The sequence below is a fragment of the Pleurodeles waltl genome, chromosome 7 (assembly GCF_031143425.1).
Source record: "Pleurodeles waltl isolate 20211129_DDA chromosome 7, aPleWal1.hap1.20221129, whole genome shotgun sequence".
Taxonomy (NCBI): domain Eukaryota; kingdom Metazoa; phylum Chordata; class Amphibia; order Caudata; family Salamandridae; genus Pleurodeles; species Pleurodeles waltl.
The window spans coordinates 196308597-196380685 of NC_090446.1; the positions used below are offsets into that span (position 1 = coordinate 196308597).

Below are 72089 nucleotides of genomic sequence, written 5' to 3' on the forward strand. Positions count from 1 at the left end.
TGGGGGGGGAAGGGGGGTGCACGGGGGCCGCGCTAGCGCGCCCCCAAGTTCCCCTGTGCCATGGACGAGATGATCTCGTCCAAGGCACAGGGGAACTGTAGCCTTGGACGAGATCATCTCGTCCAAGGCACAGAAGAGGTTAAAGGCATTTAAGGAATACAGTGGTAAAGAAGCAGTCGAACCAAAAGACATGTTGCTTTTCGTATTCAGATTTGTTGAAGGATTGAGACCTGAAGTAGGACAGATGATTAAGAATCATTTGATTTGTTGGCAGGCAAAGCCGATTGATGAGGTGTTGCAGTATGCTAAATATTGTAGTGATGAGATTGAATTAAAGCAAAAGAAATTGAAGGAAAAGGCAATGGTGATGCAGATTAAGGCAGCACAATCAGGAGTGCAAGGAGCTTTAGTGCCGCCAATGCCGCCACAACAGAGAGCTATCGTGTTTCAGCCACAAGTGAGGGTTAGAGGACTTGGTATGGTTGTGATGCGTGGTCCGGATCTGAATACGGTGGTTGTTCAGAATGGCAGGCAGGGCATGAAAAGGATGTTGCCATGTCACCTGTGCGGAAACGTGGGACACTGGAAGCGGGAATGCCCATTGATGGTACAGGAAGGAATAATTCAGCAAGGTGATGTCAGTACAGTCCAGACAGTGAGAGTCCCTAGAATGAGGGGCCAAGTTAAGAATGTTCAAACCTGAGGTCAAAACTTTTTGCCTGTACAACAGATGCAGGTACCTCGAGCACAATTTACTTCCTTAGCACCACTACAGCAGTAGATTCCTATGGTGCCTAGACAGCAAATGCATATACCCCAAGCCCCGATGGAGTAGGAACACGTTATGTTTATTCAACAGGTCAATGGTCAGAGATCAGATAACAGTAACAATACAGTACACCAATTCCAATTCCACAGTGAGGATGAAATAAACGATGAATGGATGAGTGACAGTTTGGATGAAGGAGCCTGCATACTTCCTGCATCTCTAAAGGTAGATCAGAGAGGGCCATTTGTGAAAGGAAAGGTAATGGGACATAAAGTGTCATTCTTAGTCGACACTGGAGCTACACGCTCTACAGTAAGGAGTGTAGAAGTACCAGACTTAACTCTTTCTGGAAGAACAGTGCAGGTTGTGGAAGTGGAGAATAGGCAATTAACGAATCCTATCACAGAGCCAGTACAAATTGAAATTGGAAATTATACAGGACTTCCTAAATTTGTGGTGTGCGACTCAAGTCCCGTATCTTTGTTAGGTAGAGATTTATTGTGCAAGACTAAATGCTCCATAAACTTTACAGATGCGGGAGTAGAAGTTCAGACAAATAGTGACGATGAGGAAGAGCAGGCATCAGCTATGGTTCTTAATGACGCATTTGAAGAATATCCTTTGATCGAGATTTTTCCATTGTTCACTTTGAAGGAGTTACATGCAGATTTACAGGGAACAGTAAAAGAGAAGGTTCGGGATTTGACAGGGAAAGAAGTAGGTTTGCTCAAAGGTGTGGAGCCAAAAAAAATCACCTTGAAGCCAAATGTTGAGTTACCAAAACTTCCACAGTATAACATGCCACAGGATGTGTTGATGAAGGTGGCACAAATAATTGGGGATTTCCTGAAGCAGGGTGTTTTGAAGGAAGTATTGAGCAGTCCATGTAATTCACCGATAATGGGACTGAAAAAGCCTTGTGGAAAAGTGTGAATTGTGCAGGATTTGCGGAAAGTGAATGACATGGTGGTTAAGTGTTGTCCGATTGTGCCCAATCCAGCAGTGATACTGTTTCAGATTCCATGTGAGGTAGAGTGGTTCACAGTAGTCGATCTGTCACAAGCTTTCTTTTCAGTACCTCTTCATGAGTATAGTCAGTTTCTTTTCAGTTTCAAATTCCTAGATAAAGTCTACAGCTGGTGTAGGCTTCCACAAGGGTATATGGAATCACCGTCCTTGTTTAACCAGATCTTGAAAAATAATTTGGAGTCATTGGAATTACCTTGCCAATCGACTCTTGTACAGTACATTGATGACTTATTGATTGCGTCCAGAACGGGGGAAGAGTGCAAACATGATTCGTATGTCTTACTTAATCATTTGGGGGACTTCGGCCACAAAGTCTCACCTGCAAAATTGCAATACTGTCAGAAGTCTGTCAAATATTTGGGTCATCAGATTGAGAAAGGGTTGAGGAGAGTTTCCCGAGAGAGGATTACAATGATACTGCAGAGAAATCCACTGACTTCCCAGAAGGATGTGCGCATGTTCTTGGGAATGGTAGGATACTGTAGACAATGGATTCCAAATTTTGCTGATATTGCCAAGCCGTTGCAACAATTGACTCATAAAGGAGTTACAGATCCCATTATTCTAGATGAAGATCAGATGAGGGCTTTCACTGAATTGAGAGAGTTTGTGCAGAGCTCCAGCATTGGGAATGCCTGATTACACAAAGCCTTTCACACTGTTTTGTCATGATCAAATTGTTTTTGTTGATGGTTCATGCCTTAGAGATGGGACAGGCACATTTAGAGCTGGATATGCTGTGTGTACAATTACAGGAACACTGGAGGCATCTTGGCTTCCTGGTGTATATTCAGCACAAGTGCCAGAGTTAGTGGCTCTCACTAGAGCATGTTATGTTCCTACCAGGCTGCGAGTGACAATATACACAGATAGCCAATATGGATTTGGAATTGATTCATGATTTTGTTCAATTGTGGTCACAAAGAGGGTTCATGACCTCCAGTGGAACCCCAGTACGAAATGGTGACAGAATAAAAGAGTTATTGTATGCAATACAGTTACCTGAAGAAATTGCTGTGGTAAAATGCAGTGCACACCAGAAAACACCAGACTACATTTCTTTGGGAAATGGGTATGCGGATCAGGTAGCAAGATTTTGTGCCCTAAACTGTATATCGTTCAAGGATAAGTGGGAATTAATGCAAGAAGAGACCAGTTGTGCAAATTTTGCTTCAAAAGTAATTGACACTCTAGCAAAATTGAAAACATTGCAAGAAAATGCAGGCAGGGAAGAGAAAAAGATGTGGATCAAGCTGAAATGTGTACAAAGACCAGATGAGATTTGGGTATCTGAGGAGGGCCAGATGGTGTTACCGAATTGTCTGTTGTCTCAGATGGCTCGGTACTACCATGGTCAGGCACACATTGGAAGGGATGCCATGATTAGATTATTCAAAGTCGATTGGTTCAATCCGAAATTCAGGCAGGCAGCCGAAGCAATGTGTCATAGATGTGTAATATGTCCGCAATTGAACGTGGGAAAGGGGACAGTGGTGAATTTGAGCCACATTGGAAGAGCAGGAGGACCATTCAGCAGAATGCAATTGGATTTCATTGATATGCCTGCATGTGGTGGATTGAAGTGCGTGTTGGTGATTGTGTGTGTGTTCAGTCATTGGATCGAAGCATACCCCAAACGCAAAAATGATAGTCTTAGAGTTGCAAAATTGCTCCTCAGAGAACTGATACCAAGGTTCGGATTTCCGATCTCTTTAGAATCAGATAGGGGAACGTACTTCAATAACAAAGTGATCAAACTCTTATGTGCAGCACTAAACATTGAACAGAAGCTACATTGCAGCTATCGACCAGAAGCATCAGGATTGGTAGAACAAATGAATGGTACCCTGAACTCAAGAATTGCCAAAATGTGCGCTGCCACAAATATGAAATGGCCAGATGCACTGCCTTTAGTATTGATGTCAATGAGAAATGTACCTTACAGGAAGACAGGATTATCCCCACACGAGAGTCTTATGGGGAGAGCAATCAGACTGCCAGCAATACCAGCCAATGCTCTTGTCAATATAACAGATGATATGGTGTTGGACTACTGAAAGGGTCTAGCTGATGTGGTTCAATCTTTTTCTCAGCAGGTACAAGCCGTTACCCTGCCACCTATCCATGACCCAAGTCACAACTTGAGAGCCGGAGACTGGGTCATGATCAAAAAGCATGTGCGAAAAACCTGCCTAGAGTCACGCTGGAGAGGTCCATATCAGGTGGTGTTGACAACTACTACAGCTATAAAGTGTGCAGGGTTGCCTAATTCGATACATGCAAACCAATACGAAAAAGGTGGTGAGTCCCCAGGATCATGAAGAAGTGTTGCTGAGAACACCAGCAGCAGCGAAGAGAGTAATTCTGCCTGAACCAGAACCAGAACAAGTTGAGCCGGAGGGAGACACAGAACTGATGGAAGAAGGATCAATCACCCCAGTAAGAGACGAGGGTGTGGAGAATCAAGAGGCACAACGTACAAACAATACAGAAAAATCTCTAAGAGATCCATGCATGGGAGAAGTACTAACGCAAACTAGGGGGACCGAAAGACAAAAAGACTCAGTGCCAGAGCCTCAGGGGGAAAGATTTGAGGCAGGTCAAAGCAAAGGCGACCTGACTCCTCCTGAACCCGTTGCAGGTCCATCAAGAGAAGGCACACCAGACAAGGTGAAGGAGAAAAGTCCTATCTTGAAGAGATTGCTGACAGAAGGTGTAAGAAAAGGGGATAATTGGCCTGACTCTCAGATAGGCAAGAAGAAGGACTTGGTGATAAATGAAACAATAGAGGAAGAACAAGACACCACAAGGAAAGATGAACTGAGTGATAGAAAATTGAAAGGGGAAAGGAGGCTGAAAAGAAAGAGAGTGGCAAGTCGAAAATACGCAGGACAAGAGTGGGCATACACCACAACCAGTGATTGGCAAAATGAGTTTATGTCCTTTTGTTTTGACAGAGAAGTTCCGAAACAGTATTTTGACGCAACCTGAAAGAAAGAAAAGGTAGACTGTGTTGTTGAATAAAGAAAGAAGATTGAAATTACTTACCGGAAAAGACATTGATAGCCTGATATGACACTTAAACTCTGGAGTTGACCAGCTGCTAACCGATTTTGACAAAGGAAGAAGGAGTCTTGTCGTGTGAAGTTAAAAGTGTGAAGAAAGAAGTATATTTTTTTTAATTTTTGATTTTTGTGTTGCATATTAATTAAGAGTTGAAAACTCTGCTTTCTGATTCTTTACAGATCATGGCTAATTTAGATTTAGATAATAACCCAAGACATATTAGGTATTGTAGATATTTGAGTGTAGGTATGGCGATTGTGTGTGGAATATTATTTGTGATAATGATTGTGGGTTTGTCAATTCATGAGATAAAAGAAATGAGAGATACGTCTGTGCATGAAACTACTACACTAACAGCTATAGAAAGGTTTAAATTAGATGAGCAATATTTACATGATTATACTAACGGCAGGGAAGAGTTGTCTTCTAACGTCTTTTATCGTCTATTGAGTGAGTATGTGGAAACGATGGATGCAAGGGATTGTCTTGTGTGTACGCAAATACCTTCAACTGTAGAAGAAGGGGTTACTTATCATAGTTTACCTTTGACCTATGGTATAACTTGTAGTCTGTTACTAACACATTTCTATAATCAGGAATACATTCAATACTTTTATTCTAATTATGATTTAGTATTTTCTTTCGTTCCTATAATTAGATATTTGAGTACGATAGCTAAGGATCATGATATAGTATTAGTTAGGAGATTCTTTGAGCCTACATTAACATTTGGCACGGCTTATGCGCATCGTAATAATCTGACTTGCTTATTAACTCCTCTGGAAAAGAGCTTCATAGGGCATACTGACAATAGGAGAAAAGCATTAAAAGAGAAATTAGAAAAAGGATTAGAGAAAAGGACATATAAAAATGATTATGCTTACACTGCTATTAAAACACAAGGGAAGTTAGATTTAGACGCAATACACATAGGGAAGAACTGTATATAGGACAAAATCACGCACTGACATTTTATTTGTGGGAACGAGTGAATGTAGGCATGTGTTTTTGTTCCAGAGTAAATGGATGTTCATGTTGAATGGTGCTGACCCTGTGATTCCTGGGATTTATTATATTTGTGGACTTAATGCTTATTACCGACTCCCTAAGGGATGGTATGGAACATGTTATTTGGGAATAGTATTCCCTAAGATCTATCAAATAGATGATTTGAAAAAGATACAGAAAATGACTGAGTTACACCGAATGAGACAAAGAAGAGAAACAGCCTCCGCAATAGTAGGGGATATTTTTGGAGCAGTAATACCTTCAGTTGGAGTTATATTAAACGCAAACAAGATACAAAAGTTGTCAACTATAGTAGATGACATGTTAACTAACTTTACAGGAGCTATATTATTACTAAACACTGAATTAGCTGCAGATAGAGCCATGACGCTTCAAAACAGGCTTTCTTGAGACATAATTTTGGCGAAAGACGGAGGAGTCTGCAAAATTATTAATGAGAAACATTGTGGCTCTTATATCCCTGCAAATGAGAAAGAAGTAAAGGAATTGCTTACTAACTTAACTAATGCGAATAAGGATTTAAAAGAGTTGAAGGAACCAGGAGTTTGGGAGAAAGTAGGAAAAGGATTTGCGACACTAGGAAATTGGTTCAGTCAAATTTGGGGTGGGATATTGTGGAAAATCGCTCAAGGAATATTAATTGCGATCTCTATTATATTAGGAATATGGGGGGCATGCAAATTATGGCACAAAATTCAATTAAAAAGAGCTAAGAATAAACAGAGGAGGGAAGAACAGCCCAGAAGAAGAATCTATAGGGAAGATAGATACAGAAGAAATCAAAATGTAACCGAAAGTAATTTGTAATGATGGACGAGAAAGGTGTGATGACATATTTAGTCATCAGAGGAGGGACTGTTGCAGCTGATATGCTAATATGAGAATATGCTAATGATTTAGTATATTTACTAATGAGAAAATCTGACATTTGATTAACAATAAATGGAAGTAACGTGAAATGTGCTAAATGTGCCCACGGGGAGTGGTCACCATCTGTGTTAACAGTACTAAATAAATGTGAAAGTTTAATAATTGTATTAATGTGATATAATGAGAGATATAAATTTATGTTATGGTGCTTCATATTCTTAAATTAGCTATACCAAAGGCATAGTCAGCGCTGGGCCTTGCCTGCTTAAACATGGAGATGCGATGAGCTGCCACAGACTGGAACTGGAGAAAAGAGACCTTGAACTGTACAGAGTTCACCATGAAACACTACTAGAAAAATCTGCAAACTCACCAACGGACAGGAGACGATCAGAACAAATTGATAAATTTTTGTGTAGAGTAGGCTAAATGTACTTTCCCAGGACTTGAACAATGGAGCTACAGACTAAGAGCTGGGGGCAACAATTTTGTTACCTGAAGAACCGGATGATGTACTCATCGACAAGAGGACCAATCATGTTAATGGAACTTGACTCTCAAAATAACGTAGACAAGCGGTAATCAAAAACTATAGGTTAGAGTCATAACCCCTGATAAGGTTGACCAATGGGCAATTTGTGGGACGGACTGAGAGACCCTAATAAAAAGTCATGACATGAAGGGAAGAATCAGAACGGAGAGGTGAAAGTTGATGACGTCAGGAGATGCTATCCGAAGTGCTGAAACTTGAGCTTGCTTTCTGTGAACCTGAGTCTTGCTGGTGACTGACGACCTGGAGACGAAGACTGACTCGTTGCTGATCTATCTTGGATAGGTAGCTATAACCTGACTGACTAATGAATGCTTTTTCTTTTCTAGGTACCAACTGCGCTGTTTTGAAATGTTTTTCTCTTATAGTTAGATTTTTCCAAATTAATGATTTTGACTCAATTGTTTTTGGCATGAAGACCCACATGCTGATGCTAATTTGAATTAGGTAGGCTGACGAGGGTGACTAAGGGTGACTCTGACAAAGAACAGATGACTCATATTGCTTAATTTTAGATTGTTCTTCTGCATTATGTGTTGATTTATAAATTAATTAGTGTGGAATATTTTCTTACTCACAATACTTGATTTGGATACCCTATGCGATCTAAAAGATACATCGACCTATGCGCGACCCCTTGTAAGTTTACTTACTAACAACAAGGCACGCTAGCAACCTCGTGACGTAAGGACGGGGTCAAGGACAAGGGACGTAGAGATTAAGGTCAACAGACGGATAAGGAAGAGTGTGCACCCAAGGAGAAGGCGGTGATGTATATGGATATCTACCAATGAAGTCCAACTGCTGTGTCTGCCTCATCACGAGCCTATCCCATATTTTCTTCTATTGCCTGGTTTTTGCCTTCATGAGGTGGGATCCATCTCACAAGTAATGGCTGGGACAAGGACGTGGGATAATCTTATAGACCTTTCCAGACAGTTGCGCATAGCTGACAAGTTTCCCAGGGTCATGTGTGATGTGCTACTGCACTACAGTTTTTTTCCTTTGAATTCTGTTATTTTAAGTCATGTTAATCCTTCTGTTAAACACTCTATATTTTTTTCTGGAAAATCACCCGCCTCCACGCCGAGTAGGGGCAATAATAACTCGTTTGTAAACAACCCTGAACTACAGCATTTTCTCCTTTCTACGTACTTAATATTTAGTGAGCTGATAACATCTTTGCGGATCGTGCATTGATCGCTGTGTGATATTGCAAAATAAACATCAAAACACAAAGTTGCGAGGTGTGTTTTTTTTATGCTATGGAACAAAGTTGCAGTACACGATGAGACAGCATGCGGCGTCATTACATCAGATGATTTCTAGAAGGTGCCACCACTACGCACTAGAGCTATTTCTGGCCATGACAACAGCATGATTCGAAACGGAAAGAGGACTTTTACCTCCAAGCTTTCTCTTCAACGAGCTGGACGATCTGAAAGAGAGAAAAAAAGAAACAAACGTCGTACGTTTCCTGAAACTTGCTGGCATCCGTGCTTTAGTGCTGCTGCCATATTGGAAGAGAAAATGCCGAAGGAGAACAACCATATTCCGGTTAATTATTTATATCTAAGTCTCTTATTTGTCTAACTGTCCAAAAAAAGTGTTTAATTTCTTGGGTATAATTTCAGTTCGTCCTTTTGAATGTATTATGACTGAAAAAGTGTCAATGACAAATATTTAAAAAAGGATATATGTTAACATTAAAATACATCCTGAAATAAATTGTTATATGTCTTCTTGTTATTGCTCTACACCGTGGCTCTTTTATTTAGCTAAATGAACACTTAATACGATGGACGTTCCGTTTGCAAGTTTTTAACAGGCGTACTGTTTCCTTCGAGAAAAAGGACACACAACTCTATCGTACTTATACTTGAAGAGTAGGAGTGGAAGTGTGCCGCTCTTCGTTTCTCCCGTCTCTATGGTTCTCTGACGTCACTCAGAGTGGCGGTGTTGTTGCAGAGTCACCGTGTTTGAGCACAAACGAGCGGCTGATCCGGGGGTTGGACAAGCAGGGGGAACTCCGCTAATCATCTAGACCTGTTGACAGCCATATATCTACGTTGTCCGGCTCCATGGTAAGTACTGCGCCTCATCCACCACGGTCCAACTGGATTGAGGCATGGATTTTGGAGATATCTGAGGGAGCTCTACGCCCCCATGTCCACATCCTTGGCATTGGGAGCAGAAGGATGCGACTCCCCTCTGTATCCTTACATTTATTCTGTTCATTTGATTTGGTGCTTTAGGTTGCAGTTTGGGCAGCTGTTCGGTGGTTACATAACGAGTATGGGTAACTGATTATTGGTAGCAATACTGTGTATGCGACTGCGTATATAGTCACCTGGTAAAAAAACATAAAAAGGCCCTAAGATCACTCATCAGTCTACAACAAAAAAGCATAGACGTTTAAGTAGTGAAGTTGTACGTGCCGTTTAGAAGAAGCCAGTACAGTTTGTAGCAATTTTGTGTAGAGTAATTTTTGGAGAAGGAGACACTTTGGTTGTCCTATCACAACTAGGCTGAGGCCTTCTGGGGCTTACGACTCTGCGCTCCCACTGTTGTACTCTCCTGAGTGTTTTGAACATTGATTGGTGGTAGTCGGTGGGCTTGCTAAGTCCTTGCTACAAAGTTGTGTGTGACAAGTTTTAACGTGTTCTCTGGGATCGTGTTTTGAACTGCGCGTAAATGGTGCGGGATGCTCTCTATGATTTTAATTTACAGCGGCAGCCAGTGAAGTAATTCGAAATTGGTCGTGGGTGGTCTGGTTTCTTTCGACCACAATTTTCTGCTTTATCAGTTGACTTTCGGGGTAAGCCTTGGTAGACCACTTTGTAGTGAAACAGTCTGTCCACAGCCATGTTATTTAGCCAGTGCTGCGGTCTAAAAGAGTCGCAGAGCTTGCAGTGATGTGGTGGAAGCGGTCTTCTAATGTTAGAGTGACACTCGTACAATTAATAAGGAAAAGATACCTTTCCTCTTATTTGTGGATGCCTCGTTATTAATATCTAAAACGTCGATGGGTCTGCAACTCCTCGTTGACACATTTACAAGTTTCTGCTCTTCGAGAGGTTTAGTTCTGAATGCTGGAGAAACAAAATGTATGATTTTTGGTAAGAGTATTTCAATGCATGTTACATTTCGAGTGGGCTGCGAACCCCTGGAGAGGGTTAATAGTTTTGATTATTTAGGGGTTAAACTAACCGAAGACTTTAAATGGCTGCCACAGCTTACCAGATCTACCTTAACTGTTGAACATATATTGAATTTTATAATTAAGTTTTATACGAAAACTATTAGCCGTATGGTGTCTCCGGCTATTGGAGTACATCGAGCCAAAGCATAGAATGCTGTATTATATAGTGCTGATATCTGGGGGTACAATAAGCTTGGGATGAATTGTCTATAATTTTTTTAACACAAACTTTACTTCACCATGAAAGTGAATAGAAAAAAAACACAGCTGTCTGTAAAAGAGTAGAAGCCTTTCTTTGTGAATGCAATGCAAGCCCTGTCTGTGCATGGTGAGGTTTGTCTGAGTATAGTGTAAACGTGTCTTACTGTAGGGTGAGTGGGCATTGTATGTAGGGTGAGGTGTGCAAGTGCATTCTGTGTTAGTGTGAGGCAAGAAGTCATTGTTGGTGTTTGAGTGCAGGGTGAGAGTATTGTAGGTGATGTGTGAATGTGGGCTGATGGTAGGGTTAGCAGAATGTGAGTGTGCAGGGAGAGGTGACTGGGGTGTTAGTGGCATTTCACAGAAGGTATAGGCAGGGACATACCAGTAGTACAATTAGAGCACATCCCGCTCGGCTATGCACACGCTTAGAAGGCACAATTCAATCCCACATGTTGTACCCGAGGCCTGTTCAGTCGCACACAAGACATGCCTCCATGCCCCTCATGTTAAAAACTGCAATCAAGAGGGAAAGATTGTCTGATCCAAACACAATGAAAAACTAAGGTTAACCTTTTCCTTCCCTAAGCCAAAAGAGGCAAGGTATTCTGAACATGTGCACCCCAGTTAGAATGCCTCTGGCTAGTAAACACCTAAATATGATCCAGGGCAGCGTGCAGTGGCTGAAGCTGTCATATCTCGTCAGATGGAAGTCGTGATGTTTACACCTTCAGCAAATGTACTTAGGAAGTTCCCTTTCACCCCAAAAAAGTACCTGCCAAACAGAAAGTAGCTAGTGTAAGGACATTGGTCAGTAGCCAGTGGCACTAACCAGAAAATGTACTTCGCCCAGACTCCATACAATGGCATGGGCGGCAGAGCACGAAGTCAACACAGATGACCTGCTGTCCAATCAGAAGCCGGTATATTAGAGCAAAGTTGGAATAGGCCAATGGTAAGTTCAGGTAAGTAGGCGGCAGGGTTCTACGCTCCTGTTAAGATTTTTTTTTAAAGTTTTTATTAACAAGCCTTTGCGAGCGTGCGCTGTGCAGACAAAACCTAAGATTTGCCTCTTTAGTTATAACATGGGAGATTGTTTGAAATAAGTTACCACTTTCGTTATAATAGCCAGTGTACTGTCACCAGACTTTAATAATGTAAAGGTCTTGTTGATAATTACATTAAATCAAACTTAAGGTATATAATGAAGGAACAATCATAAGCCAGTATGTTATGGCATTAATGTTTCATAATGGAGATGAATGATAGTCCTTGTCTTTAGTACATCGGACATAGAATAGGTGAAGGGAGGAATGCTTACGTTTTGTCTAACTGCTGGCAGCCGCCCGGAATAGCATTCCAACCCAACTGAGGTGGTATGATGTGTAAAAGAGTGATGGGTTGGAATGCTAACTGGCCAGTTGTGAATAGCTAGACAAGCATTACTCCACCACCTTTTGTCTGTTTGATGTAACACCCTGAGGAGTAGGGGTATGCCCGGACGTGGGTCCTGTGCTCAGTATGCCACTGAAACCAAGCTGTACCCAGGGCAACTGAAATTATGCAATACTGCAGTGATTTTTCATGGAATTATAGATTTGCTGCATTTGCTACATAATCTGCAGATTTTGACAATTTATTCCTAGCTCAAACAGTTCAAAAGTTAGTAAAATGGAGTGACGCTGAGACCCTTAGCAAAGGTTGACTGGTCACCTTTCTGTTTCTTATTGGTATGTTTGGGTGCTAAACTTTTACTAATGAGGTGCAACCAATGCCGGGCGGCCTTAACAAGTTTAAAAATGACCAAGTAATGCAGTAATACTATCACAAAATGTGCTACACTCCGCTGCATAATTTGCCTTTTCTTGCTACATAATTTAATTAACCCTGTCACATAATTTGGTCCTCCCCTAACGTATAATTCCAGTGACCCTGGTGATATCTGACAGATGATCCCCAATCATTGCCAAACCAGTCGGAAGTTGCTTGGATTCTACTTCAAGGAGCACCTGACCTGGCATTTCGGGCTAGACTGTTAATATAGAAGCAGGTTGAAGACTGATTTGCATATGGCTGTGTCCAACCTGAGGGTGCATGGTGGGCAAAAGAACTATGGGTTATAGTGATGCCTACAGCAGTTGCAGTGGTTAGACAATATAAGCATTCCTTGTATCACTTTTTGTGTGTGATATTGTGTTTACTAAGACAGAGGCTGACTTTAGTGTAGAGGAAGTCTCTGGCACATAAATGCAACCCCATCATCTAAAAGACCACAGCAAAGCCCACACAGTGGCTTGTGAACTGAGGGAAGGACAAACATTAATGGTGTCATGTTAGTGAATGAGCAGGCGCTTCTTAGCCCTAGGGCAGCTAGGAACATGAGTAACATAAGCAGTCACATATAAGGAAGAAACCAGGCTTTTAGTCTAGACCTCCATGGAATGCAGTCAACTCCTGAAGACTGCAGGTAGGCCATGATATAGGTAAGTATTTCTTATGAATGAAAGGAGACCAATGGCTCACTCTTGGGTATTGACTGATTTAATATCACTTAGTGTCCTGAAGTGATTTTGCAGAATGTTTTCCGTGTTATACTAGTGCTAGAAATTCGCCTTCTAGTGGCCAGAGGTATGCACCAAGTTTAGCTTTTCACTAATGACCGAGCTGACAAAAATCTCTGGAATGCACTTCTTAGTTCAAAGAAGACATTTATTATTTCACCACGAGGTTCCTAAAGGGAAATTAGCATGTTGAAAGTACACATTTAAGAATAGTCACAGCAATGAAAGGAAAACATACCAAAATGATTCTCCACTGCAATATACACAGCCAAAATATGTATTTATATTATAATGCAAAGCAAATAATGATGTAAAAATGCATCACCGTAGGGCCTGCAAAGTTCTTCATCTTTCTCATGCCAGCAAGATGATGGCCCCGTTTGACCACGAAAGAGAGAGAGAGATCTTTACCCTCACGGGAACGTCTAGAATCCTGATTTTGGCCACTCACCCTCTCGCTGTCGCACTAGGTCTTTTAAAAAACAAAAGGAGCTTTCTGGACACACCCATCATTTCGCAATTCAAACATGCTGGCTAGTTTAGGTATGCTTTGAAAATAACATGTTGGGGTTTGGCCCCAATCCTAAGGTGTCAAATCAAAACAAGGCCATTCCCTGCAGACTGAGTACATCCCTATCAAGCAAAGCCCTTGGTGAGAAAAAGAACGAAAATAAGACAGAATGCACAATTTACAATGTGGAAAATCACGAGCAGCCTTTAACATGGCAGTGTCTAATGCTACGATAAAGTCAATAGGCAGACTGAATCTAAAGCTAAACTGAATACATAATGTAGCCTGTAACTGGACAGCTAATCCAAGTGCAAAGTGGTGTAACATGAAGTCAGTAGTCAAAACACACATTTCACTACACATGTCCAAACAGGAACCACAATCCTAGTCAGGGTAAGTCAGATTCCCACTATAAATTAACTTGTGCTTTACCATCTGGTAACTTGATACAGAGCAGTCAGGCTTAACTTATGGGTATTGTGTAGTGTATTTGTGCAACACTTCAAATAGTAAAAAGACACCACACCTGGGTAGAAAATTAGACCTCACTTTTCATTTACCAAAATGAAAAAAATCCAGTAAGCATAAGTAGAGATGTAAATTAAAAAAATAAAAATAAGTTGTAGTATAGTGCTTAAAAGCATAAAGCGCCACTTGGGTTTTATGGTTGCACTAGATCTGGTTAAATCCAAAACGTTAAGGCTGACCGCGATGGAGCACAGGCTGGTTACAGTCTCAGGTAAGTCCTGCTGAAGTTTTACAGTTTCAGAATTGAGCCAAGAGTCCCGCTTGCAGGGAAGATGTTCGCCAGAGCAAGGAGAGCGGTGCTGGCAGCAGTCCACAGACTTGCGGAGTTAGACAGACGGACAGGATGGGCCCTCCCAGGCGTCAGTGCAGATACCTCGTAAAGTAGGTGCAGTTCCTGTGGGAGCAGGCCTCTTCACAGTCACGAAGAGCCCAAAAGCTGGATTTCAGGGGCCATAAAACAACTTTTAATGGCACATTACTTGAGGGGGTGCCTCTTTGGGATCAGGAGCTAGTTGAAGATGGGTCCAGGAGCTGCAGCATGAGTGTTAAGTCTTTTGTGTCCCTGAGACTTCAAAAACCAGCGGCAAGTCGCTTTTTTTTCTGGGATGAAGCGATTTAGGTCCAGTCCTTCTCATTCCCAGGCAGGAGGTCAGCTCAGTAAAGCAGAAGTCCGGAAGACTAACAGCTCGGCAGAGAGGCAATTCTTGTAGCACTACAGCAGTCCTTCTACCTGGCAGAGTATCCACTTGTCCATAAGTGTACCGAGTTGGAGGTGTCAGCGATCCATTTCTTATACCCAGTTGTCCGTTTGAAGTGAGGGAAACTTCAAAAAAAGGGTCTTTGTGCACAGAGGCCCTCCCTTCCTACCTTGGCTGCAGACGTACATGGGGATATGCAGCTCTTTACGTGTGGCAGGACATTGCCCTTTCAGGTGTGTCAGCTTCTCCCTGCCATCCTGCCCAGATGGCTGATCAACCACACCTAAGCTCCGTGTGTGTGTCTCTATCTCTTATCTCTATCTTGCACCGAATGGCTAAAGTAAGAAAATACCAACTTTCTAAGAGTGGCTATTTCAGAACTCTAATTTAAAGTCTGACTTCATCATAAGTTGTGATTTTTAAATTGTGAGGCCAGAGGCACCAAATTTATCTCTTCCAGATTCAGAATAAGATAATTCAAATGTTATCCTATGGGAGAGATAGGCCTTGAAGTAGTGAAAAACGAATTTGGAAGTTATTCACTACCAGGGCATGTAAAACTTAAGCAAATATGTCCTGCCTTTTAAATACATTGCACCCTGCCCTCTGGGTCTTATAGGGGTGACTTTTATATGGTATAAAAAGGGAAGTTTGGGGTGGGGGGGTGGTGGCGGTTGAAGAAAGTCAACGTTGTAGTTTTGTAGTTGCTTCAGTAAGTTCAGAAAAATACATATGTTTGCTCCCCAGCTGACGTTGCATAATGTAGACTGGCCATGAAGCATGAATTACTCTAAAGTTGAAAATCTCCTAAGGTTGGTAGGTAAAGTAGTTGTTAGTTGAGGAGTTATTGGCGGTATGTCAGCTCTTGGAGAAGAGTATGCCTTTGAATCCCATTCACTCAGGTTTTACCCCCCTTCGTAGCACCTTTTACATCACTGGCAGTGGCTGATGAATTTAAGGTGGAGCAGGGCTGCATCGTCCACATGCTTCTGTATTGTCAGTAGGTGTGATATCAGACTGCTTTCGTAAACTCACTTAAAACAGTTTTTTCCTTATAACACCTGAAGGCATGTCAACAGTCGAGCAATCCATGGTGCCGTGCATTTGAGTTTCCACAGCTTTTGTACTAAGGAGTTGGCTTCTGTGGTTTCAGGAGGTTGGAGCCATGCCAGGTTTTGAAGAAACCCATGCAGGATACATAAACACACAGCTAATCGTACTGAGACTCGTTTTCGTAGTGGTTATCCTGAAAGTGTGGCCCTCTTAGACCTGTGCTGGGCACCACTATCCTGAAGATCTTTCACAGTGTAAGCTTAGTAATTATATCCTGGGCGAAATTCCTTTCCAGATATTGTTTTGTGGTTATATCGTAGTCGTGGATTGGTGTCTGGTATGGAACCAATTGGAATTGTTCTTCTCATTCTCCTGCAATTAAAGGAGCGTGTTGGTGCTACGTTGCCACAAGCTTTCCTCTTTACCTCTCCTCAATTTACTTCAAACGAATTATGCAGTAGGGCCGACTAGCTTGAGTGGAAAGGACATGAAAAACCTGAATGGCTGCTTATGTGCGATCTGATATCGCAAACAAACGTTTGTAGGAGGTCCGCCTGAGGGTGTGAAACGGAAGGCATATCATTTAAGTGTTTTTCTCAAAGCGCATAGTAGGCATATTTAGTGAAGTTATCAATGCAGTTAACGTAAACTGCAGTAAACCACCTTTCACTAAATAGTATAGTAGACTTGAGTAAAACCATTAATACCCTTTGATAACGTAGAAAGGCAGTATATGTTAAATTGATAAGTATGTGCTAGGTTAGAAACCTTTTTACTGGTAAAAGGAACCTGTAATTTATAGTCTGAGGGAGTGGGCTCTGCTAAGGCAGCAGAAGACTACGTGACGTTAGGTCAAAATAGACACAGATATGAGCAGAATAGGGGGGGGCTTTTTTATTTTATTTTTTAGAACAGTCCATACAGGTAGTCTTTCTCTCAAGTGATCCGCCTTAATTTGAAGTTTGGATTTGTTTTAACTCTATCACATCTTGTTATAAAGCGCCTGGTTGTTGTCATGCATATTGTAAATGCAATCTCTTTCAAACATGTGCACGATGTAATGGGAAGTGTGCCCTGTGCATGTGTTTATTTGTTGCCTAATTGCTTGACACGTCCTTCCAGGAACGTTGAGGTGCTTCCTGTGTCGTGCGTTCTTAGGAGTCACTCGTGTAGGAGGAGTGAGTCCGTCCTTGTTTGACTGTTTTTCTGTGGCACATGGATACGAGCAGTCACTTACAGGAGAATGCGGGGGCCCCGAAAATGATGTGGAGCAGGAAGATGCACCACGTGTGCGAGGGACAGCTGCTGAGCAGAGTGATGTAATGGGCACAGGGATGAGATCACCGATGGGGAGGGAGGGACCAATCTATAAAGAGGTTTACATAAGCCAGCTAAGTGAAGGGGAAGCAGCTAATGAGTGGGGATGTAACGGAACTAACTGGCCAGGAGCATAACAGGCCATCGATGTTAGTTTGCAGATCTCACACAAGTTAAGAAATCAGTTGTTGAATTAAATATTATATTTGCCATGTTTTGGAAATAGCAGAGATGACTTAGTTGACAAAAAGAGGAAGGGGTGTGTGTTTTAATTAAAAAACAAACCACTAACGTTCTTCAGTAGGGTTCCAGGTAAACTATGGGAGGGCTGCAAGCCCCACTGTATGTAAACAAATATGCCTTGCATATAAAGCGCATGCGATGGGTAGGCGAAACCTAATTATTGTATGTTTACCTATCATGTCCAGCTCACTGGATTAAATTGCTCCAAAGTCGGACAGACATGCGTTTTCTTCCATCTCCACTGCTTGAAAGTTAATCTAAACAATCTGCAGACCTGTTTGTTGACTAGAACATACATTTGAAGTACACATCACAAAGCAACGACCGGCACAGCGCGTGCGTAGGGCTTTTCAAGCGTCAGTTCGCTGGCAAGGTGAGCAAGGCACGCACTCCCTATGTGCACATAAATACAGTGGCGCAACAAGGATATGCTCACTAATGCTCTTTACGTGTCACCGTGATATGCATCACTGGCACGAGAGCTGTAAACGTGTGTAGTAATGATACACATCAGTGCACAGCTAGTGAGCTTAGCGATGTCAGTCTGTGCGTGCCATGACATGCCGTAACTGTAGTGAGAGTTTCACCCACCTGCGCGGGGGGGGAGGGGGTATTTTGCTGGCGGTATGTTCATACATCAGAGTGTGAGTGATGCTTGGGGCGGGGGGTGCCCGGTGGTGTTGGAGAGGTAGAAACGAGAACCGACCAGAAAACACAAGCACTCACACGAGTGCATCAACACCAAAGAAAAAGTAGCTCCAATTACGGCAGGGTGGAAGGACACAAGTTGTTGGTTCGTGCTCCCGGGGGCGGGCCAGACAGGTAAAGGGGGTATGATTCCTGCATGCCTCGACTAACTGAAAAGAAGCAAGCAAGAATATCACTGGCACTAACCAATGGCAAGCTAAAGGTGGACTATAAGCCCACTGTCTGTAAATAAAATGTCTCGCAGAGACAGTGCATGCGCTGTCTGGGGAAAACCTAAAAGCATATGAAACGACGTTCAGGCTGGAATAGACACTTTGGTATGCTGCAAAGAAGAGTGGTGCTGAAGTGCACAAGTGGTAGCAACGGGATGGCCTCTAAGCTCGTTTTTTAAAGAATAGTGTCTCACAGGCGAGAGGTATGTGCTCGTAGGCTCGACCCTAAGAATGAATATTATGATGGTGTTTTCTTGTGCCATTATTGCCCAGGTGCAAGAGTGGCGAAATGCTGGTGCTTGATATATGGATTAGCCAAGCCAATGGAGATTTTCAAGATTTTTTTTATTTTTTATTTTTATTTTTTTAGTACAATATTGAAACGAATTCATAAACTGTTACTGTAGAGTCTTGAAAACAATTAGTGTTTTGCTTTATTTAAGTTAGCGATGTGATCTACAAAATAATTGATTCGAGCAAAACCAGTCTGTTTACCCTTCTTTCACTGGTGTTATTTCAGATTTCTTTATCAGCTGGGGATTGTGGTTAAAAAGTTGAGCATGGAGCCTGACGCTAAAGATGGGGAAGAGGAGAATCTGCAGACTGCATTTAAAAAGCTCCGGGTGGATGCTGATGGGTAAGCATGCTATGCAAAATAAGCAACGTACTGCACAGGCATTTTTCGGAGTTAATAGTCATATTTAAGGTACCTATTTACTGTAAAAGTATTCTATGTCTACATCATTGAACGACAGGACACGGCTATTTCCAGACATCTTTATCACAGCATGCGGGTAATCTATACAAGGCTACGGCCGAAAAGGACCTGTGATATTTATTGTTACAATTTTTGTAAATGATCAGCTTTTCGTGCTGAATACGATGTGAACCTAGATGCCATTCCGCGAGCTGCATAAACATTATATTTGTATTTTCACCCTAGACCTACCTAATGCCTTGACTACTTAAAACATTATCTTAAACCTTTCCTTTGCCAACTCCACCTAGCTTGAGAACAAAACATTCGTTTTAAATTTTACATTTTTGGACTTAGTTCCCTAACACAGCACTGCAGGGTTTGTGGTGTCGTACAAATATCAGCTGTTAGGTTTTTATTCTGCTAGGAGAGAACAGATTTTGTAAGAAAATGGTCATTTATGTTTTGTTCTTTAATACTTCCTTAATCCTTTTGCAGTTCTACTGTGAGTCTTTGTGAAGGAACAAGTCGAACATCGACCAGAACAACTGTAGAAGAAACAAAATCCAAAGGTTTATGTCCTTCCAAAGAAAGTTGGCACGGGTAAGAAATAAACCGTTATGCTGCTAATTGGACATTTATTCTTGCTTCTGTGTTTGAGTGGTGGCTGATAATGTGTTGGTAGTTGTGGCATGTTTGCATCGTACAAATAATGTATAGCACACGATTGTACATTGTGTAATATACATACAACTTTCAGAGAAAACTCTTATTCTAAGGTGGAAGTTAAGCGTGAGAAAACATGCTACACATTTACAAGGTTGTCTTCTTTGGAATACCTTGAATTGGGTTGAACTGTTTTGCATTGAAGGATGGATGTTACCTGATGTCTGGCGCGTCTTGCTTCTGCATTGATTGAGTGATTACCGTGCTCTGAGTGATTCGGTACCCTCGGCAGACTGGTGATCTGTGCTCCTGCGTTGATTCTGTCCACCCCTTGTACGTCTGCCTCGGAATTATTGGAGGCCTTTCTGTTTGCACCTTTCTACCAATTATTTCGACGCTTGAACGAGAGCTGTCCTGCACCACTAATTGTGAAATGTCTCTTTTGAGATTCTACTTTCAAGACCGATGTAAAAAGAAAAAAAAACTTCACCTTTTTACTTCCATGAGAGCTACACCCTTGCCCTTCTCCAGCGACCCCCAGTCAAAACGTTACCCTGACATCGCCCCATCGTTTTCTGCTGTTTACATTCCAGCTCTCCTCATAGCCCTCTCCCAGCCTCCACAAGTATTCATTCAGTTCCGGAGGACTCCACATTATAGAAAAGGCAAGTCATAACAGGCCATAGCTTTCCACGTGGGGGCGAGGAATACTTGTGTTTATTTACCACTAGTGCCCCATGGCGTTCAATACTAAGACCGTCTTGAGTCGGATGACTTTTACTCACCAAGGACAGTGAGGTTGAGCAGTCAAACCTTGCTCTAGGACACGTATCCCCAACCTTTTGTTATGGATATGGATATATAAATATATTCGATGGCATGTGTAGCTGCAGATACACATGATATGCATTATTCCGCCATCTGGTATCATACTGTGCATGGACTCCATTGTTAGATTGTTTTCTTTCCGCTGTCGGGTTCTGAAGTGTTTCCTCTCGCTCCGAGATTTTGAATTGGAAACCTTAGAAAACTCATTTAATCGTTGGCATTGTTTCAATCTCGTTTCCATCCAGCCTCAAACCGATAGTACCGTCGGAATCTCGATTTTGCCCTTCTGGACGCATGTGCCCGACCCTGGTGTGTTCGGGCCTACGTGTGGAAGCCTGATGGATCAGACTCCATTTTGAATCTGCCCTCTGTGCCATGCAAAGTTTCCCGATACAGTCCAACACCTGGTTTGTAATCTGTGTCGTTCTCCGGACCACTGACAAGAGGATTGTGAGGCCTGCCGATCGTTTTGATCCAAGAAGACCTTGCGTCATGGGAGAGCCAGAAGGTCGCGACGTCATGGAAGAAGAACAAGCGCAGACAGCGGTATCCATCCAAGGCACCGATTCCGAGCAAGATTCAGAAGAAGATAGGCCAGCACATGAGTACGTCTGTCCCCCTGCCCATATACAAGAAACCATTGAAGGCCTTGGGTACACTACTGCCAGAAGGCCATGGTCCGACCCGATAAAAGACTGTCGTCGACTGACCTTCGGGTTCAGCACCAAAAAAGGCCACTCCTCCGTTAACATCGAACTCAAGTAAATCTGTAAAGTTCTGCCTCTGACTCAATTAAGCCTCCTCACTCCTCGGAGTCAAAGCCTCAATGTCCTGCTTCAGGGCCGACACAACCAACTTCATTTTCGGGACCGAAAAAGATCCAAACTTTGGAACCCAAAAAATCTTCTTATACTGAAGAACAAAGACTTTCGAGCCATCTCAAACAGAGTTCAAAATCAATGCAGGAATCTTACAGACCTTCTGATGAGTTCACTGAGGTTCAGCCTATCCTGGAGGTTATGGATGAAAGACAATTCAGAATCCACATCCAGAAAGAGACTGGCAGAAAGAGAAAGCTGGCTTTTCAGGAAGAATTAGACACTGTTCAACCACCAGCACAAATTTATAAGCAGAAAGAGAAGCCCAGTACATGCCCCTACTTCTCCTCCTCGTTCACCACAGCTTTCATTTTCACCTCCACCAACTCGTCCACAACTGTTGTCTTCACCAACGCATTCACAGTAATCACATGGGGATACAGTGAATCCTTGGGATCTATATGACCCAGATCCTATTCCTGATAATGACCCTGACCTATACCCCTCCAAGCCTTTTCCACCAGAGGACCCTACTGCATACATGCAGGTTGTTTCCAGGGCAGCTGCTTATCATGGGGTGCTTATGCACATTGAACCCCCTAGAAGAGGATATCTTGTTCAACACTTTGCCCTCCACTCACCCTAGATATCACTGCCTTCCGATGTTGCCTGGAATAGTCAAACATGCAGACCAAATTTTTAATGAGCAAGTCCAAGCTAGAGTAATTACTCTGCGTATTGACAAGAAATACAAACCTGCTCCTACAGACCCAGACTACATCACACATCAAGTTCCTCCAGATTCAGTGGTAGTGAGTGCAGCTAGAAAGAGAGCTAATAGCCGATCCTCAGGGGATTCTTCTCCCCCCTGATAAGGAGAGTAGAAAATTTGATGCTGCTGGCAAGAGCGTGGCCACACAAGCAGCCAACCAATGGCGAATTGCAAATTTGCAAGCACTTTTAGCCAGATACGATAGAGCCTACTGGGATGAGATGCAAGAACTCCTACAGCACCTCCCAAAGGAACATCAAAAGAGGGCACAGCAGATTGTAGAAGAGAGACCGGCCATTAGTAACAATCAGATAAAGTCTGCCCTCTATGCTGCGGATACAGCAGCCAGGAGTATCAATACTGCCACTACTATAAGAAAGCATGCATGGCTACGTTCTTCTGGCTTTAAACCAGAAATCCAGCAGGCAGGACTCAACATGCCTTTTGACAAGAAACATTTGTTTGGTCCTGAGGTCGATATGACCATAGAGAAACTGAGGAAAGACTCCGACACTGCCAAAGCAATGGGATCATTTATACTCCATACCGTATAGAGGCTCCTTTCGCAGGCAACAATTTAGGGGAGGATTCAAACCACAATCCTCTGAAGCCTCTACCTCCCAGGCAAAGCAGGCACAGCAGCAGCAACAAAATCAGAGAGGGGGATTTAGAGGGTCTTACAGAGGCCAATATTTTAGAATCCGAGACAAGTTCCAAATCTCTAAGCAAGCTACTACACCATCCAGACAGTGACTTATTTACCATCCCTCAACCCCACACATCTCCTGTGGGGGAAATACTACAGCAATTCCACTGTCATTGGCAAAACATCACCACAGATTGCCCCCAGAACACAACGTTCTATTACAAGAGCAGGTACAATCGCTTCTACTAAAACAAGCAATAGAATTGGTCCCACATTCTCAACAAGGAACAGGAGTATACTCGCTATACTTCCTTAGCCCCAAAAAGGATGGCACACTCAGGCCCATCCTAGATCTCAGATCTCGGAGTGTATACATCTTGTCAGAACACTTTTACATGGTAACTCTGCACAATGTGATTCCGCTACTTCAAAAACAAGATTACATGACTTCTTTAGACCTCAGAGATGCGTATTTCCATATACCCATCCATCCAGCTCACAGAAAACACCTCTGGTTCGTCATAGCAGGAAAACATTATCCGTTCAAAGTTCTGCCATTCGGCATAACAGCTCCAAGTGTGTTCACACAATGTCTAGCAGTAGTGGCAACCTACCTAAAGAAGTCAACACATTCATGTTTTTCCATATCTAGACGATTGGCTAATAAAATCAAGCAATTTTATACAATGCCAACAACACACTCCATACGTAATAGAGACCCTACTTACAATAGGGTTCATTCTCGCTTACCAGAAATCTCACCTTCAACCAGCACAAGTACAACCTTACCTAGGTGCTATTATAAATACGTAAAAAGCCCTAGCAAATCCAAATACACAAAGGATACAGGCTTTCCAAAATCTCATACCACAAATACAGCCAAATCAACAATACACTGTAAAATGTATCATGAGAATTCTAGAAATGATGGCATCTTGCATAGCAATAGTACCGCATGCAAGAATCAATATGAGGCCTTTACAACGATGCCTCTCAACAATGGTCTCAGGCACAGGGTCAACTGCAAGATCTAGTGTTGGTGGACTGCCAAACGCACATGTCCCTTCAATGGTGGAATCTCAGCAATTTAATGAAGGGGCGGTCATTTCAAGACCCTGTGCCTCAGACCACAATAACAACAGATGCATCAATGATAGGTTGGGGAGCTCATCTCAACAACCTTACCATTCAAGGGGAATGGGATTCCAAACAAATAAATGTTCACATAAATCATTTAGAATTATTAGCTGTGTTCCTTGCCCTAAAAGCATTTCAACCCCTTCTCAAACACAAGAATGTTCTGATAAAAACAGACAATATGACGACCATGTATTACCTGAAGAAACAAGGCGGGACACATTCATCTCACTTGTCCCTTTTAGCCCAGACAATATGGAAATGGGCAATTCACAATCGCGTTCATCTATTGTCAGAATACATTCCAGGAATACACAATCAGCTAGCTGATCTCCTAAGCAGAACCCATCAATAGTCACACAAATGGGAGATTCACTTTCAGGTACTTCAAAAGTGGGGAACACCAGACGTAGGCTTATTTGCAACAAGCAAAATGCCAAACTTTGCATCCAGATTCCCACATCCCCTATCCAAGGGCAATGCTCTATGGATCAGTTGGTCAGGGATATTTGCTTACACTTTTCCTCCTCTCCCACTCCTTCCCTTTCTGGTCAACAAACTACGTCTGACATCTCTCACCATGATATTCATAGCCCCAACGTGGGCACGACAACATTTGGTACACCACACTCCTAGACCTGTCAGTAGTACCTCACTCCAAACAGACCGGATTTGTTCATACAAAACAAAGGTCAAATCAGGCATCCAAACCCCAGTGCTCTCAACTTCGCGATTTGGCTCCTGAAGTCCATAGAGCTTGGATACCTAAAACTTCCATTAGAATGCATGGAAGTGCTCAAGCAGGGACATAAACCTACCACTAGACAATGTTATGCTAACAAATGGAAAATATTTGTTTTCTACTGTCAACCTAAAAACACTGATCCCCCCCCTTACAGCATCACTACAAGATATTGTATGCTATCTACTTCATTTGCAGAAATCAAATCTAGCTTTCTCATCCATTAAAATCCATCTTACTGCAATATCGGCATACTTGCTGACTTCAACACACCTCTCTAGTCAGAGTTACAGTTATAAAAGCCTTTATGGAAGGATTAAAACATATTATTCCACCTAGAACCCCACCTGTTCCTACTTGGAATCTAAATATCACACTCACCAGACTTGTGTGCCCACCTTTCAAACCCATGCATTCTTGTGAGATTATATTTTTGACATGTAAGGTCGCCTTCCTAGTAGCTATTACTTCATTGCGAAGAGTTCGTGAAATACAAGCATCCACTCTAGAGGAATCGTTCCCAAGCAAACAAACATAAAGTTGTACTTAGAACAAATCCCAAATTTCTGCCAAAAGTGGTATCACCTTTTCAAACCAAAGAGTGGAATGGACAGCCTTCTTTCCACAGCCAGACTCTGTCTGTGGCAGAAAGAGTCTTTCATACTCTTGACCTCAAAAGAGCTCTAATGTACCATATAGATAGAACTAAAGAATTTAGGAAAACAAAACAACTTTTCGTTGCTTTTCAACAACCACATAAAGGCAATCCTGTTGCTAAACAAGGATCAGAAAGATCGATTCTTAAATGCATAGAAACATGTTACATTAAGGCAAAAAGACAACGTTTGACCACACCTACTAGAAAGAAAGGTGCGTCTATGGCATTCTTAGGAAACATACCAATGGCAGACATATGTAAAGCTGCCACATGGTCTACTCCTCATACATTTACGAAACATTATTGTGTAGATGTATTTTCAAAGCAACAAGCCAATGTTGGCCAAGCTGTCTTAAGAACATTATTTCAAACAACTTCAACTCCTACAGGCTAGCCACCACAATTTTTGGGGAGAGTAACTGCTTTGTAGTCTATGCATAGTATTTGTATCCACAGCTGCACACACCATCGAACGGAAAATGTCACTTACCCAGTGTACATCACATCTGTTCGTGACATGTAGTGCTGCAGATTCATATGCACCGTCCCTCCTCCCCAGGGGCCTGTAGTCGTTGCAGTTTTATTATTTGTACATATGTAGATACATTTGCATGGACATCTATTTTTTACTTACTATTTTTTATAGAACATTCACATTCTTACACTCTATCACTCCTTCCTACACCCTTTTGCGGGAAAACAATCTAACAATGGAGTCAATGTTCATGCGCAGTATGACCTAGAGGAGGAGTCACTCGACCCCGTGACTCTGAAAAGACCTCTTCTAAGAAAAACAACTTGTAACACTCCGAGCCCAACACTAGATGACGGAATAATGCATAGCATGTGAATCTGCAGCACTACATGCCACGAACAGAAGTACAGTGGGTAAGTTAGAGAAAATGTATGTATTGATCAACATCTGAATTGCAGCAGAACCAGAACATTTGTGGACAGATGTGTTGGTAATATGATTAAAACAGGGGAGAGTATCATAATGGATTTTGTGTGCAGAGTGAATCCATGTAAATTAGACGTATATGCCTGCATTTGTGGGCACATTTATCATAGAGACCATCTACATCTCGGGGCCCATCCTAGGTCAGTAAAAGTTTAATCAAAATTTCATCGAATTTAAAGACCAGGCTTCAGTGTTTAATGGCTATTCTCAAGAAATTGTTTTTAAAAGTCATGTACATTGTATTTTTCCAGGGCATTTTGTTACTAAAAAAACTTGTCAACATTGATAGGATTTATAATTGTACCCTGTCAATGAGCTTACCAAAGACAAGTAAGGCTATTTTCCACAATCTCCTAATTGTCACTCATTGCAGGTTTCCTTAGTACACCTTTCTACTATTCTCCTCAAATGTCAAATTCCCACACCGTTCAGGCTTTAAAAATCCCTAGTAACGCTCTAGGGAAAGCCTCTGACGAGTTCCACCGTTCCAACATCCACGTTAAGATTTGTGTCCCTTACAGCTCCTGTATCGGAGCACTCATGGGTCAGTGCATTTTAGTAAGATGCGTGCGTCGACTTAGAATAATGCACATATAATGTGTTTGACAGTTCCACGGCTTACCTAGATGCAACTGGCAGAAGAGATGCACTTTCACTGGCTAGATTTTAGGTCGAGCCTAAATTTCGCATGTGATGTCTGCAAGACCTGTTGGAATAAGTAAAGGACTTTGCTCCCGCCTGCCGCTTACCATAGGTTGAAGGCAGTGTCGCTCTTTTTTTGCTGCCTCCCAACTCGTTTGGCAACCGATGTGTCACTTCCTGTTCTTGGCTGAGGAGCACTGGCCAAGTATAGTTTAATTACACTTGGATTGTTTTTATGTTGTTTGGATGGACTATTTCATTTAATTGTTTCCTGCCTTTCGTGTTCGTCAGTAGGCACTCATTTGTATTCGTTTTCCATGAAGAATACATGCGATTTATAGTGTTATCTGAGTTTGCGTTTATGTACAGATAAAGGCCTTCCCTGCGTGTTTCGTTGTAGAATCCTCAATTAAACTCGACCTCGCATGATTTTTTTACGGCGAGTGTTAGCGTTCAACCTGGTGTATATTTTTTGTATACTTATACTGTGGGTTAAAGCAATTTAATTTGTCTGTTGAACTGCCTTTTAAAAATTCTTACTTGCTAGTGGTAAGTTCTGCCTTTTTCTCCCTCCTTTTTCTGTATCAGAGCAGTGACCTAGTACTGTATCTTTCCACTTTAGTTTCTTTAGCTGTGAGGGACTATTTTTGACATTTCTTTGCTGCTCCCTTTTAGGCTGGTAGCTGCCTGCATTTTTACTGCAGCATTCAGTTCCCATGTCCCTGACATTTGTTTTGGCTTTATTCCAGTGCTGTCCTCCATCCTGCTCCTAAAATAAGCTTATTTTGCTGAATAAAAAAAAAAAAACATATGCCCTCACATGGCATCACTGAGAGTCTCTTTTTCTCCAGGGCCCCTCCCTGCCAGCACTCAAGACATGGCACACAGGGCATTGCTTATCTATATTGGGGGGCATAAATCTTCCTTCTGCTCTGCTGACTTAAAGTTCTCTTTGTTTTTGCTCATGGGCGCTGTTGACAAAAGATGAAAATTAACTTGTGCGAAACCTGTTGCAAATGCTTGTGTTTTTTTTTTTTTATTATTTTTTTTTATGTTGGCAGAACCTTTGTGGACATATCCCCCTGGCCACTCAGGCCTTTCAATGAGTGTGGTGGGTGTTGTGACAAATGCTGTGAGTGGAATGTTTGGCTGGCAGCGTTTGTTGACATGGTGTTTGCAGCCTCCCTTCCTGCCAGCTGAGGAATTTGTATTTTTACTGAGGGGATTTTGTTTAGTAAAAGGGTTGCTTTCTGAGGCCTTCTAGTGAAAGGGGCTTTGGCTACATTGGTCTCACGCCATTTACCCAGAGGAATGAAAGGGGCTGACCTGCCTGCTTCAGTCCCCCACAACCCCCTCCTTCTCGGGGGCCGGGCAGACCTGTGCCTGTTATTCATAAAGGGTTTGCCTGTGCATGGAAAGCACCAATGTTTTTCCAGTGCAATGACATTTTTTGTCATTGGCCTAGGCTGCTCTGTTGCTGATGGCGCAAGGTTGTGTTTTGCCATTGCCTTTACATGACCAGGACAGAACGACACTACTTTCCAGTCCCATAGTGAGAAAGAAGTGTAAATGGCCACGGGCAGCTGCACGTCTGATTTGGAAGCATTGGTCACTTATAAATTGCAGCGATAACTGCCTGTAGCCAAATATTTAGTCCCTGAGCAAAAGAGCAACATGCACAACTGAAAGAGCCATTATTTCTGAGAGGCCCACAGGCTCCATTTGGTTGCTTGATGGGTGACAGCTGATCGCATTATTTCGCTTAGCAATCCATTCATATTCAAGGGTGCAAGAAAATATTATAATGGGGCACACAGATAGGCACTGTATTCCAATGCCTTCAAAATGAGCAAAACCTGTCAGAAACAGACACTGGTTACTGTCCACCATATGAAATTCTGACTACAGATTGATGCATTCAGGGGTCCATATGTATCGTATGTATTCACAGCATCTACCCTGATCTTCTCCACAGTGACCTCTGCATTTCTGGAGCTATAAATGCAAATCAGATGTAGCACAAACACGGTTCCTTTCAGTGCTGCAATTGAGAACAATGGTAGGAATCCTAAAATAGGGACAGTGTGGAGGTGGGATAAAAGGGGCGGAGTCAAGCAGGTAGTCAGAAGGTATGCAGTCTGTGGTGGACAACTTAACGTCTAATGTCTGCAAGTACATATGAATTTGTATTATACATTTTGCTTCAAAAGTAATTAACAATTAGAATTGCAATATTAAAGTTCTACTGGAATATTTTATTTGCCTCATAGACTACATTTTACGAAAATCCTCACTTTGCTTAGCATAAATATTGACATCAGGCGTAAATAAATGTGACTACAGAGGAAGTTTAAAAAAAAAAAAAAAAAAAAAAAACAATAATCACCTAATACATAAGTTTATCTCTCGGTAGGTTAATTGTCAAACTGCCTCATTGTACCTCTAATCTGCTGTTTCATAATGGGTTGAGATGTGAAATGCTGTAACTGCACCAAGCCCAAAGACAACCTATGGAAAAGGAATTAATTGCCTGCAAACTATGCAAATGTGGAGAGCCCAGCACAGTCTAGACTGAAAGGAAAGTAATTAATTATCTGTTAATATCAGCCTTCAATTTTAAGGTGTGGAGACAAGCCATGGAGGACATGTCCTTAGGGAGAGGTGTGGTCAGGGGCACAGGGAGAGTCTGGGTGGCATCTGAGCTATATAGTCAACAGGCAGGGAGGTTCTGTGATGTCAGTTCTTACAAATGAGCTCTTTAGAATGAAATTTGTGCCTTGTGCGAGGGATTCTGTGCTTTGATATGTAATAAAAGCCTCAATCTTTCTGTGCTTGTGCTAGGGGGCAGCTCTCCACACGTTTGTATGAAAATCAATAGAGAGATTTGAAAAAATATATTAGCCTTGAGTAAATTCAGCACACCACCATGAAGAGGAGAAAAAAAGAGCCTCACCAGACCCCTGCAGCAGCTGCTCGACAAGATCCACACCCTGCGTTTGAAAGGCTGCTTTTGCCAAGAGCAGCCTGTCTCTCTGTATTGGGAGAGACTGGAAAGCTGCCGGCAGCAGCCAAGAACCTGGTTCTGAGCAATAAAACATGCTGAAAAGGGAATCCTGCGCACTTCCCCAGCACTCTTTAATTCTAAGTAAACCAACAGCTTGCTTAATCAAAAGTTGTATTTTTTTACCTACGTATTTTTTTAGGTCGAGCACGAAAGCGCTGTGGCCTGTTGAAATCTCTCTGTGGGCTTTTAACCGCACCCACGGCACGCCCATTACTATCACTCGTTCATTGGCCTGCCTTTCAAATGCCCTTTATCATTGGTAAATGCTTTACGTTTTTCCCTTTTTGTGACAGTTTTGTTACCGCCTTGGCCTTCAACCCTGTTACAGGGATAATTGCGCATTTGCCGGTACATTTGACTGCAAGCAAACTCTTTTTTTTCCTTTTGTATCTTCTTTGCGCTCATGCTGGCCGTGGCACTTTGAATCGGCTTGCTTATGTCAACTGGCTTATTTTTAGGGTCGAGCACGAGTCGCATGCGCTTGTGCATGCTTATCGCTAACGAGACGCTTTAGATATTAGAAAAGGGCTCGGAACCCCGTCGAAGTCAGGTCCGTGTCTTTTATTGGCATGTTGGCTTGCCTGTTAGAATCTGCTTGCTTTGATTAGTGGAAGGCACGCATACTTCATGCCTTTTCCGGTGGTTAGCCCTCCTTGAGCGCAGCAACCAAGTACAGAAAACATGCGAGGCTCGCTGTTTCCCGTCAGGTTTGTGGACTACTTTTTCTCTATTTTCGTAGTGTGGCTCGCTGGGCAGAAGTCTAGCGCTTTGCATACTATCGGCATTGTTACACAGTTAATTGCACTTTTGCCGGTTACGTTCATAATTGCACTTTTGCCAATAGGTATTATTACGAGTGAACTGTAGCAGCACGATCGCGCTGTTTTTCTTTTAGCGCAAGAAAATTCCGGTTGGGAGTTTACAACTGGGAATAGCTGTAACTCCGAGAAATGCGAGACCCTAGTGCATTGCAAATGCTTGTTCTTTTTATGTGACAAGAGAAGTCCAGTTGGGGATTTACAACACTAGTAGCTCTAACTTGGGCATACGCAAGATCCATTTTAATTGCAAATGCTTGTTTTCTTTTCATTTTCAGATGGTCGAGCCCTTATAGCATGTTTTTTATTTCAAATAAAATCTTTGTGGGAGGGGCGAAGGAATTCTGCTCTTTGTACTTGCGAAGGATGTTTATTTACAGTATTGCGCTAACAGTGCAGATGCGAGAAATGTGTTAATCCCATCACATGCACGCTATTTCATGCACTGCGTTATTTTTACTCAGGGCTTGCATAACTACATGTTCGATGGCATCTGTCGCTGTAGATACACATGGTATGCATGAGCTCGCCATCTGGTGTTGGGTCGGAGTGTTACAAGTTGTTTTTCTTCGAAGAAGTGTTTTCGAGTCACGGGACCGAGTGACTCCACCTTCTGTGCTCATTGCGCATGGGCGTCGACTCCATCTTCGATTGTTTTCTTTCCGCCATCGGGTTCGGACGTGTTCATGTCGCTCCGAGTTTCGGAACGGAAAGATAGCTGAAGACGGAAGATTTTCGACGGTATCGTTGCGATCCGGTTAGAGATAGACACATACGACGACGCGTTGAACATCGAAGCGCTTCGGTGCCCTTCGGGGTAGATTTCGGCACCCCGTCGGGGCCTAGTCGGCCCGACCGCGTGGAGGACAACGCCGATGGATCGGACCCCGTTTCGATTCTGCCCCGAATGCCACAACAAATATCCTTATACGGACCTGCACTCGGTCTGTAATCTGTGCCTGTCACCCGAGCACAGTGAAGAATCCTGCGAGGCCTGTCGGGCGTTCCGGTCCCGAAAAACTCTGCGCGACCGTCGAGCGAGAAGACTGCAGATGGCGTCCACGCCGAAAGAGCGTCGACAGTTCGAGACAGAAGAAGAACAGGAGGAATCCTTTTCCATCCAGGATTCAGACTCCGACGAGCTACACTCTACAAGAACTGTGAGTAAGACGTCGAGATCAAACCTTAAAAAAGGAAAGAAGGCCCAGGGGACGCCACTGCCAACCGGCCATGGCTCCACCCAAATTCTCGGTGACCAACAATCGGCACCGAAAAAGGCCCACTCAGTGTCGAGATCGTCCGACTTCGGTCGAGACACCGGCACGCAGCCTCCTCGGGACCGAGAGAGTGCTAAACAGAAGCATCGACACCGAGAGTTCGGTGTCGACACCGATCGACGCCGAGACAGTGGCGCCGAAGACCATAGAGGCCAAGAATTTTCGGCACAGAAAAAGAGGAAGGTTACCTCGGAGCCGAAAAAACAATCGACAGGGCTTTCGGAGCCGAAAAAAGCGACATCAGACCCTGTTTCTGGCTCCTATACCGAAGAGCATTCTATGTCTTCTCAACTGAAGAAACATAGATTTGAACAAGAACTGCAATCCACTGACGTGGATCACACGCAAAAGCGTATCTTTATTCAGCAGGGAACTGGGAAGATCAGTACCCTTCCACCTGTCAAACGAAAGAGAACGCTTCAGTTTACTCCTCAGCAAGACACAACACAAAAGGTAACACCTCCTCCCTCGCCTCCACCTGTAACTCCGGCTTCGCCAACTTACACCCAGTCACATTCGCCAGCTCACACCGCCATGAGCCACGACGACCAAGATCAGGATGCGTGGGACTTGTACGACGCACCAGTGTCTGATAACAGCCCAGACACATACCCAACTAGGCCATCACCACCGGAAGACAGCACAGCCTACTCACAAGTGGTGGCTAGAGCAGCTCTATTCCATAATGTGGAACTACACTCGGAACAAGTAGAGGATGATTTTTTATTTAACACCCTCTCCTCAACCCACAGCTCCTACCAAAGCCTGCCGATGCTCCCAGGCATGCTACGCCATGCAAAAGACATTTTCAAGGAGCCAGTTAAAAGTAGGGCAGTGACGCCTAGGGTGGACAAAAAGTATAAGGCGCCTCCTACGGACCCTGTCTTCATCACCTCTCAGCTGCCACCAGACTCTGTGGTGGTAGGGGCTGCCAGAAAACGGGCAAACTCACACACTTCTGGGGATGCACCTCCCCCAGATAAAGAAAGTAGGAAGTTCGATGCAGCCGGGAAGAGGGTTGCTGTCCAAGCAGCAAACCAGTGGCGCATCGCAAATTCACAAGCGCTGCTAGCGCGATACGACAGAGCCCACTGGGATGAGATGCAGCATCTCATTGAACATCTCCCAAAAGATCTGCAAAAAAGAGCAAAACAGGTTGTTGAGGAGGGTCAAAACATTTCCAACAATCAAATACGCTCCTCCATGGATGCAGCAGACACGGCCGCAAGAACCATTAATACGTCGGTTACCATCCGTAGGCACGCATGGCTCAGAACGTCTGGATTCAAGCCAGAAATTCAGCAGGCAGTGCTTAACATGCCAGTAAACGAGAAACTTCTGTTCGGTCCGGAGGTCGACACAGCTATAGAAAAGCTCAAGAAGGACACTGACACTGCCAAGGCCATGGGCGCACTCTACTCCCCGCAGAGCAGAGGATCTTATAACACCTTCCGCAAAACACCTTTTAGAGGAGGGTTTCGGGGTCAGGCCACACAAGCTAGCACCTCACAGTCCGCACCGCCCACCTACCAGGGACAGTACAGGGGAGGTTTTCGGGGCCAGTATAGAGGGGGGCAATTTCCTAGGAATAGAGGAAGATTTCAAAGCCCCAAAAACACTACCAACAAGCAGTGACTCACACGTCACTCACCCCTCCCACACAACACCAGTGGGGGGGAGGATACATCAATATTACGAAGCATGGGACAAAATAACTACAGATACATGGGTCCTAGCAATTATCCAACATGGTTATTGCATAGAATTCATGCAATTCCCTCCAGACATACCACCAAAATCACAAAATTTATCAAAATACCATTCACAACTTCTAGAGATAGAAGTTCAAGCACTACTGCAAAAAAATGCAATAGAATTAGTACCAAGCACACAAATAAACACAGGAGTTTATTCACTGTACTTCTTGATACCAAAAAAGGACGAAACACTGAGACCAATTCTAGACCTCAGGGTAGTAAACACATTCATCAAATCAGACCACTTTCACATGGTCACACTACAAGAAGTGTTACCATTGCTCAGAAAACACGACTACATGACAACCCTAGACCTCAAGGACGCATATTTCCATATACCAATCCATCAATCACACAGGAAATATCTAAGGTTTGTATTCAAAGGAATACATTACCAATTCAAAGTATTGCCTTTTGGTTTAACAACCGCTCCAAGAGTATTCACAAAGTGCCTAGCAGTAGTCGCTGCACACATCAGAAGGCAGCAAATACATGTGTTCCCGTATCTAGACGACTGGCTAATCAAAACCAGTTCGCTCACACAATGCTCAAACCACACAAATCAAGTCATACAAACCCTCTACAATTTAGGGTTCACCGTCAACTTTGCAAAATCAAACATTCTGCCAAGCAAAGTACAGCAATATCTAGGAGCCATAATAGACACAACAAAAGGAGTAGCAACGCCAACTCCACAAAGGATCCACAATTTCAACAGGGTCATTCAACACATGTCTCCAAACCAAACAATACAAGCAAGAACAATACTACAGCTCCTAGGCATGATGTCCTCATGCATAGCCATTGTCCCAAACGCAAGACTGCACATGAGGCCCTTACAACAGTGCCTAGCCTCACAGTGGTCTCAAGCACAGGGTCACCTTCTAGATCTGGTGTTGCTAGACCGCCAAACTTACCTATCGCTTCTATGGTGGAACAGTATAAATTTAAACATAGGGCGGCCTTTCCAAGACCCAGTGCCACAGTACGTAATAACAACAGATGCTTCCATGACAGGGTGGGGAGCACATCTCAATCAACACAACATAAGAGGACAATGGAACATACATCAAACAAAACTGCATATAAATCATCTAGAATTATTAGCAGTTTTTCAAGCACTAAAAGCTTTCCAACCAATCATAACCCACAAATACATCCTTGTCAAAACAGACAACATGACAACGATGTATTATCTAAACAAACAAGGAGGAACACATTCAACGCAGTTAAGCTTGTTAGCTCAAAAAATATGGAAGTGGGCTATCCACCATCAAATTGGTCTAATAGCACAGTTTATTCCGGGGATCCAGAATCAGCTGGCAGACAATCTCTCTCGAGATCACCAGCAAGTTCACGAATGGGAAATCCACCCACAAATTCTGAACACCTACTTCACACTCTGGGGAACACCACAAATAGACTTATTTGCAACAAAAGAGAACGCAAAATGCCAAAACTTCGCGTCCAGATACCCACACAAGCAATCCCAAGGCAATGCCCTATGGATGAACTGGTCAGGAATATTTGCTTACGCTTTTCCTCCTCTCCCTCTCCTTCCTTACCTAGTAAACAAATTGAGTCAAAACAAACTCAAACTCATTTTAATAGCACCAACGTGGGCAAGACAACCCTGGTACACAACACTGCTAGATCTGTCTGTAGTACCACACATCAAACTGCCCAACAAACCAGATCTGTTAACGCAACACAACCAACAGATCAGACACCCGGACCCAGCATCGCTGAATCTAGCAATCTGGCTCCTGAAATCCTAGAATTCGGACACTTACAACTTAGCCAAGAGTGTATGGAAGTCATAAAGCAGGCCAGAAGGCCATCCACTAGACACTGCTACGCAAGTAAGTGGAAAAGATTTGTTTGGTACTGCCATCATAATCAGATACAACCACTAGAGGCAACTCCAAAACATATAGTAAATTACTTGCTCCATTTACAAAAAGCAAAGCTAGCCTTCTCTTCTATTAAAATACACCTTGCAGCAATATCTGCATACCTGCAAACTACATATTCGACTTCCTTGTATAGGATACCAGTTATCAAAGCATTCATAGAAGGGCTTAAAAGAATTATACCACCAAGAACACCACCTGTTCCTTCATGGAACCTAAACGTGGTTCTAACAAGACTCATGGGCCCACCCTTCGAACCCATGCACTCTTGTGGAATACAATTCCTCACCTGGAAAGTTGCCTTTCTCATCGCCATTACATCTCTAAGAAGAGTAAGTGAAATTCAAGCGTTCACAACACAAGAGCCTTTTATACAAATACATAAAAATAAGGTCGTCCTACGACCTAATCCAAAATTTTTACCAAAAGTTATTTCTCCATTCCATCTAAATCAAACGGTAGAATTACCAGTATTCTTCCCACAGCCAGATTCTGTGGCTGAAAGAGCACTACATACATTAGATGTCAAAAGAGCATTAATGTACTACATTGACAGAACGAAGAACATCAGAAAAACTAAACAGCTATTTATTGCATTCCAAAAACCTCATGCAGGTAACCCAATATCAAAACAAGGTATAGCCAGATGGATAGTTAAATGCATCCAAATCTGCTACCTTAAAGCAAAAAGACAACTGCCCATTACTCCCAGGGCACATTCAACAAGGAAAAAAGGTGCTTCAATGGCCTTTTTAGGAAACATCCCAATACAAGAAATATGTAAGGCAGCCACTTGGTCTACGCCTCACACATTCACCAAACACTACTGTATAGATGTGCTATCCGCACAACAAGCTACAGTAGGTCAAGCTGTATTAAGAACTCTATTTCAGTCAACTTCTACTCCTACAGGCTAAACCACCGCTTATGGGGAACTAACTGCTTACTAGTCTATGCATACCATGTGTATCTACAGCGACAGATGCCATCGAACTGAAAATGTCACTTACCCAGTGTACATCTGTTCGTGGCATCAGTCGCTGAGATTCACATGGACCCACCCACCTCCCCGGAAGCCTGTAGCAGTTCAGAAGTTACCTTCAATTTTGTACATTTGTATATATATTACTTAATCCTTTAATAGGTACATACTTACATTTTTCATTGCGCGGGCACTATTACTATAGTACAACTCCTACCTCACCCTCTGCGGGGAAAACAATCGAAGATGGAGTCGACGCCCATGCGCAATGAGCACAGAAGGTGGAGTCACTCGGTCCCGTGACTCGAAAACACTTCTTCGAAGAAAAACAACTTGTAACACTCCGACCCAACACCAGATGGCGAGCTCATGCATACCATGTGAATCTCAGCGACTGATGCCACGAACAGATGTACACTGGGTAAGTGACATTTTCATTTTGTCACATTTACAGCATTTTGACAGAAAATTGACACACATGAATGTCCATACTTGTTTTGATCAATTTTTAATGCTATTTAAATAGTAAAATGCATGTGTGTGACAAATTGCAAATTATGCAATACATTTAGCCTACCCATGCGTGCTTTTACACTGAATATATCTGCGTACTTATCTCTTGTATAGAAGTTGAGTCATTTTGAAACAGCACTGTGACCGGGGCGTCGTATTAACATGTTCAAAGATACATTTTTAAAATACATGATTAAGAATCGTTAAGGATAACTTTCCAGGTTCACGTTTGGAAGTGCAAAAGTGTGTGAAAGCTTGAATCCTGTAAACCGACAACCAGGTTTTTTTAAATCGAAATTTTACAATGAATAGTCCAGATATAATATTGGGCTATTGTTCCTTAGGAGTGGCAGTGTTAAATAACAAAGACAACAACAAATACAACAGAGAGAGAATAGTGGGGTAAAGGTGAGCCATCTCCATAGAGTGCTAAAAGAAACCACATGGTATTTTGAAATGAATTTGTTTCTCCTGTTTGTATTGTTAGCCTATAGCTTTCACCTAGATGAAGATGGAAGTAGTTAACCATTAGTGGTTAAACTATAAACCATTTTTCTTAAATATATTTTACATTTGCAATCACAATGTAGATAATTTGCAGTTATACTTTATGGTCACAGGTTTGAATTCCACATGTTCCAGTTGGCTTCCCATTCTTCTGAGATTAATAAGTAGAGTACTACTGAGGTCAATAAAATGGGTACCACTGAGTTCGATCAGAATAATTGTATCTTATTCTAAGATACCCTACGTGTTAACAGACTCTTGATGGAAAAATGTATTGTTATGATATCTTAGTGGTATCACATGTCAACAAACTCTTTCAAATGGCAATATTTATTTTCCGTAACTGAGTCTATTGTCATAGCTGTCGTTATATAATGCTCACTTCAAGAGAGTGGAAATCAGAGTCTAATGGCTCCCATTCGACCATTACATTTCTTTACGTATTGGTCTGTTGGATTGTATTGGCCTGACTTCTTGAAGTTTGACTCCCTGCATAATATTTCGGTTTGGGGAGACCACGGGCCATTCTTAGTTAACCTGAGAAAGTTAAACATTTACCAAATATATGGTCAAATTAAATTCGGGGACATGATGGCATTAAGCTGATTTTAAAAAAAAAAATTAAAAAAAATTGAGACTAGCGGGTGAAGAGATGCGATCCTCTTTTAGCAAATATCAATCTTAGTATATATCATTTTGTGATTATGTAACGTTTTGTCAGTAGTCTTTTTTTTCTTGTGTGAGGGCAACAGGTACTACTCCGCCCTCCCCCTCCCACTGCCTGCTTCTCCCTCTTTAGCATTTGTGTTTTCAGATTTGTCTGTATCTGAAAGCTATAAAGTGCTGTTTTGGACAAGGAGGCAGCTTCCTGAGCTATCTCAGTGAGCTCCAAGAACTGTAAAAAGGAGATGTCCAGGCACTGCAGGATAAAGTGTTTAAATTATCCAATCGGCGCCGCTTATTTTTTGCTCCCTCTTGCTTCATTTTTTTTATTTTAATACTTTGCGAGATACTCAGCAGCTTCACACAGCTACTGGACTGCTCACTTTCCCACTTATCATTACTCCCTGGCCTCTCCTCCCCACACACCAACTGCCCCTCTTATCTCTCTCCCACTGCCACAACCCCCTCTCATCCCTCCCTTACATTACCTATCTCCTCTCTGTACTCCCTACGAACACATGCTACCTAATTGTACCTCCTCGCGCTGTGCACTGGTCCACCTCTCCCATCCCTCCGTGTGCCTCCTCCACTTCTCTCCATCTCTTTCTTGTACTCTTTCCCAACTATCTCGCGCTCTCACACACTATCCTACCTCACTAATATTCCAATAAAACCCGCATAATTCCACCACACACACCACAAACGCCCACCTCAATACAAAGTAAAACATAGGTAAACAAAAAAAATAGCATTATTATTTACAATGCCAATAGCTCTAACGCTCTCAAATGCGAGACACATTGCATTGCAAATGCGTGTTAATATTATTACCTAATAATGTCTGCCTCCGATCGTGGTAGACAGTTGTAGTTGCTGCCCTAGGAGAATAAAGGCACATTATTTTAAAGACTAACTTTTGTTTGTAGCCCACGTTCGAAGCTGAGGGCTTCACACCAGGGTTCAAAACGAAATATAAAGTGTGTGGTGGTGGTGGGGTTAGGCGGGGTGGGGGGGGCGCACAGCACACCTGGACTTCCCCCACTCTCTGAGTAAGTATTTAGATTTTTTTTTCTCCATTATTTGACAGGTAGCATGGTATACGTTTCTATATTTATTCTGCTACCTCTTTACCGTTTTCTATGATAGCCCGCTATCCCAGTGCTATTTTTTTTTTTCAGTTAATTTTGTAAACTTATCCAGTGGCAACAGTGTACACTCTGCCAATTCCTTAGTGCATGTTATAACACTTTCCATCCAATAACTACAAAACTCGCACACTTTTTAAAGTTTTTAAATTTACGGGCAGACTTTTGCTGTTTTCCATTATAAAGCTCCATCACGCACACTTTACTGTTTTCCATAAACCACCTAGTGTGCGCACACTTCATGAACTTTATAATGCTTTAATTAGCACGAGGCAACCGGTTACCTTCTGGGCCCACTATCCTTCACTCTGGTCAGTCTCTTGCGGTGTTGATATCGTCTCTTACGAACAATGGATCAAACCGCTTGTTCTAGCGAGGAGAATGCACTGGCAAGACACGGGCAGCACGGGAGCAGGAGGCTGGATGAGTACATGCCTTAGGTCTCCGTTAAAACTGCCCCCCCCCCCCCCCCCCCCCAATAAAAAAACACGTTACTCCTCGCCTGTTTCTTGATGCCTCTTACCCTTAACTCCGGTGTGTAGCTCATTACAGTTGCAGTGCCCTCACAGAGAATTATGCTACCACTAGAAAAAAAATCAGCCATTCTGCCTCACACCTGAGAAACAAGTTTTTGCCGCACTGAGGGCAAAAAAAGATGCTCCACCAAAGTAACAACTGCAAAAAAAATGATTGCAGTTTGGATCATCTTGCAGCAACATTTTAGAGACCTCTGAGCAACATGCTTGCATGCTACACTTTGGGTACAACTGCTCTAGGAGATGGCAGTGGGCTTGGAAGACAGTAAGTGTACAAATACTAGTAATTACATTTTATAGGCTAAGTATCAATTATGACATATCTTTTACAACATAGTTTCTATTTCATATACTCATAGTACATTTGAGTGGTTGGAGAAAGCAGCATCGCAGAAAACAAACATTTCTAACGCCGAGTTATGACGCCCCCCACCAAGTTCTAAGGCTGTAAGACACTGCTACAAATTACTCTAGGCCTATCAATAATGTTAATCTGTGGGCGGGCTCTGGATTTATGTAGCAGTGGAGTAACATATTAGCAGCAGGGCTTGCTGAACTATATTTCAAATAAACAATTTTATGTAGCTAATTGTTTTGCTGTATTCCGCTGTTATATTATCATTTTAGCACATAATACCAAATGGGTCTAGGTACTATGTAAAGTTTTTTTGTTTAACCACTTTTATTTCTGTGAGTTATGAAATGCTCATGAGGATAAAACAGATAATAGTTTTACACCCCACACGCAACCATTATATAGTGTCCGAGTGTTAACCCTTCACTGTTAGAATATTGTGATACATATCTGAACATGTTGCAGTCTTAAACAGTTCTCATTGTCTGAAGAGCCATCGGAATGTTTGTTACAAAGTTTTCTTAATGAGCGTCAGTTATTATGTCCAACTGTAATCACGTGCACAACGGATATCGAAGTGCTGTCTTTGTTGGTGCTCCATTATTCTATAAAGTTGGTTTTCAGGTACCTTCTCAATGTCACTGAGTTCAGTAATAACTTTCATTTAAATGTCTCCTTATTCCAACTTGTAGGTCGACAAGAAAGACTTCAAGAGGGGCAGTACGAATACAACGGAGAAGGCGCTCCAAGTCTCCAATTCTCCATCCTCCTAAGTTTACACACTGTAGTTCAAAAACATCCATATCTGGCACACTACTGAAACATAAAATCCAACTAGAAACTCTAGATGGTGCTGTTTGTCTAGGAAATTCTGCCAAAAAAGACCCCCCTGCCACTCTTGAAGTCCTTGCCAGTGGAATATTTGAACACTCAAAAGAATCTGTTGTAGAACCAGCTTCAGATACTGATATTGCTAATCACAGTTCTGCCATTTCATTGGTTTCTGAATCGAGCCTGAAACCAAGCCAGCCTTCGGATTTCCAGCAAGTGTCGAAATCCAGTGCGGCTAAAGAGTGTACTTGCAAAAGTAAAGAATGCCAGTGTACAAACTGGCAGAACATGGAAGTGTACTCCTTTTCTGGCTTAAGGAACATTATTTCTGAATGTGAGAAGACCGTGATGGAGGACTATTCACAGTCTCTGCAAAATAGAATCCAGATTTCAAGCACAGGATCATCTGGATCACCACGCTCTTGTTCAGAAGAAGCAAGGGCATCTGTGGATGACGTAACTATAGAGGACCTTTCTGGTTACATGGAATATTACTTTTTTATTCCTAAGGAAATGTCCTACATGGCTGAAATGATGTACACCTAATAGATTACAGTAGTGCTGATATATGCTGGTTTGACAAGACATCTGGTAGGTACAGTAGTTGCAAGGTCCCCAACCTTAGGTTTCATTCTAAGATGAGGCTGCTTATTTGGCAGGTTTGCTAATAATTAAAGATAACTTTGAATGTGAATCTCACATCGCATAAAGTAACTTTTGCCTTTGTTTAACTCTAATAATGTAAAGCAGTAGATACGGGGTAGGGTTACAGTATGAGGAAGTTGCTTAAGTAAAATGCTCCTTTCACAAATTTGCTTTTTTCGCACTTTTAATAAATCTTTAATCCCAGATTGATTTCCTTTGAGTACATAGTTCTGAAAACGTATGCATTTGTCGAAGGATAGTTTTTCTTTAATCTCTGATCACCTTTCAGCTACATGTAATGAAACTTGAACTGGACTCCCTAATTTGCAAAATGTTCCATCTGTTAGCAAATTGTACACATTTTTTCGGTTAAGATTGCATGCAAACAGTTGTTTGTCAGTTGGATTACTTGTACATCAAATGTATGGAATGAAAAATATAGCTAATGCATTACCTTTGATAGTAGGTTTAGACATCTCCAGGAAGAAATACGGATTGACGAGTCTGTTGTCTTTGAGATCAAAACTCATTTATTTGGCCAAAGTTTGTTGTGCAAATGTTTTGGTGATAAAATACAGTATTAGCTTTCTTCTACCCATGGATGGTGGAAAGCTGACCATGTGTGTGCACTGCTCTTCAAATTGTCGCACTGCTCATCAAATTGTCGAGTTTTGGTCTTGTTGGAAAAAAAATGTAATTGTCGAAATTCATAACATTAAAGTGTTTACATAACTTCTTAAGTGAATAATGTACTTGTTATAACTTCACATGCACCACACAACACCTTATAAGAAACATCAACTCCCCCCCCATCCCCCCCCCCCTCCCCCTCTCAACATCAATATCATGCCTGCTCCCTCAGCGAGCGCACCACGACAATCTGGAGCCTGCCAGCTGATGCTCCTCGGACCTCCCTTTCGTCACAGAAACATGGCTTCCTGCAGCATTGACAGCGGACATCACTACTGCTAACCCCACCGGTTACAACATCCCCAGACAAGCCCCCAACAAAGGCCCAGAGGAGGAATTGCCATCATTTTTTAGGGCTATGTCGGATGGCCTACATCCACAGAAGCGGGACCAAACTACATGCAGCATTTCAATTTTAAAATACAATATCACTCCAGCACACTTATTCTCCTAGGGTACCTCAATTTTCATCTAGAAAGTGGAATGACAATGTGCACCCCTCCCCCCCCCCCAAAAAAAATCCCCAACTCACCCACACTTTTAGACCGCCTCGTCAACCTGGGACTAACCCAAAATGTCACTGACCCCCACATGATGGTGAACACACCCTAGACACCTGTTTTCAAATCCTTTAAAAACTAAGCAATCAACACACCCAGGTACCTCACATGGACCTACTACGCCATAGTCCAATTCACAATCAACCTCCACCAACGTAAAAGAACACCTACAGCAAGCCCAGCACGCCAACCCTGGAACAACCATGCAGAAGTGTATTGGACCTCAAGAAAAACAAACCTGTGCCCACGAGACACCTAGCATGTGACAATGAACATTTTAACAATTAGACCACTGACTGCCAATACCGCCCTCTCACAGATGAAGCCACACAGCAAAAACAAGAACACAATCAGCTGGTACACAGAAGACCTCAGAATGACCAGACACATTGCAAACAATGGAGAACAATCCAAGGAGAATTAGAAAAATACACTTTCAACGCTGCCATATGGAAATACTACCAGTTAATGTGAGAAACCAAGAGGAAGACTCAAGCTGAACAAATGCATGATAGCTCCAACAGCAGCAAAGAAATCTTCACTATTTCAAAGAATTTCACCACACTGAGCAGCTGCCTACAACATCAGCCCACCTCAGGACCTTTGTAACGACCACTCAAACTTCCTCTGCAGCAAGATCGCAACTATATACAGCAAATTTGTCCCACAAACAGATCCCTTGAATCTCATCATAAGTCTCCTGGTGATGAGTGAAGAAAAGACGATAACCACGTGGGACACCATCAGCACCGGGAAAAACCACAGCAATAATGAAGACCAAATACTACGGGGTCCCATTGGACCTTTGCCCCATCACGCCTTTGTTAAAGGAGGGAGCCTAAACCTTCAGGGTCTGCACCTCCTGTTAGCACAGCTACTTTCTTGGAAACAAGCAGCTGTCTCCACACTCTGAAAGAAACCCTAAGATGACCTAAATAAGCTTGCTAGTTACAGACTGATATGCCTTCTCCCTTACCCAGCCACGGACCTTGATAAAGACATTAACAATTGCCTCTCAGTCATCTTGTCAGTCATCAGCTTCTTGATGCCACACAATCGGGATTGAGATCGAACCACAACACTGAAACTGCCATCACAGCAGCAACAGATGACATCCAGATGATACTAGACTAATAGGAAACTGGAGCCCTCACCCTCCTACACCTATCAGCAGCCTTCGACACTGTCTCCTACCCCATTCTGATCTGATGACTCTACAAGCCAGGCGTTCAGGGGCAAGTCCTTGAGCGGATTTGTACCTTCCTCACCAGAAGAACCTAAACCATCAACATGCTGCCTGACTGCTGAAGCATGAGAACTCATTTGCGGAGTCAGCTGGGCTTCTCTCTCAGCCCAACTCTTCAGCAGATACACAACTCCACTGGCAGACCTCGTTTGGACTCGCAACATGAACATCCTTACGTAAGTAGATGACGCACAACTGATACAGTCTCTCTTGGATGACACACCCAACACCAGGAAAAAGTTCATTGCTTACATGCTCGAAGCAGCCAACTGGATGAAGTCCAATTGCCTCCTTCTGAACGCGAACAAGCCCGAAGTGGTAATATTCGGTAAAGATGCCTCACCGATGGACCACACCTGCTGACCTACAAATCAAGGTCCCACCCCAACACCAAGCTTGCAAGCAAGAAACCTCAGTATCATTTAAGACAATAAATTGGACTTGGCTGCCCAAGTAAACACAGTTCCCTCATCCAACACTCAGAGGATGACGAAAAAAACATTTTTTTAGTGGTTACAAGGCAGCACAAGCAAAATAATCCCCCAGGCCCTCATAACCATTAGATTGGACTATGGGAACACCCCATATGCAGGAATAACCAACCAGTTCACAAGAAAACTTCAGACTGTCCAAAATACAGCAGCCAGACTTGTCCTCAAACTCACAAGCCGAGCACACATCACAAGTCACTTTAAGGAAGTCCACTGGCTCCTGACAAGTGTTTACACATCAAACTCCTCATCCACACTTTCATAGCACTCCACAGCACAGGCTCTGCCTACCCGAACAGCCACATTAATTTCCACTAACCTTCTAGATACCTCTGCTCTACCTGACTATAACTAACGCACACACCACCCATAAACAAAAGCCGATCAGACGGTCTCACTTTCTCACACCTGGCACCTAAAGCCTTGCATGACCTCCCTTAACACATCATAGCCGCCTCCCTTCTTTAATACTGCAAGAAGCTGAAGACCGGGCTCTTGGTGCAAGCCCACCACGCAGGCCTCACCCGCCACAAGCTCCGAAATACCCTTAACTGCAGAGCTTGACCAAAGACAAGATTCTGAATTTGTATTACAGAATTCTGTTGTCTGTACAGATGAGAGTGAAATACCTTCTAGAAACTACTAAGGCCTGATTCACAAAGGTAAACTTGTCTATTTTTGTAAAATAGGCGTGCTTGCAATTCACAAGCTTATTTTGCAAGTATTATCTTTATGACTGCTGAGCCTCTGCACATAGAAAGATGGGACAGTACTGTGGCCCTCATTGCAACCCTAGCAGTCGGTGTTAAAGCGGCAGTAATACCACCAACAGGCCGGCGGTTTTAACAAAAAAAAAAAAGGGGATTTGGGCTATGGTGGTTACCACCATCCAAAACTGCCACTTTAACGCACCGCCTGCCAGGGTGGTAACGACCACTGGGCTGGAGACTTTGGTCTCCAGCCCTGTGGTTGCCACAATACCACCCTCTGGATTATGACCCGGCCAACCGCCATGGTTTTTGTGCCAAAAGTACTGCTGTGAAAACCATGGCGGTAGGCACTATGGTCTCCCTGGGCCCCCTCCCGCTCCCCAGAGTCCTCCCTCCCTCTCCCGCCCCCCCCACCTGCAAATATACACACCCACATGCGCACCCATATACACACGCACGCATATCCACCTATGCATGCACACAAACATACCCACACACCGCAACACACACCAACATACCTTGTCACACACGCCTTCACAACACTCATTCATGCATGCATCCTACACGACTTGCACCCGCGTGCATGCATACCAGTACATCCACCCCCCCCCCCCCACCCAATACACACAGCACCCTCCCCACCCCCATCTCTGGTCGGAAAACCCGACTTACCTGCTTGCAGGGGGTCCTCCGGCTAGAGACGGTCCACAGCGCTGCTGTCAGCAGCAGCATCCGCCAGCAAAACACCGCCAGGGCGTATCATTGCTCCTGATACGGTCAGCTGTGTTTTGATGGCGTGGCTGTGCTGCTGTCAGCAGCGCTGCCTTACCGCTGTCCACTGCCATTACTATCGGCGGTGTTCGCTAGCATTCTGACGGAATACTGTCTGCTGTCATGATACCGGTAGACGGCTGGTAGCCACGGTGGTGGTATGTTGGCGGCCGTCACCGTGGCGGTAGGCGGTCAATACCGCCAATGTTGAAATAAGGGCCTATATTTTTAAGTGTAGAGATCCGCAGTCTTAAAGACAGTATACTTGTAAAATACCTTTGTGAATAGCATACAGTTGGAAACTTGCACAGACTTATACGTTTATCTTTGTGAATCAGGATCCTAGTCTTTCTGAGTACTTTGACTAATCAGTTTAGTAGCCTGGTTGGGTTAAAGGCCCCAAGCAAGAGTCAATTGACTGGTGGATTTGGGAGGCACTAAACAGAAAAAGGCTTTAAGATGAAAACTCGGCAATAATACCTGGTACATAACATGGAGGTGAGGTTGAGTAAATCATCTATCCAAATTATGTAATTCTAGTCACTCATTAAAGTCTGGCTTTAAAAAAAAAAAAAACAGCAGCATTTAGTTGGACTTGGGCCTTTGAGGAAGGGGGCTTAGGATGGCATGAAAAAAGGTTGGGCCTGTAAGGAAACATTTCATCCGTACTACGTTGTTTTCTCAGTTTTGGGTCTGGTTACTAAGGGGACCGATTAAAACCTTGTCTATGGATTGATTTATTGACTGCTCCCAACCCTGTGATCCATGAATCTGCATTACAGTTGTTGCTTGTTATGGCTTAGGTATTTTTTTTGTTTGTTACTAGAACAAGATCTCAATGCCGTCTTTTAGGGGATGCCTATTGAATCAGTGTCCGTGGTGGGGCTCGGTTTTGTGTTTTCTCGATCAGCTTATGCGTTCCGAGTCGTCGTCGTCCAACATCCTCAAACCTCCCTCCCCCCCAACCTCGAGAGTCACCCATTAATTTGGAACGTTTATCACATCTGGTTATAAGTCGCTGCACATTTTATGTTTGCTGTGAACCTTTTTCTGCAGGTTTTTCAGGATGGAAAAGGAGGAAAAGCCATGATAATGGAGTTACTAGGGTGTTCTGTAAATTACCTGTGGAGTTACCAAACGCTTTATTTTTGGAGCAGTGCTTGACATTTTTTCAGTTGCTGGCTGCCTCTTTACCACAAGGATGGGGTGTAAAATTGCTGTGAGTTTGCAGCCTTTGTATAAGAAATGTGCAATGATGAGAGGACACTGAGGATCTGCTCATCATTATTTTTGTTCTAAATCTTGTATTTCAGAATATTTTTGGCCTGGATTTTTGGACTGTCTTCAGGGCTGGCTTTACCCCTGGTGGCGCCCTGTGGGACAAATCCCACCCCTCACTCAACGTATTCCTTCACTACCATCCAGCAGAAGTGCCCCTCAAAAGGCAGGCTTCACTAATCCACTCTGCAATCCACTTAAAATAGAGTTCTGTTCTTTACAGCAGGCATATTAACCCTCTGCGCTACTTTATATCGAGTCAAATCTGCCACTGGCCAAGGGTGCATTTTAAATTGCAAGTTTTGTAAGTTACTGCTAAACACCGCGCCCCGGTGCGGTCGCACCGCCCTAAAGCCGGACTGCTTGTCTCACTTCAATACACACAATAGTGAGGCATTTGACTGGCACTTTTTTTGGCTCTGGTAAAACACTCAGTTGATAAAGTCCTAAATGGTGTCCTTCAGTGTGGCCTCTAGTGAAAGGAGATGCTCTTAGGCGTTCTGTTTAACTCTGTTTTAGTCACTAAAACAGGTTTACTTGAGGTTCAGTTATCTTCGCGTCTTCATGATCGGAAGGTGTAAGGTCCTATGGACGTGCCAGACATTTCAGGTTTGGATAACTAGAACAGACTCCAACTTGTCTGACATTTTTCCGCCATGATTCAGTTTCTTGGCCTGCAGCTCTTATTTGGAAAGGGGGTTCTTGCTCTGCAAATTAATTTGTGGCATAGTAGTTGATATTTATGAATGGATTATATAATAAAACCGCTGAATGATGGTTGTTTTTTAATTGCATTCAAAATAACGTTCGTGCTTTTTTTTAAATTTAAATAAACAGTCTTGTAAAACCTCAAGTTGAGTGGAAGTTATATTTGTAATCCAAAACCAGTAGATGTGATGTTACTAGCTATCTCAGTGTCCTCTGTAACGCAAGTCATGAATATCGCTGTAGTTATGGTTGCGTAGTGAACCATAATTGACAAATTTCAGCAGGGTTTCAAGTGTTTACTGGTAATCGTAATATCCCTTTGACTGACTTTTACAAAAATATATATAAAGTTTTCAGCGTGAACAAAGAATCATAACTCTCCATTAACAAACGTTTTTTTTTTCTCTGTTGACTGTTGCTCAACGTATCCATGGGTGAGGGAGTGAACTTCGGCGATGGATAGGGCCCGACAACCTACTGGGCTTGTACTGTTGCCATATGCTTTTGCCACAGGATGTAATGTAAGCCCTGGTCCCAGAATTGCTGCCGGTATTACGAGGCAGGGGTGACTAACTAATGCGGCAAGAAAGGGTACATCATTTGGCATAACAGAGCAAAAGTTTTGGTAGTATTTCTTCATTATTTTGTCATTTTTACACCTGGTAAAACTGTCTTGGCAAAGATTTGACCTCATTAGTACGACTGAAAGATGACCAGTTGACCTTTGCAAAGGGTCTTTCAGTCCACGCAGAAACATAGCAGCACATGTTTAGTAACTTTTGATCAGCGTGAGCTAGAAACAATTAAAAAAAAAAAAAAAAAATCTGCAGATTATGCAGCAGATCATGGATTATGTGGCAAATGCTGCAAATTGTTAATTATGTGAAAAAAGCAGCCGCTACAAAATCTTATAATTCCATTGGCCCTGTAACTGCACCCAACATGCCAGCACACTACTTGCTGAACACAAACTTTGTCCATGCCTATAGTCTAGTGCCAAAGTCTACAATGCCCAAAACACAAGACTTGACTATACTTAGTAGGTATAAGGGGTGACATCCAAGCACTGCACTTGGGCCCTTGCATTTACTACCTGCCTTCAGTCACACTCTACATTCATTCTTCTTCTCCCATTGTCTTCAGATAAATACTGTGCTCAATTATCAATAATTCCCTTGATGAATTTGAATGGAAAATGCAACTTTTTAGAACCATTTAAAACGTTCGGACTGTTCTCCCTTTGACAAAGATTATTACGTTTTTGGAAGACACTGAAGATTCTCAAGGCAGGACAGCAGCTATAAGCAATCCATTTTTTTAAAAAATTTTTTTATTTTTTAATTTTTTTTAGGACTGTATACAATAGCATTGGGTACTAGTACCAAAACAAAGAAGCTGGCATGACCCTGTGTGAAGCATGTACATATACTGATATCAGTAGGGAGTTTGTGTTATAGGGTATCGAGCAACACTTATGCTACCTGAACTTATGTTTTCTGCAAAACATGTATATTGCTTGTGACTGTTTACTGAGTTTTGTGTTAAATAGTGCCATTGTTTTTGCTGTTGTGATCGGAATTCTATGTCAGGACCGGAGGCTTCGGATTATGCTTTCTCTTTCTTTACTGAAAGAAATACAGCAGCCAATGAACATTAAGATATAAAAAAAATTACAATACCCAACATTCTCAGTAGTCCAATCCAACCAATCCCTGGTCCACAGACTGTATATATGTTCATGACCCTAAAGACCTTCCTCTTTCTTTGCTGCTGCAGCCTTTGAGATAATTCTGATCTTTTCTTGAATGTTTGATGTTAAATATATTTTGTTGATTCTGGCCGTAGAGCGGGAGCAGGGGCTGAACGGCACTCCCTTTGATGCACTCGCTAATCTTTTACGGCATCCGCGCTTGCACGCAAGTGTATTTCAAAATGTGCGAGACTGCGTGTGCGGCGAGCATGGGACACCATTAGTGCACTGCTGAGTTGCAGGAGCGTTCTGAAGAACTCCCCGGACTTGAGCAGGTTATTTACGTCTTCTGCCTGAAGCCGTGTGGAGTGCTGAATTAGAGAGACTAGGCCTCCCTATTTCTGTGACGCGCATGCTCGTTTTTGAGATCAGATAAGGGAAAGCTCTGATTCTCATTAGCGGTGCCGCGTGAGCCATGCAAAACTTATTTGCCCCTGAGAACGCTTGACGGGGCGGAAATTACGAATTAGGGCTTTGCCCTAGGGAAATTTTGGCAGGTGCTCTCTTCGCTTTTTTTATTGGGCCTAATTTGAGACTTTTCTCTCTATTGAGCTGCATGCAGATTTCTCCTTCACATTACCTGCTAGGGCTGAATTTTCCCCCTATTTGTTGAACTCCGTCTTTATTGTTCATCTTTTGAGATGGCTTATTATGCTGAAGAGGATGAGTACTTTCAGCAGGAGGCTGAAGAGTGCCCTATGAGAACCAGATGGAAGAAAGATTGGTGCAGGTCCTAGGACATCACGGGCAGGACTCTGTAAACCAGGCCCTCATTAAGGCCTTGAAGCCTATGACGCCACCTTTGGTACGTTATGGGCAGAGAGAATTGATGGGGAGACCATCTCAACCCAGAATGTTCGAATCTATTATTCCGGATTCGAGCCGGACCCAAAAGGTCCCTGGAGGTAATAGATCCTCAGCTGAAATCCTATCTCAAATGGCTTTTTCAGTTCTTAAAGATCATGAATATGAACAGGATCTCCCTGAAATTCCTAAAGAATTCTCTCACAATTTGTGCCCAGAAGATTCTCAATCTTCCGCCTCTCACTCTTCTGATTCAGAAAACACACAAGAGGAACCCAAACTGTCAGGGAAAAGAAAGCGAAAGTTTTATCATGTTTCAGATGAAACATCAGTTCAGAAAAACCTGCTTTTCGATCCGGAGAGTATTATTCATCCGAGATCCACTGAATGGATGCCCTGTGCGGAGGTGGCGCACTATGTCCAAGATAGATTGCGCAAAGGATTCGATAAGGATATTCACAGTACTCTGTATTCAGAGTGTCCCCGCCCTTCATTAATGGGTAAGGTGGCAGATACGCTGGAATTAGACCCGAGTATGGCCATTTTTCTTTAAAAGTTTTCAAAGGATCCTAAAAAGGGACTGTACCGAGCCTGGAGAGGGTTCCAGGATAAACTTCTAGACATTTCGGGACCACTCACGAAGATCCTTGAACTGGCAGTGCAAGCCAAGGAGAATAACCCGCCTTTGGATCCTGAGGCAGTACTGGAGTGGATGCAGAGAGCTGTTTGCCTCCTCTGCAATGCCAACTGCGCCATGTCCACGGAACAAAGTAAATCGTTCTTGATGAGGATAGACCCCAAATTAGTGGAATTAGCTTCCTCAGAACCCGGTCCTCTGGCCGAGGGCCTCCTATTTGGAGATAAATTCGTTAAAAATCCAGCAAAATACATCTCTACCTTTTCTGCCCTAGACAAAGTTCAGTCTTCCATTAAGAAAATGTTTAGCGGCGGCCTTTTTGTCAGGGTCAGATGCTATAGAGTCCGAGCGCCAGGCCGTGGATATTATCAGGCCTTCACTGCTAGAAGCAGAGGTTCATATCAAGCCACTTCAGGATTCTATCCTACCCGCAGGAGGGGACGAGGTTGCACCAGTAGAGGTGGACACAGAGGCAGTTACAACAATCCTGACCTGGCCACAACAGGTGAGAATTCTTCCCTTTTACGAAGTCCATTTGGGGGGCAGATTAAAAGATCATTTGCAAGCTTGGAGACATATCACAAGATCCCTGGGTCCTTCAGACGGTGATGGTTATCACTGTTCCTTCCATTCATAGTTTTTTCCCCAAACAGAGAGCAATTTCATAGACGTCGAGGTAGATTCTCTTCTTCAAAAAGCGAGCAATAGTTCCCACAGCGTGGCACCCCACAGGTTTCATCAGCCCAATTTTTCTTGTGCAAAAGAAAGGCGGGGGTATCGGTTAGTTCTCAATCTAAGAGAATTCAATTCATTCATAGTATATCGCCATTTCAAGATGGAAGGCATTCATCTTTTAAGAGATCTTTTGTTAGAAGGAGATTGGCTTGTGCGTCTATTTCTCAAAGATGCTTATTTGATGTGCCAGTCTTTGGGCCACATCGCAGATTCCTGCAATTTTGTTGGTGAAACCGATGGTTCGAGGTCACAGTCCTTCCCTTCGGCCTGTCTTCGGCCCCTTGGTGTTTCACCAATTGCTTCGCCCTGTCGTGCAATTTCTGCAAGAAAGGGGAGTACGTTTAATTATCTATCTAGACGTCATTCTGATTGTGGCTCATACGAAAAAGGCTGTTCTGCTTTATCTAAATTTTACAAGATTTGGGTTTTTTAATAAACTCAGTCAAATCCGTCCTCATTCCTTCCCAATGTATAGAATTCTTAGGCTTCCAAATAGATTCTATCAAAGCTCAATTACGACTCCCTCTGACGAAACGGTCAATGATCAAGAAAGAGTTACGGAGAGCCCTTGTCTCTCCCAGTATATCATTGAGGACATTAGCAAGATTGGTAGGACTTCTAGCATCCTCTATTCAAGCAATATTTCCGGGTCCCTTACACTACAGGGCTCTTCAACAATTAAAGATCCTGCATTTGCGCAGGGCTCTCTCTTATGCGGAACAGAGGAAGCCCGAGCAGAGAGATTCTGGTGGCTGGAACATATGGATGCTTGGAACGGATCAGCGATTTTTGCTTCAGTTCCGGAAGTGATCATAGAATCGGTTGCCAGGCGTTGGGGCTGGGGTGCTCGATGTGGAACAATAGAGACGGGAGGCAGGTGGTCTCCAACTGAACTCTTTCTCCACATCGATTGTTTGGAACTTTTGGCGGGAGCATTCGCAATCCGCTCCCTATCGCTCCGGAAAGCCAGTTGTTGCATACTTCTTTGTATGGACAACATCTTGGCGGTGCGCTACATCAACCACTTGGGCGGGGCCAGGTCCCGAATTCTGGCGGAAATTGACAAAGAAGTTTGGTAGTTTTGCCTTCAACATCAGATTTCAGGGATGGCAGAGTACATTCCGGGTCGTTCCAATGTGATAGCGGATTGGAACTCTTGTTTCCTGAGGGACGGCAGCAATTGGAAGCTGCATCAGTTTGTGTTCTCTGCGATTACGAACCACTGGGGGCAATGTGTGATAGACCTTTTTGCATCACGCCTCAACTCTCAACTTCCCCTCTTTTACAGCTGGAGGCCGGACCCATCAGCCCTGGCGACGGATGCTTTTCTTCAGGTATGGATGAATGCTTGGTATGCCTTCCGCTGCCATCCCCCCCCCCCCCCATGATTCAGAGAGTACTCTCTCAGATTCGGAGACAGGGGGCGGAGATAATTTTGATCACACCTATTTGGAGAGCGCAATCTTGGTTCCCGGTGGAGATGGCACTATCCTGTGCTCTTCCGATCCGTCTGCTGAGGTTCCCAATGTTGCTTCTGGATCCAGAACTTCACCCTCGTCCTCTAATATTGCAGGGGCTGTTGTCCGTAATGGCATGGAGACTTTCAGGGGGCATTGGCAAATGCCAAATGTTTCAAGAGAAGCTCTCTTCTTCTTGTCACAGTCTTGGGCACCCTCTACCCACAAGAGATATGTCTTCTTGGAAACGATGGGTGGGTTGGTGCCGTGAACGAAGTATTGATCCCCTCCGGTCCCACATTAGCATGATTATAAATTTCTTGTCCGATTTAGCTACGCAGGGCTTAGCTTATAGAACTATCAATAATTTCAGGTCAGCTTTCTCAGCAGGACATCCTCATGTTGATGGTGAACCAGTGGGGGAACATCCATTGGTTTGTAAGCTTCTTAGAGGTATAAGAATGGTAAAACCCCCTCAGTCGAAATATTCAGTGTTGTGGGATGTGGATATTGTTCCTAGGTTTTTACGAAACTGGCCATATAATGAGGATTTATCGTGTAAGCAATTGTCAGCCAAACTTACAGTATTATTGTGCCTCATCTCGTGCAGAAGAGTTTCGGATGTCAAAGCACTGGACTTAGCAAGCAGAGTTTTTACTCCTTCGGGAGTTTCATTTTCCATTTCAAAACGTACTAAAGCTGCTTCAAGGTATATTTCGTATCCAGCTTTTCCACATCACCCTAAATTATGTGTGGTTCAATGCATAAAGCCGTATGAGGATTGTTCTTGAGAATTTCGCAGGGATATTCGAGGTCAATTACTCATTTAATTGAAGAGACCATTTTCTCTGGTTTCTGCAGCTAGTTTAGCAAGATGGGTGAAATGGTTACTGAATGAGGCTGGAATTGATGTTTCTTCTTTAGGAGTCCATTCAGTCAGGGGTGCTATGGCCTCTAAATCATTTAATGTTTCTCTTTTGGAGGACATTATGAATGCAGCAGATTGGTCTTCTGACAATACGTTTAAAGTGTTTTTATCATAAACCTATTGTGGATGTAGCTAATGGTGGTGGATCAACTTTAAACTAGCATAATCCGAAGCCTCCGGTCCTGACATAGAATAAGCATTTTTCTAGCTTACGTGTCAAGAATTTTCAATTCTATTAAGGACACGGAGGCGAGGATTATCCCACCCTTACATATCATATACTGGAGTAATATTAATTAATTTACTTGTTTAAAATATAAATAATTGATGTACGTTTGATATCTGTAGCTAACAAGTTTTCTCTCCCTTTGAGATGTTGATTACAAGATATTATCAATATATATTTTTTCTTCATTAGGTTCTGATGCAAAGAATGCGTAAAGTTTTGACGTTCTTATGAATGGTTCAACGAGATCGACTATCTGGAGTCCTAGATGTCAAGAATCGTATCCATTATTCGTTCTTCAAGTTCAGCTGTTCAGTTTTGCAAAGAAAGAGGAAGGACTTTAGGGTCATGAACATATGTACAGTGTATGGACTAGGGATTGGTTAGCTTGGACTACTGAGAATGTTGGGTATTGTATTTTTATTTTGTATATCTTAATGTTCATTGGCTGCTGTGTTCTCTTTCAGTAAAGAAAGAGAAAGCATAATCCTCGCCTCCGTGTCCTTAATAGAATTGAAAATTCTTGACGTGTAATTGAGAATTTTTTAAATTATATTCTGCCCTTGTTGGGATCACCCCACCCTGGTAATTTGTGCTGATCTGTTTTCAAGAATGCCTCTGCCAAGGAAATCCTTTAAAAAGAGTTTGATTCAAAGTATCATAACATCGCAATATAGTATCATGATATCAAAAGAGCTCCTAAATAGTGATAAAGTGAAGAATTTTTTTTTTCCCACCATGAGGATTGGCGGAGCACAGCGGTTTAATTCCCGGGTCTATTTTTAGATTAAGCACACCTGTGTGAGTTAGTAGCCATTACTATTGATTGATGAAATTAAGAGAAATATCTGCAACCACAATTATCTAAGGAGAGAGGATACACCCTCCTGTGTCTCCACAATGCTTGCTGTCCTGATGATGACCCTGCACTGATTATTTTGTTACTGGGGTCGAAACATTGACAGAATTGCATAGTGTGGACTGGTTTTTATGTGTAAATGCGGATAGGAATATCTGAAGTACAGATATCCCTGTTAACAACACACCATCTGTTCCAGTCACATGTAGCACCAGTGCACTTTTTTTTTCTTTTCACTTTATCATTTTGCACTGTGCCGTCACTATTTAGGGGCATCTTTTATATGATACTTTCAATAAAACTCTTTTTTTTTTTTTTTCCCAATGATTTCCTTGCCAGAGAGGTATTAATAGAATAACAAAAAGGATAGCCTTGGCAGTCAAGGGAGGCACTTCCACCTTGGGGCTAATTTGTGTCTGATACTGTTTATACCCGGCTCCCTGGGTTATGGGTTATTACCATGTATTGTAGGTCATACTGTTTTCATGAATGTTCTCTAGAGACTTCACTGCAGTTAGAAGACACAGCATAAAATGACGACGGAAGCAAAATGCTCCAATTTGAAAATCAAGGTACCTTATCCATCTTTGTCAACTTGGTCCTGGCAAAAGGTTCATTTCCCCCAGTCAAAATAGCAGCTTAAAACTGCACAAGGCTGCCATGGCAGGCCTGAGACATGTTATAAAAGGCTACTTAGGCCTGTGGCTCAATAAGTGCTGCAGACCAATTTGTAGCATTTAATTTACAGGCCCTGGGGAGATGTAACACTTTACTGGGGACTTGCACAGTAAATTAAATGTACAAATTGGGTGTAAGCAAATCTTAAAATGAGAGAGTACAAGCACTTTAGCACTGGTTAGCTGTGGTAAAGTGCACAGAGTCATAAAGCCAACAAAAACAAATCCAGTAAAGCAGGAGGAGTGAAGGCAAAACAGTTGGGAGAATACTGCCCAAGGGTGTCAGATCTAACACATGGAATGGAACAGAAGCCCTGTGAACCATGTGCAACACATTATTGAAGGAGATATTAAAGTCACCCATGTTCCACAACCGAAAGAACAGTAATGAGCTGAAGCCTGCAGGAGTGAAACCTTTTAAATAAATAAACCCCCTACTGCATTACGGGTCCTAGCTAAAAATAATATTTACCATGCAAAGTGGAAACAAATGGAGAGACACTGCACCTTATAGATATTCCTCTCCTCCCAGTCCGAGATGGCGTTTGATGGAAGTTCTGACAGAACCAAGACTTCCTATCAATATATGAGACTCAGGCCCTCATTCTGACCTTGGCGGTCTTTTCGCAAGACCGCTGAGTTACCGCCGCGGTGAAGACCGCCGACCGCGGCGGTGTGCCGCTGTGCGCATTCTGACCGCTGGGAGCGTTCCGCCGGAAAACCGCCAGCAGCCACACTGGCGGTCGGCGGGAAAGTGGAGACTGGTCAACCTCCACCGCCACGCCAGCAGAACACCGCCCACAGAATTACGACCCACATTTCTGTGTGGCGGTCTTCTGTTGGCGGTCTTCTGTTGGCGGTCACGTCCCTATGGCTCCCGTCGCCTCCCGGAGGACCAACGCACAAGGTAAGTTGATCGTCCGTGAGGGGAGGGGGTGGGGGGGTGTTGTGTGATGTGGGCGTGCATGGGGGTGTGCGTGTGAGTGTGTAGAGGGGGTGTGTGAGTGCGTGTATGCGGGCGGGGGGTGCTGCTGTGTCTATGGGTAATGTGTGCTGTTCGGCAGGTGCGCATGTCGGCATGTATGTGTGCGGGTATGTGTCCCCGTTGTGTATGTGTGTGTAGGGGGTGTGTATATGTGCATGTTGGGGGTGTGTGCATGTCGGGGTACATGTATGTGCATGTCGGGGTGGGGGTGGGGAGGGGGTTCGTACCACCTCTGGGGGGTGGCAGGGGGGTGGAGGGGGTGGGGGGAGGACTCGGGTGGGTAGTGGGGGGTGGGGGAGACCCCTATCAGTGCCAGGGAAGGAATTCCCTGGCCCCGATAGTGCTTACCGCCATGGTTCGCACGGCGGTTCCCGCCCGCAAGAAACCGCGGCGGTAGGCAGGGTCATAATACCCTTGGCGGTCTTGGGACGACCGCCGGGCCGGAGTGCGCAAACTCCAGCCCCGCGGTCATGACCGCCGCGGCGGTCGGAGTGGAGAAGTAGCGGTCGGTCGCGGCGGGGACCGCCGCGGTCAGAATGCCATTTTTAATACCGCCGGTCTGTTCGCGGTCCGACCGCCGTCTCTCCGCCGACCGCCAGGGTCAGAATGAGGGCCTCAGTGCCTAATTGGAGTTCATATTTTCAATGTCTTTCAAAATTAATTTCTCTATTTCACCCGAAATATGTGCCAATCGGAATGCCTTGTGTTTCAAATAAAAGATACAAAGGAGAAAGTAACCATGTTGATTTAGCTCCTGCTGGTCTTTTAAAATCAGCTGATGGTTGTGGCATTAAATTGGGAATAGGTGAGTAAGCGCAGTACAAGGGGAACAGACACCAAATCAAATTTAAATCATTCCTTTTGAAAGACACATCGAAAGAATAGTAATGTTGGGGTCTTTCATTCGAAACAAAAGAGTTGAAGTTTAAGAAAGTGTCTTCATCGAACAGAATTTTGAGGTTGGAAAAGCTTGATTAGAATTGTATAGGTGGAGAAAGTTAAAATGTCAATGCCAGCAGGGCTAGTAAAACATACACAAGATTCAGCACCAACTGCCTCCCACACCACCAAGTGGCCCTCTTTATTGCAGCGCCTAAAAGTGGGAGTATGGACAGCGACCGTGCTCCTGGAAAGAGAAGTAGTTCTTGGAGACTAATTCAAGACATGCAAGGAATCGCATACAAATAGAGCAAGCCACACTGAATAAGGGACCAGAATCTTCTAAGGAGGACACTGGGTTCAAGTCGGCCATCAAAACGCAGTAACTTTCTTGTATTAACACTTGCTTCCTGCATGTTAGAACCACTACTTGATGACGTCTTCACATGTGAAGATGTTCTGGCCAGGGGGCAAGAAAACTAGACTTATGCTGCACTGTGTCTGTGGAGGCAGTTAAATACGATTTATAGCCAGGTGTTTATGGCAAGCTTCAGGGCGATATTTACCATCACATGCTGAAATTGTTGAGCCTAGTAAACCTGCTCCGAAAGCCATGCCTTATGTTGCTTCTGAGCTTTATCTCCAAAATATTTGCATATATTAAACTAGCACTGACAAAGCCAATAGATAAATAGGTGCACCACAGTCTTGAATGGATGCACACGATTCACAATGTACATATGAGTTGGGATACTATGGCAATACCAGCATCATGACATGCATGCGTGTGTCACCATGCATGTGCATGCATATGCCATGATGCAACAGCCAGCTTGGCTTTCATTTCCAGTGTGATGATGTATGGGTGCATGCATTACAATGCAGCGGCCCTTTGTTTTTCTTTTTAAATTCATCCTTCCAAGATGGTGGACACTCATCTCAGATTAGTAAATTAAAATATAAAGTGTGAAATAGGATGTAGAGGAGAGGAGCAAAAGAGTAGTGGCAGGCACCCATGCGGCTATGTCAATGCTGCTGACCAGCCTCAAAGAGCAGGGATGACCCAGGCACTAATAAAGAAAAAGCTGGGGAGGTTCGGGGGAAGCAAGGGGCAAGCTTGGAGTGGGAGCATAACTGGGAGATTGTGTGGGTAGGAATATCATGGGGGAGCAGTACACAGAAGTAGGAGTGAGAAAGTATATGCACTCACAAGGAGTGGTGTAAACAAAATAAAATGGGGTTCCCTGCATGTACCCAGAGGGAGGATACAAGTTATTGAATTAAAAGGACTGTGAATAAGCAATGCTCAAAGGGAGTGACAAAAACAAAGAGGAAGGAAAGCCATCAGATAAGAAGTAAGCAAATGAGATTGACAAAAAAGCCCCATCCAATGATAAGAAATAGCTGGACCAAAGGCCATGGTAATTATTGCTATCCTTTCCCATAGGTCTTAAGACCGCTGAAAGTTAAAGCTGTCTATAGGGTGAACTGAAAAACAACGGTACCGTCCACAAAAGCATCATATTCTTTCAAGCCGAAGAGACATTTTTGTTACTCCATAAGAAATTTTAAACTGAATTACTACCATTTGTCTTATGTAGCAGACATTTAGTGCAAACATGTCAAGAACAAGCTATCATTCTTCACTTTAGATATTTTAAAATTGAAAGTACTTGTCAAGGTGTTTTTTTTTTGTGAGACAGTGCCTCTTTTTTGCGTGGCCATCCTAATTATTTGGTGAATATTATTGCTAGTTTTTGAGCTCTGTACACTGGGGCACTGCTATCCATGCCCCAGTGTACGTGTTCTGTCCCTATTATCCCCAACTGAAATATGTGATTTTACAGTAAGGCATTAGTATATGCTGCTGGAAAATACATCAATGGCGTGGAATATTAAATGCTAGCCGTGGGCCCTGACTCCAGAAGCTTTTAAACCTTTCAGGTAAAGTTGTCAAAATAACCCTTTTTGACAGGAAAGAATGCTACTTTTGAATCTTAAATAAGTTACTACTAAGTAGGCCATGTCACCCCCACTGTAGGGTGTCTTTTTATTTAAAGTTGGCACATGCAGAAACTTAATGTTGGGATGTACCTATGGTGATTAACCCTCAAAAGCTATTTGTACTGTAAAGGGTTGTAGCTGTCGTATAAGGAGAACTTGAGTTTGGAAAAAAACCCTAAGCATTCAATCTCTGGTTTTATTTCAAACACTGTTTTTAATGATTATAAAAAATGATTCAATGGTGACATCAGATTTTTGATAAATACATAGGAGAAGTGACTTTTAAAAAGCTAGACTTTGCCTGAGCCCCGAGCAGGCTAATTAGCATTACCTTGCTGGAAGATGGATCTTCCAGTGTTTCCACCTAATGAGATGTGAAAACTGCTCCCAGAGGCTAAAGGCCATATTTATACCTGTTGACGCAAAACTGCGCATACGCAGTTTTCGGTCAAAAAATTTAACACAATTTCCTTGCGCCACCCGGGCGTCAAATTTATACTTTGACGCTCAGTGGCGCAAACCACTGGGTAGAGTCAGTTTTTTTTTTAATCATACAAATGCGCCACGTCACAAAGAAAAACAACATTAACGTGGTGAAAATGACTACAATCTGGTTTACGACGTCGCAAACCTGATACGCCCCATTTTTCTCCACAATAGCGTCAAAAAGCGGCAGAAACACAGCAAAATGTGCAAAGGAGCCCCAAAATGGATCCCAGAAGCCAGGAGAGACCCCAGGAAGATGACAATTGACCAGGAACCAGCCAGGAGGACCCACGCAAGACCCAGGAGAGGGAGAAAAAGAAAAGGAAGTGTTGGTTCAGTGCAGAGGAGCATGAAATACTGGTGAAAGAGGTGACGGAACACCAGCATCAACTTTTTGTCACCTCTAAATTGCCAATTGGGAGGAGAGAGGCAATTTGACAACAAATTGCTGATAAGATCAACAGTGTGGCAGAAGTACGGAGAACAGTCACTGAGTGCAAGAAACGCTGGCATGTCTGCAGGCGCAGGACTAAGGAAAAAATGGCAAGGAACAGGAAGGCAGCAGTGCAGACTGGAGGTGGGAGTCCAGCACCGCAGGAGGCCCTAGACCACATGGAAGAGATGGCGGCAGCCGTCATCCCACAAGAGATCATCACTGGGATTCAAGGACAGGACAGCGCAGACTACCAGGATACAACACAGATGCATGGGGAACAAAAATGCCTAATTGTTAACTGCAAGTGGGGGGGGGTGGGGGTGGGGGTGGGGGGACCATACCTACTACACAATGCATGTCAGCCATGATAATCAGATAGTGGAAAGGGCAAAGGGGCACGGCACAGGCATGGGCTGTGCAGGGGAAACCTGGGGCACAGCACAGCACAACACTACACCAACAATCTTTGCATGGGGGTACTCTGCCATGCCAAGGATGTTGGAAAAGCAAATCCAGTCCAGGAGGGTAGGGTACAACGTAAAACTGGCCTGCTGTCACACAACAGCTGGTATTGTCGCTACATGAACTAGGCCTCAATTTCTAGTGTCAGGCTATATCCGCAAGTGGTATTTAACATTGACAACAGTTGCCACTACCACCTCTGCTGTGTGTGCAGGTCAAGTAGCTAATGGCAGTTACGTGCCCATGGATCAAACACACCCAAATTAGAGGGCTCAGGATGACAACAATCAATTAATGTAATTAATAAAAATGTGCAAATCCTGTCAAATGTCCATGTCTATAGGTGCTACAAACATCAGGTATTGTAATTAACATTATGAGGTACACAGCAGTAATGTCATACCCATGCTGCACAGTCATAAGAGGAAATGGAACATTGCTAGGAACATCAGTGCAATCCAATGTAGCACACATTGGCAAACATCAGCAGTACACACTACCAATGCTGACACCTGTATCGTGCCATCCCAATGCTATACATAGTATATGCTAGGTCTCAGCAACATAGAGATGGATATGAAATAAGAGACTGGGTCAGTTCCAGATTGTTAAGTGTGGTGCAAGTGCCATCAGAACACCCACAGCCAGTGCAAGGCCACACCATAATAATGGAAGTAGACGCAGGGTTGAGTAGGACAAGAAGGTGGCAACATACAATTTGGACAGAACCTACACCTAGAGGATGTGATGTAGCCATTTCCCCAAACTGCCCACGCTACATGTGACATGCAGGTGGGGCATAGGCTTGGGAGAATGCCTATATTAATGACAGGAACAATGAACATGAACCAAGATCACAATGTCTCACTAATAGGAAGTCAGGCATGTCACATTACAAAGGCCACAACACAGACCCACTAATTGTACAATATCTCATTGCAGAGGACGATGGCACAAGGAGGAGCACAGAAGTAGCAGTCATCACAGAGGACCCACCCAATTGTACTACCTGCCCGCTCCAACCCAGCAGAGGGCTCTGAGGACTCTGGCACCAGCTTTGAGAGGACTGTAGTTGGACTACAGCGGGAGATGGCCAAGGAGGTGCGGGTGGGGATGCAAAATATGGCAGCCAGCCTTCAGGGGATGCATTCGTGCCTGATGTCATCTGCAGAACAGGCAGCAGCCATGCAAGTACGAACATCTATCCTGCAAGGACTTCAACAAAGTGTAAAGAAAATCAGCACTGCAGTAAGGGAGATGCCACATCACCTCGCACACCAAACCTTTCACTGTGTGCACAAATGCAATCATGACCCCCTCAGGGCCAACCTAGCTGTCTACCACAGTGATGTAGCTGCTATACTTAAGAACCAGCAGCTCCTCTTTGCTGCAGTACTGCCCTTAATAGCCCCACAGTTGGCAGCTACCAGGATTTCTGACTCCACGTCTTCAAACATTGAATTGTGTGTTGACCCTTCAAACCCACCACCACCAAGGGCAGAGGAGACGACACACACTTCAGAAGATGAAGACGTGGAACAGATTACCTTCACCCATAAGAGTATCCGGTAGCACAAGTCCATGCCAAATGGACATTTATATCCTAGGCCCTGTGCGTGTTAACATGCCAGTCTTGCAACCGCTGCTCGCATGCACTTTTCTCCAGCCCACTGTTTACCTTGACACTATGCTCTGTGATTGTCCCTCACTACCTCATTGGCAATTCATGTTCCTCTGCACTGTATGACACTTCACCCCAGCATGTCCAATGACATGTCCCATTGCACCTGTGTAGTATCACAACAGAAGGCGTCACACTAATGTACTCACAATCCTGGACTATGTAAATATTGCACTACAGCACTTTAAAATACATAGCACTTACACAACCACTTTGTCTCTGTGTAATGTGACATATCAACCATGTAGGAGATTAGTGATGTATGTCACATGGTAATGGCCATAGAATGCCAATACAACTGCCTTGAAAGGTTGTGGGCTGATAATCATGCACTGGGGTCTGGATTGCATCATCATTTGCGCTTCCTGAGGGTTATTCCTGAAGTAAACAGAAAACTAACAGTATACTGGTGTGTTGGACTGAAAAAGTCCGGTTCAAGGGATGTTTAAGCAGAAAATCAATGTGTTCAAAATTCCCTTCTAGACAATCTTTATGTATGTGACATCTGACTATAAACTTTCATCACACACATATACCAGACAGCAGGAATGGATGCGTACGAGTGTATGGACAAATATGGAACCTGGGAGTACAATGTAAGAAATGATAGGTGTGAGTGATGTTTACAATACTACATAAGATTATTCCATCACTCACCTTATCAGGGTCCTCATGAACATCAGGCTGCAGGCAGACGTACCACAGTGCCTAAGATCCCAAATCTGGTCTCAAACAATGAGAGATTGAAAGCACACATCCAAACATAATTACACATTGGGAACCATTGTTACCTTGAGTGGTGGGTTCAATGGATGGCAGATGCATAGAGAAGTAGCTTTGGTGTAGCTGCCAATGTGACAGCTCAATTGGAATTGGGAATAACAATGTCAATAATGGGATTTGGATGCACGATGGAACACAAATGCAAATACTAAATTGACACTGTTCACCCATGCCAAGGCCCTGATCCCCAAGCATATGAAACATACTGTAAAGGATTACCTAAATATTTATTTAGCAGTAAAATGGATACTAAAACTAGGGGAAACACCTTAACCTACCTAACTGGCCCTAACTACCCTAATCTAAACTTACTTATCACATTTAACTAAACACTCTAAACATCAACCCCCGCCCCCTTATATGATGGGACACATGTAGCACAACATATACTAACCTAAAGACATACTATCTTATCCTAAACAAATATATATTTTTTATATTTGGTTTTTAATTTTGTTTGTATTTTTTTTTTTATACACATAAACCCCAACATCATTCCCCACCCACCCACAAAAAAACACATGTAAAAATATAATACACTGTACCCCCCAACTCACTTATAATAACTAAACTAACAGCCTATTCTAACCTAACACTAAGCCCCCTAAACCCACTAAATATAAGAACCAGGAAAGAGGAGGGAGGGGAGGGAATCATGGCTGAGGGTCACAAAGTCACAAGTTTGCCCTCCGCAGGATCTTCTTTATCCCACGCAGTCTCCTGCTATTGCGGGGACACCTGTTGCAGCCTGTCCATCCTGCGCAACATCCATTGCATGTCACATTGCATGTTATTAAATTAGGCATTGTCTATGACTGCAGCAGGGGTTGTCTTGTGTGCCACTAGTGGATGGTTGTGCTGGTGCCGGTGCCGTGCTTGGAAGGGGAGGTGCAGGAGTTGCTTTCTATGGGCCTGGAGCTGATGATGTAGAGGGACCTGCAACAGTGGCAGTCATCCTTGGTGCGACTGTAGTCTGAGTGGTGGTGGCTGTTGTGGGCAAGGATGGCCCCCCTTGGGCAAATGCCCTCTAGACCCCTGTGGCTCTCTCATGGCGATAATGCCATGCCATGTTGGAAACCCAAACTCCACATTCAGAATGTGGCGGTAACGCATCACCCTCCTCTGGAAATCTCTGATCTGATTGGCATCCATGTTGGCAGCTGTAAAAATAGAGAAAGCCAAACGTTAGTTACATCATTGTGTGATACATCTACTGATGATATTCTAAACACTTCCTCAGAATTAACTTAAACAGTCCAAATCACAGTACAGATCATAGATTGTCCCTGAGGAATTACATGCCAACGCAGCCTACACATCTCCTATCTAACAGCACAGCAATGCTCAAAAAGGTGTGTACCTATTAAATTATCTATGCATCGTTGTTCTGCCATTAGTCACATAACAAATGCTGCAAGTACTCCACATGTGACAGGCCAACTAATGACTATTTTCTGGATGACAATCAAGGGCCACAAGATCTGTGATTTGTAAATGGAATTGCCAGGACGGTATGCAGTTGCTAATCATGAGGGGGTATCCTAGGTTGGAACAAATGAATGTTGGAATAACATGTCTGTCTTCTACACTGGGATCCTCACACCTAGGTACACATATTTCATAAACCTAACCCTGTGCCTCAGGGGGTGATGGACATGCAACACATACTTTCAAACATCAAGAACAGCCAGGAAGCTGTGGGCAGCTGTCCATGGGTTTAGTCAGTCCACCACAGGTAAGGAGGGCTGCTAACTAGGACAGACACAAACCTTGGACAATCACATCCACATTTATGTTCCTAATTGCGGACAATTGTCAACATCATTTGATCTCACTAATACCTTTCCAAAAACCAGCACAGATGCAAGCAACCATCTGGGCTTGAGCTGCATGCACACCTATGAGATTCTACTCAAGTGCCACATAAACATAGCACAACATGTAGAGCTAGATGCTGCTAGGAAGTCAAACATACAGTCCTACATGGTCATTAGTTAACAGAGAGGCTCAAGTCTGTGGGTAATACTTCGGCATCACTGGTCTGTGTGAATCAGGGTATGACTTGCTGACTAAATCATGAAAATGGCTACCTCCAAAGTTTTCATTGGCATAAATGTAGCAACAAATATCACCCTGTTCATCTGCCCATGCCTACAGTGCAGCACTAGATTCCCAAAATATGACTCTCCGCCACTGATTGTCCAACTCAAAAATGGAACAAAATGTCAAACTCCAGTCAAGTCACATATCAGATCATGTGCCAGCACATCATACCTTGCTATGTGTCCGGCACACAGGAGTCAATCACACAACAGTTGCAAACACAACACAGAACTACCATATCAACACTTACTGGATTGTCTGGGTCCACAAATCGAGCCACTTCTCCAATTGTGTAGGGGGCTGGTCCACCTGTAAAACATGGAAGGGTGAAATGTGCTCAATGTCTGCTCACTGTACAAAACTTTGAACAAAAACTCACTGTGTGTGACATTTTAATGATAGACCAGCACCTCAGGCATGTAGACATCCCAACAGACATACCACTACAAACATGTATTGAACCTGTCACTCCAGTGAGTGGTAGACACACATATGCACACATGCACTGGCCCTAACAATCATGTGGTGATAAACATGATTACTCAATTGGGTGCAGCATTATTTATAGAGGGTACTTCATTTCTTCATTTGTTGTTATGAGAGACAAGCAAAGCCACATTCCTGGTGCACTGCAATACCAGTCACTCAAGTATTGTGGCTTGTGCATCAAGGTACAATCTGTTACTCAGTGATGCTCATGTGGGTTGAGTTTAGCTCATGAATTATTATGCTCTCTATGGTCCATTATATGTGGGCCTGTGTTGTCTGTAGGTCACATATGCCACATTGCCAGTGTACCCAGAGCCGTTTATGCCCCTATGACACCATGATGGCAGGGATCCTGTGTGTTACTTGAGGACAATGTTATGATAAACATGGAATGGCCATTTATCTAAATCAATACAACAAAGAAATATATGCTGACAGTGTCTAATTTGATCATCTGTGACAGAATGCATGGGCACTGGTATAGTCATTGCACCTGAAATGTGTTACTCATGGCCCTGTGTATTGTAAATCACGGGTAGCTACGTTCATCATCTTACTTTTGCCAAGTTGGGTGATCTGTGGTTATACAACGAACTGACACTATCCCCTAATTGAAACATGGTTTAGCAAATGTCCTACTGTGCCAATCTTGATGAAGTAGGTCTCAATTTGTATGCACCTTGGGAATGGCAGCAGTCACAGGAATGCTGGTCTGCTGATCTTAGCATACACCCATGTCTGTGATAGCCTTCAGACTGAGAAGTTAACTATTGTACATATCAGCAGGGGTATACCAAACGTAAACTAGCAAACTATTTTGTCACTTTAAATGTATGATGGAAGCAGTCAGTGGTCCCTTGCACAACATCATGCAAATAAATAATTTGTGACCATGCATTCACCAAGGTCAGGGATCCCATGATGACCCATTAACTTATGAAAATTGCTTGGCTATAAAGTGACACAGATGGCAAATGCATCAGCTCTGTACCAGCAATTGTGCCTAAGGCAAATTAAAACACACAGAAACAATGAACATAGGGTCAGATATTCATTTTTTTTTATGTGTAGCATTTGCCTCATATTTTTACGCTACAGCTATGGAAGGTAGCACCAAACATTTAGATATTATCCTGTGTGCATTACTTTGGCATCCATTTCTAATTTATATGTTGCACAAACAAGTCAAAGTACCAGCCTAAGATATTACCAGAGGCTAGGAAGAACTTTGCACTTATGGCCATGAATACAGTTCAGAAATGTATTCCAAATAATTGGGGACAACATTCATTCCTTGCTTTAGCATGTGAAATATATCTCATTCCTGGTACACTCACAGACCATGAATAAAACATATGTTTGAGCTGCATTACCATCATCTATTGACGTCAAAGCAGCACTAATTTACAAGATCAAGTTGTGTTTTGTAAGTTTGTGCCGCTTTTGCGTCAATAAATGACGGTAATGTGTAGCAAATATTGTGCAAATCAGGGCCACTGTATATTTCACTTGCATTCCACATGTCCACAAACATTGCATGCAGCATGTGAACAAATCTGCTACTGTCACTACAGAACATTTAAATGTGCACATTAGTCTGATTTGTCCTCACCAACAGGGCCACCAATCACCACACCCAGGTGGTCCAGCAGGTCTTGCTCTCTGGCCACAAGGTCAGCCCAGTGATGCTTGAGTTGGTGGTTGTTGCACTGGCTGTTGAATACTCTCTTCAGATGGAACAGCACCTTGGACCACCTGAGCCTCCTCGCCTCCGTGTGATACCCCTGTATCATGCTGCCACCAGCCTCTAACATCAGGGGGAGGAAGTGGCACACCAGCCAAATGAAAGCCCCCAGCTCCTCCTCACCCATTCTCCCCAGACGAGGCCTGCCCAACATCACAGTAAATAATAGGGATGGGAAAGGGAAAGGAGGTAGGAAAATTAAACTTAAAGAACCCACAAACAGCCCAAGAATACCCCTATTAACAATACCCACTACACACTCCCAACAGTACAAAGACAAAATTAGATACAAAAAATGACAAAAACACTCTTACACTGATTTACTGAGACAATTACAAAAACAACAGATGACAATTGGAATGGCATACAGGAGACAAAGGCACAATTTGGACAGACACAACTCACCACTCAGTCTAGAAGAATCACAGACTGCAAAGTGAAAGTAAACCCACTGTACCATTTCTGTAACCAGGATATCCTATTACATCACTTCCTGTCTCAAATGTGGTGCGTTTATATTATGATGCGTGAAAATTTTATGACGCTTACGGGCTTTGCGTCAAAATTGTTTGACGCAAATTCTTAAAAATTCCCCCGCATTCAAAGATCAATATATTTTTCATGGATAACCAATTTCATGGGGGTACAGTGTTGGAATTACCGCTAGGGACCAAATAGATGTAAAATGGCTGTGAGTGTCATTTTTCAACACATATGCAGCACAATTTGATGCATATGTGTCTTTTTTTACATGTTTGGGTCAAAATACGACTCTTTAATTGTGTTTTTGTCATTTTTCTCATTTTTAACATACATGAAAGCTGTAACTATACAGAGATAGGCTGTTTATGCCTGCTGTGTGTGTTCCAGTGTTTTTGCACATGTGGCAGACCACACTACTGCGGACCATATTACTCGTGTTGTTGTGCCGGATTAGCACTCTTAACTGACGCAACAGCAACCCAAACATTTGGAATAAAAATTGTTATTCCCTAGTTTGAGCAGGTGGTGCGTCAACAGAGGATAGCAAGGCCATGCAACTTAATGCATTCACTCATGGCCTGTTTGTATATGTCTGTGAATTGGCTATTTCAATTGTTGTTGTGCCTCTGTGTGAACGTCACAAGACGTGTTCTGCATAATGTGCTTGTATGCATTGGTTATTAATGTGGATAACCATCAGATGCCATTCATTGTGGTACATCTGTCAGGATATGTGTTTGTCATACCCGTGTCGTCTAATGCTGTGTGAACTTCCCTGACTTTGGGGACAAAACATCTCCCATGACAAACTATGCACAGGATAGATATAGGACGGTTGATAATGGCAATGTTACAAGCCATCACACGTAATGGAATGTTGGATTCAACTTCCTGGTCACTTGTTTGTATACTACCCATGAGTCAGGCATTTGAACATGCTAGGGTAGGTAATGTGTTTGTGACACAGAGTCCTAATACCAATCCAAAAAAGTTATGGTACACCACAGTTTGAGTCATATAAATGACCTATGTTTCTCCTGTGGCAGTGAAGGACCAGCCGACCATGCTGCATGTGTTCACATATTTCCAGTGGTTCATTGCACAAAGGTGTCTAGTTCAAGTGTGTGGCCATGTGTACCCTGTGTCAGTATTGGCCTCCATGTTGTCACAGTTACGTTGAGGTCTAGTCATGAGTCTGTGGAGCCATTCTCTGAAAGTGTCCTTCAAAGCAGAATTGACCTAAAGCCAAAGATAAATTGACAACACACATGGGGATAGTGCAGCTATGGCACTGCAGAACCTTTATAAGGCTGACAACAGGGCAACCTTGGTATGCTCAAAAACTTTATGGATCAGTAATAGGAAACAGGCAGGTTTCATCACAACATTTGTACACAGGGTGGCCTCTAAAATTCCCACTGCAACAGGGAACATCAGTACCTCTGCGCTGATTAATCTCACAGCTCGTCACTACGCAAGCCCCATCAATAGGTTGAGGCCGATGTGAATCTGTGTGTGGACCGTCAGGGCACTAACATGTTTTGTCCTTTCATTGTTTGTTGTGCTGGAGGCACCGTACCAAATCCATGCATACAGCCATAGCACACTGTCCCTGTTTGTCACTCACTAATACATGAAACCCAGACAAGGGATGGGGGCTGGCAATTTGAATACATGTCCCAGACCATAATACGATAAGTAAACTGATTAAACTATACTGTACATTTGAGGATTCATCGTAGACCTACCAGACACAATACCCCATGAGGAAAGAGAGGGCATGGAAAGCAACTATGAGACAAATGTAGCCACAGGGAACCTCTATGGTTAACTCAAAGACAGGAACCAGTCAGGCTAACAGGATGCAGGCTCTGTCAGGAACAAACATGAACAAGGCAAATACACAGTGAACAGACTCTGACTGGGAAAAGCTGAAACAACACTGTGCTAACTAAAAACTGTATTTGTGCTGTGGGCTGCAACCTTACACAATTCCCCAAGGGCTTTGTTACACAAGTGATTTATGTGGCAATGCACAACAAGGATATTCAGAAAATGTCATCTTCTAAGCAGTACCAGGCAGCAGCAATGGCAGTGCAGGTTCAAATAGCTGGTCTGCATGGAAGTGCTCAAAGGTGTGTGCAGCTTCAGTCTCTCACAAGTCCTGTAGTTGAGAATCAAGTTCAAAGGGGCAAGTGGACCTTTCACATAGGAAGCAATGGACAGCTGATTACAGGTCCTACCGACTACCAGGCAGTGCATTATCGGACCTGAAGTCCATGCAAACTGATGAAGTATGACTATGGCATGCGATACTGAAGAGGGAAGCACACAGGACTCAGAATGGGAGTCTGGGTGTGTGTAGATGAAAGTTATCAGATTACAGATAGTCCATTTATAGGGCCCCCTAGAGAAGGGTGGGCAGAGACTGAAAACATGGCAGTGGCAGGACTTATTACCTGGGATGGATTGCGGAGGGCATGTCTTGTGAGCAATGCTTGTCATACCTGGGGCACTCGTGCTATCCATTTTCAGCGTAGTTGGACTCCTTGTCACACATGCTCCTTGCAAAGATAGCTGATGTCACACCTATTGCTGTCAAGGGTGTGGTCATACATTCCTGTTACCAATGCAATAGCACATTCACTGCTTCATGTATGAAACACCACTTTTTTTTACCTTATGATTGATGGTCTTTTAGTTGTGTGTCATGTGCTGCAATGAACCATGTTGGCAACATGGAAGTGTGTCATAGTTGTGGTCCTCTGATTTTGCCCTTCACATGTGAAATAGACAGGACATATGCCATTTCCACTGTGTGTGATGTTGGGTGTACATTCCTACCCATTGAATGTGATGTGGCTTTTTCAGTATCCTAATCTGTATTACGGCACTGCTCCATGAGGCTAA

General features: G+C 43.2%; 1 protein-coding gene across 1 annotated transcript; it reads left to right on the forward strand.

Moving 5' to 3' along the window:
• Positions 1–9265: 9265 nt before the first annotated feature.
• OSER1 (oxidative stress responsive serine rich 1) lies at positions 9266–42857 on the forward strand. The gene is made up of 4 exons (XM_069243568.1): positions 9266–9397; positions 19065–19181; positions 19740–19844; positions 41334–42857. Exons 2-4 carry the CDS (start codon positions 19105–19107, stop codon positions 42016–42018), a joined length of 867 nt encoding a protein of 288 aa, XP_069099669.1. The 5' UTR covers positions 9266–9397; positions 19065–19104; the 3' UTR covers positions 42019–42857.
• The last annotated feature ends 29232 nt before the right edge of the window (positions 42858–72089 follow it).

Bases quoted from the DNA above. Each gene is read 5' to 3' on its own strand.
- OSER1 (XM_069243568.1), top strand. From the start codon at position 19,105: ATGGAGCCTGACGCTAAAGATGGGGAAGAGGAGAATCTGCAGACTGCA. The intron at 19,182-19,739 runs GTAAGCATGCTA...ATCCTTTTGCAG, and splicing joins CTCCGGGTGGATGCTGATGG to TTCTACTGTGAGTCTTTGTG. The intron at 19,845-41,333 runs GTAAGAAATAAA...TCCAACTTGTAG, and splicing joins TCCAAAGAAAGTTGGCACGG to GTCGACAAGAAAGACTTCAA.